Below are 61209 nucleotides of genomic sequence, written 5' to 3'. Positions count from 1 at the left end.
GGCTTGTTTGAGATCACATTGATAGTAACGGGCACGAACAGAGCTTGAACCCAGGTCCCTCTGATTTCAGAGTTAGAGCTGCTCTTTTTCTCTTGAGAACCACACATTGATGCCTATGGAGTCCTGGACCTGGAGTCTTGGGTTCATCTTCTAAATTGGCATAAACGGTCTTAAACTGGAGTCTCTGACTCGGTGTTGTCTTCTTAGTCTGTTCACCTCTGTGTCTAAGTTTTCCTTTTTGTAAGCTGTGTGGAACATTAGAATAATACTTAAAAAAATCTCTTTCCTAACAGAACTGCACTGATGATGAGGTCTGGGGGTGGGTAAAGAGGAAAAAACTTAGTAAAACTAAAATTAATTGAGCATCTAAAATTATGGGTCAGGCAAGCTCTGTGATACATTATTTACATATAAAACTTAATTTATTCAGAGTTAATGACACCTGCAGCTGGCACAGTATAGTCCTTGGCAATTAGGATGGTACTGGCCACTAAGGGTAGTGGCCTATCCTAACAGTAGCGCTCTGCTGATGAAAACTGCTGGGATAGGTCAGGTGCCTTACCCAAGGCTAGACAGCTAGTGAGGAAGGCCAGCATTTATTCTTAGAGCCATCCCACAACTAAGTCTGCCCTTTTGCTGATTACTTGCACACTTTAGAAAAAGTAGCCACACACAGGCCAGCTATCATTATTCTCAGAGGCAGTTATACTGACGTAGTTGGATAAGGAGACACCAGGCTAAGAAGTTTCATCTTTATGGTTACCCTTGCAAAAGACCTCTGTTTTTTTTCTTAAAAAAAAAAAAATAAAGACAACACAACTTTATTTCTCAGGCTTCTAGTAGACTAGAATTCAGTGAGAAGATTCAAAATCTTCATCTTGAAGGTTTATTTTCTGCCAGACTTGGGAGCATACGCCTTAAATCCCAGCACTGGGGAGGCAGAGGCAAGTGCATTTCTGAATTCAAGGCCAGCCTGGTCTGCACAGGGAGTTCCAGGACAGTCACAACTGTATAGAGAGACCCTGCTTCAAACCAAAAGAAATTTTACTTCCTGTCTTGGAGATAGCATTCCTAGTCTAAGTGCCTTTAAATCCATGAAAACAACACTTAAGTAGGAAAGACGGGAGAGGAAAGAAGATGATGAAGAGGAGAGGAGAGGATGGAGGGAGGGAAGTGGGCGGGGGCGAAGAACACACACACACACACACACACACACACACACACACACACACACACACACACGTGAGCAGGGCTGGGTTTAGAACGTGTATCTACCTGTCTAATCGAGTCAGGTTCACCATGCCTGGAAAATTTGCAAATTCAGAAGTCATTTCTGGCTTCCTAACCGTTTTCAACATCAAAGGCTCTGGGGGCCTCGGTAGACTCACTCAACAGTTGAGCTGCGAAAATCATGACAGGGAGGGGAGGAAAGGGTGAGAGGCAGGCTCGGCAAGTGCTTGAGGAACAGCCAAGGACAAACAGGAAGCCCTGAGAAGGAAATGACTCACAAAGGAGGGGAAGGGGTGCTCTCTCACTTTTATTAACACCCCTCACACACAGAGGAGTGTTTCCACTAGCTTTGTTTTCAAAGCTTTCCTTCAACAGGACAAAGCTTCCCAGATCCCTTCTGCAAGGGAGCTTCACCTTTTCCAAAGATGACACACACACCCACTTCCTGAACTTGTCTTTCAGTTTGATCTCTTGTGAGCTGTCTTCGTTCTGAATGTTTTATTTGGTATTTATTGCTATTGATGAAGACAGCGGATGAGCCAAAGATGTGTTAATAGGTTATTTAGAAACTGATCATAGTTGCTAAACTTTGTTTAAGAAGTAGAAGGCTCTTGACCTTGGGAAAGTCTCAGTGGGCTGCTTTTCTTCAGATGTAGGCCCCAGAGCCTGTTCTGAAATGGGAACAGCTGTTTAATGAAGTGCTGAAATTGGTCTGAATTACAGAGTAATGAGTATGTTTTAGTTTTCCATAGTGGGTAGTGGAGTAATGTGCTGATAAAAAACAAACAAACCACCAAACCCAATTTTGGTTCATAGCAGCTGTCAATTTCTGTGGAAGCCTTTGTACTAAGTTACTAGGAAAATATGTGCACCAGTATATAGTATTTCATTATTAGCCAAGTAGATATGAATAACTTCAAGAACAGCAGTGGGCTCCAAGGAAGGATGCTTTCAGGAGCTTAGAAAAATGATACACAATAAGAATGTCCCTGTGCAGAATGCAGGAATGACCAAAAACTCTGAAAACAGTGACTTAAAGCACTTAATTGTAATGTTTCCTATTATGTAAAAAAATTGAATCTTCTTCCTTCCTTCCTTCCTTCCTTCCTTCCTTCCTTCCTTCCTTCCTTCCTTCCTTCCTTCTTTCCTTCCTTCCTTCTTTCTTTTTCTTTCCTTCCTTCCTCCCTCCCTCCCTCCCTCCTTCCCTCCCTCCCTCCTTCCTTCCTTCCTTTCTTCCTTCCTTTCTTTCTTGTATGGGGCCAGAGGTCAATGTTGGGTGTCTTACTTTATCATACACTTCATTTTTTTTTTTTAAAGATGAGGTTTCTTCCCGAGTCTGGAGCTCAATAACTGATTAGACTGGCTAGCCAATAAGCTCTGGCTACCGGTCTGTCTCCCCTCTGTTCCCAGCACCAGGGTTACAGATGCACCTATGCTATATCCAGCCTGGATGATGGGGCTCTGAACTCAAGTCCTCATGTTGGTTTGTCAGGAACTTTACCTACTGAGCGATCTCCCCAGCCCTCTACTCCCTATTCTGTATGGTGCTTTAGATTCCTGCCCTTGTCCAGAAATCTTCAAGTGAAAGTGAGGACGACACACAGACTTGTATTGGTGGTCCTTGGAGGGGCACAGCCCGTGTTTGAGATGGAATAGCATGGTGAGAACACCTGCAGAAGGTGAAATGCCTTCAGGGATTGGAAAGTCTATAGGCACAGACATTTGGAGAGGACACAAAGTGAACCTTTACATCATCTCTTCCCAATGCTTCCGAAATGCAGATTCCCAGTGGAAATGCAGATTCCCAGTGGAGTACACAAAGGCACTGAGATATTTTATTTAGATGTTAGATGAAAGAATAACCTTAAAGGCAGAAGACATGGAAACATTTGGCTTATCTATTTAAGAAATATTTTATATTAACATGGCTTAAATAAACAAGTGTGACCTAAAAAGATTTGGGTCATTATTGTCATTGGATGTTAGGAGTTGGTTCTCTCCTTCCACCATGTGGGTTCTAGGGATGGAACTCAGGTCATCCAACTTGGAGGAAGGTGCCTTAACCTACTGAGCTGCCTTACCTATCCCGTCATGATTAGGCAAATGAAGAATTGTGCTAATTTGGAAGTATGTGTGTATGCCTGTGCCACTTTTCCACTCTGAACTGTAAGGATGGCATGGTGTGTGTATGGACAGGAGGACCCAAAACCTATGCCTGTAAAATTATTGCATAGACATCCTTGGACTTCGACAAATGTTAAGAAGAGCTTAGCTGTGAAAAAGACTACCACCGTCACTACTCCGTGTTGCATCTCTAGCTAGATATTTCCATTTAATGCTCTGTTCTTATCTCGTTCTCATCTTATTTATAACCAAAGCACAGGAAGTCTACTAGAAAAAGACTACTACTCTGCAGGGGAGGTTCTTGGGTCAGCTCTCAGCCCTTCCTTCATGGAGAATCAGTGGTAACTGTGTTCTTAGAACACAGCAAAAATAAAATGGCTGGCTAGAAGAAGGTACTGGAGTTATGAGAGGCTCTTATAAAAGAAGTAATTAGTATTCTCTTGATAGGGCAGGGTCTTCTAGAGAAATCTGATAAAGTGTAGTAATTAATAGCCACAGTGACAAACATGATTCACCAGGAAATGGTGAAATGATAGTCTATTGAAGGTTTTCATCAAAATGTTTATTACAAGAAGTTGCTTGAAGAGGTTCTGTATGAATCAGTCGCATTGTTTCTTAATGGTACTGTATAAAGGCAGACAGGTCTATTCATCTTTACATTTGAGTTCTGAAACACCCCTGTAACCACTCTCTTAATTTTCCAGATTTGTTTATATTATTATCTTTTATATTAACTAAAACATCTCCGTGTTGCATCTCTAGCTAGATATTTCCATTTAATGCTCTGTTCTTATCTCGTTCTCATCTTATTTATAACCAAAGCACAGGAAGTCTACTTCCTGTTTATTATTCTGAGCCTCTGTTTCTGTATCACAGTTCTCAAGTGAGATGTCTTGGATTAATCTTCAAAAGCGTCCCCATTCTCGTGCACAGTCAGTTTAAAGTCCTGTTGAAGGTTCATTGGCTGCTCTGTCCCTTTGTGTTTTCCTCTTTGGTTCCTGCCCCCAAACCCTGGTGACTACCTAATTAAACTTTCTGGCCTTTTGAGTTCTATAGACATCTAACTTAAACATGGCCATTTACTATCTATCTATCTATCTATCTATCTATCTATCTATCTATCTATCTATCTATCTATCTAAATTAAGCAATGTACATCTATGTAGCCCCAGCTGGCTTGGAACTCATGTAGTCTAGCTGACTTCACATTCACAGTCTCCTGCCTCAATTTCCTAAGGGCTGGAACCACAGGCATGCACGCAGCATAGTTAGCTATTTATCTTTTTGTGCCTGTGTTAATCCACTCAACAATGTAGCATGTGAAAGAATTCCTTTAATTAGGGCTAGATATGTACTAACTTTCTAATTTCAATGACTACATGCTCATCAATGAACATAAATTTTGTAAATTATTGCTCTTTGTTTTATCTTATTTCATTTTTTTTTTTGAGACAAAGTTTCTTTGTGTGGCCCTGGCTGTCCTTGAACTCACAGAGATTCCCCTGCCTCTACCTCCTGAGTGCTGGGATTAAAGGCGTGCACTACCATTCCTGGCTTTATTTAAATGTTTTTTGTCTGTATGTGTGTGGGTGTGATGTGCCACAGTGTGTGCATGTGGAGGTCAGAGGACAACCTGCAGGAGTCTTTCCTACTATGCAGATTCTGGGACTTGAGCCCAAGTCATGAGGCTGGAAGCAAGTGCCTTAACCCACTGAGCCACCTTGCTATGTTACAGAGTTTGAGACCTCTAGGAAAAGGCCACAGACTGAATCTGGATTATAATTAGTTAAATTCACTAAAACTGCTAGCAGGATAACAATCTTTGAGCCAAACTTGAGACAGCCATGAGAAGGGGGCATTTTTAAAGGTGGAAACCTCAAGAAGACCTTAAAGTCTCTGCATAAGCAAGGTGAGAGCTGTTCTGCTCTGCCAAGGTTAAGTAGTCAAGGCAGCCTCAAAACAGCCCTTGAATGTCTGCATAAGCAGGGTACAGAAGCCAAAAGAGCAGTTAGTCATATTGTACCAAAGCAGATGGTCACAGCTGTTCATTTTTGTGTGGAGGTCACTGAGTCAGGGTTACTGGGAACTTATCGTCCAGGGGCTGGAGTCAGAGACAAATGACTAGTGGGGACCAAGAGGGATGCCTAGCACAACATGGAGTTTCTTTAGCCACCACAGCTGGCCCTATTTATGCTTTTAATTTACTTTTTCTTTTCTTTTCTTTTCTTTTCCCTTCCTTCCTTCCTTCCTTCCTTCCTTCCTTCCTTCCTTCCTTCCTTCCTTCCTTCCTTCTTTCTTTTTCATAGGGCCTTGCTATGTACCCGAGGCTGGCTTTGAACTCATGACCCTCTTGCCTCAGCTTTCTAAGTGTTGGAATTGTAGATATGTACCACCATACCCAGCATATTTAAATAATTTTCACATAAATATTTTATATTTAAATGAATGTTGTCAACTTATTATTTTAAGTGCTCAGGGACTTTAGCTTTCCTTTCATTAATATGCTTTTACTCATCAAGACTTCATATTTGTGCTTTGAAATTTGCTTTGTTTTGTTTTCTTGTGAGACTCTCTGGTGGTCTCAATTTGGGGACTCTCTTTTCTAAGCACGTGAAGCATACGTGAGTGAGTGAGAAAGGAATACCACCAACCAAGGCCAACTCTGGTGTCGGTGTCTTGAGTTGAAGAGGGCTCCAGGGTTGAGTGGTATGAACTTGAACCCTAAACCTAATAGAAGACAGACTTCTGGTTTGTAAATCCTCAGGTTCTCAGACAAGCCTTTGTTTCCTCCACTCACAGTGCAGGCAGACAGACAAACCTCAGAGTCATGCCCTAATTCAGACAGATGGCTTTTCCCTTTAATCTATCAGATCATGCATGGGATGATGCTAACTTTATGGGACTTTTTGTGTTTCATCTCTCGACTTTGAAAGGTTTCAAAACTTAATTTCCTTTTTGTAAGTGTACATTAAGTCCCAAGACCTGGGTGTGGGTTCCTCAGACTGGCCAAGCAATCATTGTTGAGGTTAGATGTTTACATGGTGAGATAAAGCTCCCAAGTCTGCCCAAGGGTTGTGAGCTTTAAGGAACATGCAAGAATAGAATTGCTGGAGCCTTGACATAATTGACAGATTTGGAGACTGAAGTCAGGCAGAGACAAGCAGAACTAAGAGATGAAGGTTCTTATTATGTTATTTGAACTGTGGATTCTCCTGGGCTGGAAGCCACTTCTATCTTAGCTATGTGAGCCAATCAATCCCCACCTCTTTTTCATTACACTGTTATATTAGCTACCTTCTTGTTGTGATGACCAAATACCAGAGCAACATAAGGAAAAGAAGGTTTTATTTTGGCTTGCAATTCAATGAAATTCAGTCTATCATGCCATGGGGGTTATTGCTGCAGGTCCACGAGGCAACTGGTCACATGGGCTCAGCAGCCCGGAAGCTGGGACAGAAAGCAAACAAGAAGTGGGAGGGAGGAAGGAAAGAAGGAAGGAAAGAAACAAGCTGTGCCCGGTGTCTTAGTTTACTTCCTGTTGCCTGTGGATCAAGATGTAGGACTCTCAGCTCCTTCCCCAGCACCATGTCTGCCTGCATGCCACCATTCCTTCCAGGATGATAATGGACTAAACCTCTGAACTAAAAGCCACCCTAATTAAATGTTTTTCCTTTATAAGAGTTGTCATGGTCATGGTGTTTCTTCACAGCAACAGAAACCATAAATAAGACAAAAGTTGCCAGGTAGTGGTGGTGCACACCTATAATCTCAGCACTGGGAAGGCAGAGGCTGGTATATCTCTGAGTTTGAGACCAGCCTGGTCTACAGAGCAAGTTCCAGAAGAGCCAATCTTAGGCAGTGAAGGTAACCATTGAAAATAGAAATCTGGTGAAGATAAAACTGAACAAGGGGAGCATGCTCTAGCCCCAGCAAGTAGTAGAACCTGGCATCTCCGGCCACATGGTTCTGGCTTTAGAGTCAAGGATAGAAGAAAGGGGTTATGGATTCTAATTCCATGACTAAAGAAAGCCACTGAAGCCAGTCATGTGTCAGGGGTGTCCATGCAAGGAGGCCTAGAGAGGCCATTGTGTAAAGCTGTGAAGGAGAATCCTGGATTGCCTTGGAGGCCCTAAGATATTGGAGATGCCAGAGCCATGGGATACCTGCCAAGGAAAGCTGCTAACAAGGAATGGAACCAGCCCAAGAGAAAGAAGTATGTTGCAGTAAACAAACCTGAAAAGAGCTGGAGATCTGAAGAGTGTTTTGACATCAGACATGGAGATACAGAGTTTGGAGTTTGTCCAGCTGGTTTTTGGTCTTGCTTTGGTCCAGTATTTCCTCACTATGCTTCCTTCCCTATGTTTTGAAATGGTAATGTATATTCTGTGCCATTATATGTTGGATGTATGTGATCATTTTTTTGATTTTGACTTTATAGGGGATTACAGTTAAGAGACTGCATGAATCTCAGTAGAGACTTGACCTTTGGACTTTCAAACATTGTTGAGACTGTGATATGCTATGGGGGCTTTTGAAGTTGGACTAAATGCATCTTGCATTATGATATTGTTACAAGCTTATGGGGACCAGGGAGTGGAATGCGGTAGTTTGAATGTAATTGGCCTCCATAAGCTCATAGGAAGTGGCATTATTAGGAGGTATGGCCTTGTTGAAGCAAAATGTGTCTCTGTGGGGGCAGACTTTGAGGTCTCCCGTGCTCAAGTTACGCTCAGTGTCTCAGACCAATTCCTGTTGCCTATGGGTCAAGATGTAAGAACTCTGAGCTCCTTCTTCAGCACCATGTCTGCCTGCCTACATGCTGCCTTGCTTCCTACCGCCATGGTGGTAATGGATTGAACCTCTGAATTGTAAGTGAGCCACCCCAATGAAATGTTTTCCTTTATAAGAGTTGCTGTAGTCATGGTGTCTCTTCACAGCATTAGAAACCCTAACTAAGATGTTGTTTTTCTGTTGGCTTAGGGGCTGAAGCTGAATCTACTGATATTAACTACCAGATGCACCCACAGCCCCAGAGTCAGCACCCTGCTGCTCCGACCTCACCCGGTGTGACTTCCAGTCTTGCCAGCTCTGGCTCATCCACAGCCACCAAATATAGGTTTTAACTAAGTCTCTATCACTCTCTTTACCAATACAGACTTGGGATTCAGATTTGGGGGTGAAAAACTGCTAGATCAGAGAAGCTGAGAAGCAACCAGTTTATCTTCCTTTTTGCTTGGAGACCCAGCAAGAGAAGCATCTTTTCACACATCCTGTGTGTCTCTCTATCCATATTCCTGGCTTCTCCAAGGCTAATACCGGTCAGCTAGTCACTGGCTCTGTGCCCTGATTCAAGGTTAATGCAATCTCAGGGTGTCACAGTGCAATAAAATATCCTGCAACACTAAGACACCAAGATCTAGAAGAATTGTACCAGACTTTGTCGCCCAGGTCTTACAAGCAGGCCTGAAGTGTCTCCTCCAATATTTCCTCACTCTGCTCCCTTCCTTATGTTTTGGAATGGTAATTCAATCTGTGCCATTATATGTTTGGAGTATGCAATCTGTCTTTTGACTTTGATTTTATAGGGGATTACAGGTAAGAGATTGCATCAATCTCAGAAGAGACTTTGAATTTTTAAACATTGTTGAGACCCTTGAAGTTGGACTGAACACAGTTTTGCATTATGATATTGTTACAAGCATATAGGGGCCAGGGAGTGGAACGTGGTGGTCAGGACAGGGAGGACCTTGCCAGTTTTTTAGGAGTTCTAGTTTTTGAACAGAATGAGTCAAACAACCCATACCTGAGGCCACAATGCTTTGTTTCTTTCTCTTCTCAGTCGGGCTCCAGAGACTATGTAGAGCTTTGCAGGATCAGAAGTCAAGCTGCATCAGGAACATTGAAGAAATAAGTAAGGAAAGATGTGGGGAATAGATGAAGTTTTGAGTGAATGTATATTGTTGACATAGGTACTGACATGTCAAAGACCCCGATGCTTCAGACCACGGAAATGGCAAAGTCTTCCCTTGGTCTGAGCATGCGTGTTGAGAGAGTCTACAGAAAGTATCAACCATAGCTTCCTCCTCCCAGAAAACTACAGCCTGAGACAGCTCACTCCTCTATGGAGTTGGGCTAATCCATCTCCTTATCAGCTGTAATAAACCCACCTCCTAGTTCAGCCATACATACATACATACATAATAAATCTGCTGAGTTTCCAGGTTGTGGTTGGTGTGTCTCCATTAGAGATGGCATGGCCCACTCAATCCCAGCTTTTGTATATGTGTGTGTGTCTGTTCTTTCTTGGTTCCCTCATTACCCCAGTCAGGTCAGCTTCAATGTACAGCTCCATCAGCTGTGCAGATCATGGGGATTTTCAAACCTATGGTATGTCTTATTGGCTAGAAGCGTGTTGTGTGGCTTCTCCCAGCTGCAGAGGAGCTAGGGATGGAATGCTTTAAATTTCATTGTCTCCTTGTTAGAGGTAGGCAAAGCGAAAATGTGGTAGAGATGGAAAAACTCAAGTTAGTAACTTGGATTATATATCACTTCCCCTTCACTTATGAGCCGTCAGGTACCTGTTACTTGTACAGATCTTTCCATATTTTAACGCTGAGTGTTGGATAAAGGGTACAAACTTGGGGACAATGAAGCCTCTACAAATCAGTAGAATTTAATATTATTTAGGCACATAGAACTATTCTAAGCTTTATTGTTTCCTCCTCTTATTTACTTACTGCAAATCTTTTAAAATAATTTAAAACTTTGTTTATTTATTTGTGTGTGTGTGTGTGTGTGTGTGTGTGTGTGTGTGTGTGTGTGTGTGTTTGTGATGTTCATATCCCATAAAATATGTGTGGAGGTCAGAGGACAACTTTCAGGAGTCAGTTCTTTCTTTCTACTGGGTGGATCCTGGGTATAGAACTCAGGTTATCAGGCTTGGCAGCAAGTGTCTTTCCCTGATGAGCCATCTAGACGATCCTATTGTAAATATTTAACCTCAATTATCTTCTGTAACTCTGCTCCTTATAGCCCGTTCACTCTCAATAGACTACAGACTGCTGAGAAAATTGAGACTCGAGTATATGAAATTCCTCAACATCTTCCCTTACTCTCTCTCTGTTTCCCTTGAGTTTAAAGAGTTGGACTCACAGTTGTGGTCTTTACCTCATTCCCATTCATTATGCTAAAAGCTGCTTTATGTTGATTTTACTCTTTGTATCTATCATTTGACTTCATGTGGAAGTGGGCATACCATAAGTATTAGCTGGACATTTATTGATACCCCTTTGCAGGACTTAGACACATCAGTTATTCCTTCTTCTGAATATTTTTTTTCACTTCCAACTTTTAGTTTATACTTACTCAAACGTGTATTTTTAAAATGTTTATTTATTCGTATGTATGTATGTATGTATGTATGTATGTATGCATGTCCATGTATGCAAGCCACAGCATGCATGTGGAAGTCAGAGGACAACTTGCAGAAGTTGGTTCTCTCTTTCCACTATGAGAGGTCCTAGAGATCAAACATAAGTGCTCAGGCTTGGTGACAAACACTTTTGCCTGCTGAGCTACCTTGCCCATCTTCAAATTTGTATTTTTTTTATTTCTTAAGACAGGGTTTCTCTGTGTAACAGTCCTGGCTATCCTGGTCCTCGCTTTGTAGACCAGGCTGGCCTTGAATGCACTGAGATCTGCTTATCTCTACTTTCCAAGTGCTGGGATAAAAGGCATGCACCACCACTGCCTGGTTCAAACTTGTATCTTTAAAACAGATTTATTTATTTATTGTGTATAAAAATGTGTGTGTGTGTGTGTGTGTGAGAGAGAGAGAGAGAGAGAGAGAGAAGAGAAGAGAAGAGAAGAGAAGAGAAGAGAAGAGAAGAGAAGAGAAGGAGAGGAGAGGAGAGGGAGGGAGTGGGGGAGAAAGAGAGACTGGGTAGTGTGTGTATGGGTGCCTGCAGAGACCAGAAGAGGGTATTGGATCCCCTGGAGCTGGAGTTGCAGCCGGTTTTGAGCTGCCCAACATGCTAGAATCGTACTTGGGCCCATAAAACTGTCCCCGAAGACCCTCGAATTTGTATTTTTACGTGAAACCACAAAAGACAGAAACCCCCCACGCAAAACCCTTCCTCATGTGAGTTGAGTTTGCAGTTCTCTTCCTTGCTACCAGCTGCTCTCCCGCTGAGACAGGCAAGTCTTCTCTGCTGAGCTCAGCTTCTGAGAAAACAGTCTCCAGTTTTAGTTTTTACTTCCATTTCTTCCTGATATTTCTCAAGTCCTTACTTTCCAGCTTCGATGCTGACTTCCTCCTGCTCACCAAACTCAGAAGAATTTACTGGCTCATTCCTTGTTCCTTGGAACTCTCTCCTTTCTTGCATTTTGTGAAGCTAGGTTCTTCGGGTTCTTCTATCAGCTCCCCTTTTCCACCCTGTTGGGATCCCTGTCACCAAATGCTCTTACCACGGGCTCTGTATGTGATCATCTTTCCACATCTATCCACACACTCCTGGCCCAGTCTCAAGTAGCACCGTGGCTCCAGCTTTCACTCCAATAAACATGGTTCCCAAATGTGTACCTCCCCAACCACATCCCTAAAAGAGGTGAGGAGAAAGAAGAAACCACATGACTGTCTGGAAGACTATCTAGGGAGCAGGAATGGAGACTTTGGAGGTATGAGTTACTTATTATATGCAAAGAATGACAAGGAAGTCAGTGAGGATGGAGCTGGAAGTTTGGGAGGAAATTAGCAGCAAATGAGGGCAGAGACACAGTCATGAGGGGTCAAGACCATTTTAAGGACTCTGACTTCTAGTGAGAAGAAAAAACTTGGAGGGGTGGAGTAGAGAGTGTTACGTTCTATTGAGAGCAAGGTGTAAAGAGTAAGACAGGAATTAGAGCAGCCCAGTAGAGAACTAGCACAGGAGCGGACGGCGTCTGGACGCGGGGAGCAGCTGAGTGCTGTTCTGCTTAGGGAGAGAACTAACAGCAGGTGACCACAGGCTGGATGGGAGAGTGCGAGGGAGGGAGGACACCAAGGTTTTTGTCTAAGCAACTGGAAAGATGGAGTTGCAACTTACTGAGCTGGGTAACACCGTGGCAAAGACAAGTTGTGGGAAGAAAAGGAGGGTCTGCCTGGACTGATTCATTCATTCATTCATTCATTCATTCATTCATTCATTCTCCCTCCCTCCCTCCCTCCCTCCCTCCTTCCCTTCCTTCCTTCCTTTCTTTCTCTCTCTTTCTTTTTTAACTTCTTTATTGACTCTTTGGGAGTTTCACATCATGCACCCCAATTCTGCTCACCTCCCGGTCCCCCATATCTTCCCCTCATCCCCGCTGCATCCTCCACAAAAGAAAACAAAACAAAGTAAGCAAGCAAACAAAGCCAAAAACACCCCCCCCCAAAAAAAACCCAAACAAAAACAAAAATCACAACAACAACAGAAGAATTTCTTTGCTTCTCCTTCCCTGCCTCTCGATCACCTCTTCATCCATCCTGGAGGCAGTGGAGGCTTCGGTGTGTCACACAGTGCACCCCTTTGTCCCATCAGCTTTACTGGCAAATGCCCATTGCAATGAGTCACTGGTCTGGTTCAAGGCCTCTGGTTTCTGGTACATCATCCTCACTGGATCCTCACCAGAACTCTTCTGGGATATCCTGTGGCCACCTAGGGTCTTGGAGATCTTTCAGATATTGTACCACAGGACCAGTCCCTTCACGAGCTCCAGCAAATCCTAGATAGGGTAGATGCTATGGTGGGTCAACCCAAGGCCTGGCTGTGGGCCTGAGTGGTAGCCAAGTTGGTCAGACAGAACCACTGGAGCCATCCACCTCAGGCAAGGAGGCGGAGTCAGCTCCCCTACATAACTGCCCTCAGGGTTGGTTCACCCTCACCTGTGGTAAGGTGTGGGGGCCATCTCTCCTGAGTACAAGGGCCACTCTCTTGCTGTAGTGCCCAGTGAGAAGCAAGGCCAGGTTTCCCAGCCGGTTCCTCTGATTTCATCTCTCATGGTTCCGAAGGCCTTCTTAGGTGACACAGGTCACAGACCTCAACACAGACCCCAGTTGCAGCTGGACCACGGACCCAGACATGGCCCTTGGCGGCAGCTTGGGCCTGGACGAAGACATCCTGGCTCTGGAAGTGGAAGGAATGGCCACTCAGGTGGGAATGGTTCTGGTGGCTGTGTGGCTGATGGACACCACCAAGGCCTCAGGTTGTGGCCCCACCTTAGACCTCTATGTGACCTTTGGTGGCAATATGGGACTCAGCCTTCAGCAGAGACCCTAGCCGCAGGAGGACCAAGGACCCAGACATGGTCCTCGGCAGCAGCTGGGTGTGGAGGTCACCACTGCCCCAGTGGTAGTATGGCCCTGAGATGCCAACATGGCCTTTGATCTTGGGTGTTTGCCTTTGATGGTAACAGGAGCATCAGTCATCAGCACAGACCCTGGCTGCAGTAGGGCCCAGAACCCTGACATGGCCCTCAGCTGCAGCTCTGGCCCAGACGCCATCACGACATTGAGTAGCAGCTTAGGCCACTCAGATCTAGATACATCCTGGTCCTCTGACACACCAACATGGACTCAGGTGGCTGATCTGACCCTGGGCTTCTTCATGGCACTTGGTGGCAACAGAAGTCACATATATCTATTTGGACACTGGCTGCTATAGGGCCACGGACCCAGACAAGGTCTTCAGCAGCAGCCTGGGCCTGGATGACACCATGGCCCTGGGTGGTAGGTAGCACAGGCTACCCATATCTGTATGGCCCCTGCTGTGGTGTGGCCTCCAGACTCCAACCAAGCCACAGGGCTCTGTACGGGCCCTAGTGGCAACCTAGGCTGCAGACTTCAACACAGACCCCAGATGCAGACCCAGACATGGCCTCAGGTAGCGGCTCCTCTTGATCGACATCCTAGTTCCAAGTGGTAGCCTCTGCTACTCAGATCAGGATGACTCTGGCAGCTGCACTGATTAATTTATTAAAGAGATTTAAGTGTAGAAGCCTTGGGGCAGTTGGATAAAGAATGGAGTGTAGGAGGAAAATGATAACATAAGGAGCATGAAAGAGAATGGATTAAAAAAAAAGGCTAAAGGGTCACTGGAGGGCAGGGTCACTGGAGGGGAGGCCAAAGACCCATTAGGAAGGCGTGGTAAAGAGCATTGAGAGTCAGCTGGGGCTAAACACTTCAATTGGTAGTGGCCACAACAGGAAGAGTAGGGTGGGTCCGTCTAAAACCATTCACCTTAGAGCCATGCATGATTTCCTTCTTACTAAAATTTTATCTCAAGTCTTCTTTAGAATTACTCATCACTTCCCCTTTTCTCTTATTCTTTCTTTTTTCATTCTCTTTTTTCTTCTTGTTCTTCTTCTTCCTTTCTTTCTCTCTCTCTTTTCTTTTTCTTTTTTTGAGACAGGGTTTCTCTGTGTAACAGCCCTGGCTGTTCTGGAACTCACTCTGTAGACCAGGCTGGCCTTGAACCCACTAAGATCCACCTGACTCTGCCTCCTGAGTGCTGGGATTAAAGGTGTGCACCACCACCACCACCACCACCGGGCTCTTTTCTTTTAGTCTTTGCTTTCACACTTCCTTCTTTTTAATTTCTTCTTAAAAAAATCAAAAATAAGATTTTGTTAGATAGCCTTGACTGGCCTTGAACTTATAGTCTTCCTACCTCAGTGAGTGCTGGGATTGTGGGTTGTGTCTGTATGTGACTAATCCTGGATTAGCACTTCCACCTTCAATTATATTTTCTTGAAATGTTACAGTCCTGGCAACCATTTGTTCTACCTTTTGGGTCAATTCCTATTTTTTTTTTCATCTTGTAAACTTTTCTGCTCAGTGGGGTTACCCAGTGTTCTCCACATGTTCTCTCTTCTCACTGCGTGTGTGCTTCCTGGGTGATTTTACGAATCTGATGACTTCAGCTGCTGCCCAAATGCATCTGACCCCCAAATCTTTATCTCTAGCCTCAGCTGAGCTCCTTTGTTCCTGTACTGCATTTCTGAGTTTTGATTAGCAGCCTTCAGATGTCCTCCTGGCAGCTTAAGTTGGGTCTGAGTTATCTTCTCTAGTTTCCTTCCCTTCATTTTAAAATTTCAGTCAACCACGAAGATGTTTTGACTTACAAGTCTATTCTTTCTTATCTCCCATATATACTCAGCCACTAATTCCTATGGATTTAATTTTTTTCTTTGTGTGTGTGTGTGTGTGTGTGTGTGTGTGTTTGCATGTTATGTATGAGTTTGGGTACACACATGACATGTTGAATGTATGGAGGCTAGAAGACAATCGAAGGTGTTGATCCGTGCCTTCCACCTTGTTTTAGACAGGTTGGAGAGATGGCCCAGTGCTTAAGAGTGCTTGCTGCTCTTCCAGAGATCCAAGTTTGATCCCCACATCCGGCAACTCATAACCTCCTATAACTTCAGCTCTAGGAAACCTGATGCCCTCTTCTGGCCTCCATAGGTACTCCCATACACATGCTTGTGCACACACACACACACACACACACACACACACACACACACACACAAAAAAAAAATAAATTTAGATAGGGCCTCACTCGGTGTTATATACATTAGGCTAGGTGGCCCACAAACTTCTGGGGACTCCTCTGCCTTTCCTTCATCTCTCTACAGGATGCTGGGGTGGCAGATGTGCATTCCTGCTCCTGGCTTTGTCTTGGTTTCTGGGGATTTAAACTCAAATCTTTATGCTTGTACAGAAGGTACTTCTCCCAGTAAGCCTTGTGGATTACATTTGAGAAATACAAATTCTATTTCTGAAATGTCAATACTCATTGAATCTAACCCCTTTCCTCCATTAAATCTGTATCAGTAAAAAAAAAAAAAAATCAAAGAAGGTCAGGGAGGCATTTACCTAGCTTCATGGAAATCTAGGAAACACAGTTTGTTCTATTTCTGCAGCACAATGAAATTAGGCATGGTGGCACTTGGGAGGCTGAGACAGGAGGATGTTGAGTTGAGGCTACCTTGAGGCTAGCAAAACCCTGTCTCATAAAATTCAAAAAAAAGATAAAGATAGGTACATAGATATTACATACATGTTGAATATCAACCCGCTATAATCTATGATCCAGATATGTAGCTCCCTAAAAGAGGGCATGTTATAGTTTGAATCCAAATGAGATGAAAAGTTTTAGTTGTAGTTTACCATTGCAAATAAAAAATGGAAACAATAAAAAAGTCACTACCTCAGAGAAGCATTTCCTGATCACTCTATCCCCATAGACTTCTTTGTAGTATTAATTGTGCCTTTATTAGTTTATAGATATTGAGATATCTGTCTTGAATCACATATCCTGTGTTCTAGGAATGTAGCAGTGATAAAAATTTTTGTTTTTCTTGAACTTAGAGAAAAGTGGGTGTATCAGTTACTTATCTTGTTATGGTGACAAAATCTGACAAGAAGCAATTTAAGGAAAGAACTGGCTTACAGTTTGAGGGGAGACAGTCTACCATGGTGGGAAGGTGTGGTAGTGGGAATAGGAGGCTGGCTCATCAATGCGGTCAGGAAACAGAGGGCAATGCATGTGTTCAGTTTGCTTTCTCCTCTTCGTCAGTCTGGAAATCCAGCCCATGGAATGATGTCACACAGATTTTGGATGAGTCTCCCCTCCTCAATAATCCTAATCTAGACAGTCTCTCACAGACTTGCCCAGAGATTTTTTTCCATGGTGATTTTAGATTCCATCAAGTTGACAATCAGGAATATGCATCACAGTGGGGGAAACAGGTAAGAAGCTCTACAGAAACAAACAGTGTGCCTGAGGATGTAGCTCAATGGTGCAGTTCTTGCCCAACATTATGGAAACCCTGAGCTGCTTCCTCCATACCATGTAAACTACATAAATAAAATTCATATCCTTGGAGAAAAAAAATAAACACAATGTATTTTCCAGTAGTGGTCAGTGCTGTGAAAAAAACAAAGGCCAAGAATGAATGGGGTGGATGAGGTAAAGGAATCATTTAATTTGATATATCATGGCCTTTTTATAAGGATAAAGTTTTTAGTATGTGAGCCATGAAAACTAGCCATAAAAGAAGAGCAGCCAGCAGGAAGGCCCAAGGTAGTGCAACCTTGTCATGGGCAAAGGTATTATCAGTATTGCTGAAGTATTCCTAGGATTTTTTAGGAGTAATTATCTGTTTGCTTTTTGTTTATCTACTTAGAGGTATTACATACTAGTTTTATTTTGTCCTGGAATTCACTGTGTAACCCAAGTTGGCCTCAAATTCATGGCAGTTCTTCTGCCTTAGCCTCCTAAGTACTAGGATTACAGGCATAAGCCACCAAGCATGGTTTGCATATTTGTTTATTGTCTGTTATTCCTAAGATTCCTGATGACTGGGGTCATGTCCATGATACTCGAGGTCACTTTAGTACTTGCTGAATCATAGTGGCAATTAGGTGTTAGCTAAGTCTATAAATAATTATATGACAATGACTTGTTAAACAAAACTTTTGGTAGGGTTAGTTTTTAAAAAGAGTTATTTATTTATTTTATTTGTATGAGTGTTTTGCCTACATGCTGGGGGACCCTGCAAGTGTCGCAGTCAGCATGGAAATCCCCAGGAGGTGAAGAATGAAACTCAAGTCAGCACTACATTTGTAGATGCTGGGTCAGAACTTCCAGAGTCTGACCTCAGGGTTTATTTCTCTTACACATTTAAACATAGTAAAACTTTGGAAAAAGGTTTCCAGGTGACAATTATTACAACAAAGCTTTCAGCATGGCTACCTAGAAACCCCCTAGCAGGGTAGCAAAGCACCAGTGACCTTTACAATAAGAATTCATTCTATTGGCTAATAAACAGTGCTCAAGGCAAGGGTCTAGGAAAGAAGGATTTGTAATAAGCATGAGGATAGATTCTAATGATGGAAGATGTAAAGTACATGGGGCCTCTTTCGTAATGATGGGTTCTATTCACCGAGAAACTAAGCTCAGAATAAGGACCTAAACAATGCTTAGACTATTGAGGGATTCAGGAAGGCTGGCACCATAGAATAGCAAAAAGATCACCAGGTTGTTAGACAACATTCCCTCCAGTCTTCTTGGTGACCAGGCGACAGTCATTTTTTTTTCCTTTGAAGAAAATAGACCTGTGTGTTTAACAAGTCTGTTTCCTCCAATGCTTTATTTAAACTGTGCCTCCTACAACTTCATGCATTCCTGGTGCTTGCAGAGACCCGAAAAAGGCATCAGATACCCTGGGACTGGAGTTACAGACAGTTGAATTGCCAGGTGGTTTCTGGGAATCTAACTTAGGTTCTCTGTAAGAGCAGTAAGTGCTTTTAACCATGGATCCATCTCTCCAGCTCCATGGGGATTCATTTTTTTTAACAGTTAATTTTTGCTTCTTTCTCCTTCACCTGGCTTTCTTGAGCCAGAATCTCCTATAATCTAGGCTAGGCTTGGAACTGATGCATAACCAAGGCTAGCCTTGAACTTGTGATCTTGTCCACTCTGTCGCCCAAGTTTGGGGATTATAGGTATATGTGCTATTATACCCAGCTAACTTATGTTTTTTTAAAGATGAAAAAGATAATACTCTCTTAAAAGCAGTAGAGGGACATTTTACGGAAGGGTAAGGAAAAGACCAGGAAAAAGGAATGTTGAATATGATCAAAATATGATATGTGCCATACATGGAATTGTCACAGTGAAATCCATTGATATGCATTAGCAATTATAATAAAACCTTATACTATGCCCTATCAAATTATACATTTTGCTCTATATTATAGGCAGGATTCTTTCTTGCATCCTTTCTCCCATGAAAATCTCTATCCCAAGTAATTCAGTGTTCAAATTATTTTCTTGTCTGTCTGAAGGTTCCCCGTGGTTCCAATTGTGGTAAGGTCTGGAGATGTTTTTTTTGTTTTTTGTTTTTTGTTTTTCGAGACAGGGTTTCTCTGTGTAGCTTTGTGCCTTTTCCTGGAACTCACTTGGTAGCCCAGGCTGGCCTCGAACTCACAGAGATTCGCCTGGCTCTGCCTCCCGAGTGCTGCGATTAAAGGCGTGCGCCGCTGCTGCTGCTGCTGCTGCTGCTGCTGCTGCTGCTGCTGCTGCTGCTGCTGCTGCCGCCGCCGCCGCCGCCGCCACCACCACCACCCGGTGTGGAGATGGGTTTTGACATGGACATTTGTCTTCCATTGGTTCACTAAGACTCTTATTTATGAGTTGGTGGTGGTGGCACACACCTTTAGTCCCAGCACTCAGGAGGCAGGGGCAGGCAGATCTCTGTGAGTCTGAGGCCAGCCTGGTCTACATAGTGAGTTCCAGGAAAGCGAGAGCTACATTGAGAAACCATGCCTTAAACAACAAAAAAGACTCATTGTTTTTGTACATAGACATGGAAGTGAACACAGGGAGAGAGAAAAGCAGGATGTAGGGTGGTAATGGGCTATCTTGGTGGTTGCCCATCAGTAGGACCTAGGGAAACAAGTCCACTTGTGAGACAGGAATTGTAAAGGAAGACTAGTGGGGGGGGGAGGGGGGAGGGAAGGGGAAGGCAGAAGAACAGAAAAAAAATGAGATGTGATTTGATGAGACCTAGGAGGGGAAGTTAAGACCACAGGGTTTTGTCATGTTAAGCACTGCAGAGACACAGGTGCTGTGGGATGTTGTTCTGTACACTGAATATGTGTTGCTCCCATTGGCTAATAAATAAAGCAGCACCGGCCTATGGCAGGGCAGGATGGAGCCAGGCGAGAAAATCCAAGAGAGACAGTGAGAGAAGAAAGGAGAGTAGGAGGAGACGCCAACTTGCCATCCGAGGAGCAACATGTAATGGGACGCAGGTAAAGCCACAGAACATGGGTCGATACATAGATTAATAGTAGTGGGTTGAGTTAAGTTATGTGAGCTAGATAGCAAGAAGCCTGAGCCACAGGCCACACAGTTTGTAATTAATATTAAGCCTCTGAGTGATTATTTTATAAGTGACTTGCTTCATTTACATGAGAAGTCATCTTCCAGCCCATTCTTCTCAACACCTTGAAACCCAAGATGAAATGCCTGTCCTGTGGCCCCGGAACAGGCTACCTTCACTCTGTCCTGCCTTCATCTGGGGCCATTTTCCCCAATTCAGCATTTATACTTGACCCCAAAGAATGATAAACAGTTCTTTATCAAAAGCTTCAGGTATGAGTCCTGGAATTACACAGATGTTGGTTTGGCAGTGGAATGGGGAGTGGACAAAGGGGTTAGATATCGCTATTGGAGAGTACCTAGTGTGGTCTTTGGTCCTGTCTGAGGGTAGGCAAAGATTCATGGCTTAAGATAGGTGTTGGAAACATAAATGTCTTTAGGGACCAGCTAGATATGACGTGAGTGAAATAGGCCGAAAGGCTGGGGGTCGGGGGAGGTGTGAGGCAGAGAGACAGAGTCCCATTCAGAAGAGGACTCATACTTCTCGGGTAACATGCTTCCAGTGCGACAGAGGCAGCAACTCAGAACCTCCAGGTGAATCGTTCCAGTTCCTCCTGATGCCAATAACAGAACAACTGGGGAGCTAAACACCAGGATGACAAAACCCAGACTCTTTTCTTACAGTGACCTGATTATGCTGCTGAAATCTCAAATTCGGAATCGTCCCCTCTTCTTCCCACTCTCCCCGCACCCTTGGGTGCCACCCTTAGTCTCCGTCTGACCATCTTTAATTTCTTGTTCACAGACCAACAAAACCATTATTAACGCTCCACGCATCCTTTAGTTTTTCACTCACTGGACCAATATCCAATGCAAAGAATCCCCCACCCCTGACGGGCTCTCTAACAAGCCCAAGCATTGCAAACATGTGTCAGAAGGTCTTGCTCTCCTCCCTTGCTAAACCGTTAGATTACATTGCTAAAGCTAGCCCTTAAGCTCCATTCCCTTATTTGGCCAATTCCTTATGCCTGACTAAAACTCCAAGGTCCAACTATCAAACCATCAAGGTCCAGCAACCATAAGTATTATTTGGCTACACTGGCTAATGTGTCCAGTCAGGACTTACTAACTCATCTTAGCACAGACTTTCCCTTTCCTCCTTAAAAATACTCCTGTAAAAACACCTGCTGCTGTCTTTGTCCAATCCAGAGGCAGCCCCCACGCTCCAACCTGTTTGTCCCTCTGGGGGTTAATAAATCTCCTTTGTGCTGAGAATTTGGTGTCTGGGTGTGTTCTGGGCTGACTCTGAGGCCCCTTCAACTCCCATCCTAAAGAAATCACAGAACTCCGCAGCAAGACGCCAATCTGTCCCACTTCTCTTTGGTCTGTTGTCCCTTTCAATGATACTTTCATTTTCTCCAGACTTTCTCTCTACCTTACACATTACTAATCAAACCACCCTGGTATAATGGCTCTTAGCCCACTGGCGTCTCATCACCTCACCTAAGAAGCTTTTGGAAATGCAAATGACAGCGCTCAATCTCCAGAGACACTGATTTCATTAGTTTAAGCTGGGGCTGAGGCGACAGCATTGTTTAATTCCCCCAAGTGACTATAGCGTTCTTCCTAGGAAAAAAGAGAACATTCACTTTTGCCTACAGAGTAGATGAGGGTAATCTGAGAACAAATTAATCTTCCCAGTGAGGTGGTGTGTGTCCTCCACTGCCTTAAAAGAAGATGGATAGTGTATTTGTGGATTTGGGAACCTAAACTACAGTAGACACAGGCACCCTCTTCCCTCACTCACATTCTATAGCATCACCCATCTGCCTACTACCCTCAGAGCCAGGGGATAAGGAGAGAAGAGAAGACAATGATGAATAAGGAAGAAAGGGGGTGAGAGAGTGGGGTGTGAGTATTGTGGGGGCAGGAGGTGAAAGTCATGTACTAAGAAATGCTGGGTGCGTAGGTCAGTGTGTGTGTGTGTGTGTGTGTGTTTCCACTGTATTTAATTAGGGTTATTGAATGAGCCGAGGTTGAGACTATCCATGAATGTACCTGTGTGGATACACCACTGAAGGGTAGGACTCCCCCTCCCCCTATGACCTCTAACTGCCAGTAGCTGCTCAGGGAGGGCTGAAAACACTATTTTTCATAGGAACTTAGTGACCAATGAACTTGTCTTCCCTGTTTCCAAATGCATGGTTCGTGTTGTGTGAACCGGACACCTGGGTCTTAAGGTATTTGCCTTCAGGACAGTGGGTTAGTTACAGTTCGTTAAAGCCACCTATTTCCTACAAGAAAGGAAAAGGATGGGTTATATTCTGAGTTCTATGTGGTCTTCAGGCCTAGAAAGGGGATCTAATCAAGTGCTATTGACTGATCTGAAGAAGGACAGAGTTGGAGAAAAAAAATCAAGAGTTTGATTAAGAAATACTTTGATACACATACTAGAATGTAAGTGGAGACATCAAGAAGGCAGTTGATTCAAGCAGGGAGGCCAGGGGTAAAGACATTATTTTATGATCGGTTAGCATATAAAGTGGAGTTAAGACAATGGGAACAATCACATCAGAAAAGAACAGGGAGATGGAGGTGACCTGAGTGACCTGAGTCTGAGCTCTGGCTCCCAGCTCCCTCTGTGGGTCCTGACTGACAAAGGCTGGAGAGGCAGCTCACCCGGGAGACTGACAAAGGCTGGAGAGGCAGGGAAGCTAAGGGGATGCAGCATCGCAGCATCGCGGAGGCCAGTAGGAGAGACTTGGCTTCCACAAGTGTGCTGAAGGTTCGTAAGGAGGAAAGAAATGCTGGAATTAGGAAGTCTCTCATTTTATTACTTGGTCCACCATGAAACAAAAACTCAGTTTTTCTCACACAGTTTCTTTGCCTGTTAGATACAAGTAGAGATGTTCCTAATTTTTATTTCGGTTGCCATCCTTGACCCTTGCCAGTGCAGTCTAGACTAGCGTCTGGTCAATTTCCTGGTTCTGGATAGATGGACCGTCCTTTTCAAAACATAGGCCTAAGTCTGTTAGCTGGTTTGGGCACTCGATCTGTGGATGTGGAATATATTTTTCTTTTTTCTCTCCTCTCCTCTCCTCTCCTCTCCTCTCCTCTCCTCTCCTCTCCTCTCCTCTCCTCTCCTCTCCTCTCCTCTCCTCTCCCCTCCCCTCCCCTCCCCTCCCCTCCCCTCCCCTCCCCTCCCCTCCCCTCCCCTCCCCTCCCCTCCCCTCCCCCCTCCTCTCCTCTCCCCTCCCCTCCCCTCCCCTCCCCTCCCCCCCTCCCCTCCCCTCCCCTCCTCCCTCCCCTCCCCTCCCCTCCCCTTCTCTCTCTCTCTCTCTCTCTCTCTCTCTCTCTCTCTCTCTCTCTTTCTTTCTTTCTTTCTTTCTTTCTTTCTTTCTCTTTCCTTCTTTTTTAATGAATTTATTTATTTACTTTACATCCTGGCCAAAGTTTCCCCTTCTTCCTCTCGTCCCAGCCCCTCCCCCCCACCTCCCTCTGTTCCCTCTCCCCAGACCACTCCTCCTCTGTATCTGTTTGGGAATAGGCAGGTCTCTCACGAGTATCAACAAAACATGGCATATCAAGCTCCAGTAAGAATAAGCACCTGCCCATGTATTAAGGCTGGGGACTTAGTATGAGGAGCAGGGTCCCAAAAGCCAGTAAAAGAGTTGGATACAGCCCCTGTTCCCGCTATTAGGAGTCCCACAAGAGGCCCAAGCTACACAAGTGTAATATATAAGCCGAGTGCCTAGGTCAGTCCCATGCAGGCTCCCTGGTTGTCTGTTCAGTCTCTGTGAACACCTATGAGCCCAAGTTAGTTGATTCTGTGAGTTTTCTTGAGGTGGCCTTGACCCCTCTGGCTCCTACAATCCTTTCTCCCCTTCTTCTGTAGGATTTCCCAAACTCCATGTAATGCTTGGCTGTGGGTCTGCATCTGTTTCCATCAGCTGCTGGATGAAGCCTCTCTGATGACAACTGGGCTAGGCACCAATCTGGTCACAGGAGATGACCAGTTCAGGCTATGTATCCACTATTGCTGGAATCTTAGCTGGGATCATTCTTGTAGATTCCTGGGAGGTTCCCTTGCATAAGGTTTCCTCACCCCCAAATGCCCCCCTTCCCATTAGTCTCTTTCAGTACTCTTTCCCTCCACCCCCCTCAATCTGATCCCTCCTGTTCCCATCCCCACCCACCCTCAGTCCACTCACAAAATCTCTTCTATTTCCCCTTCCCAAGGAGATTGGGGCATCCCGCCATGAACCCTCCTTGTTACCTAGTCTCTCTGGGTCTGTGGATTGTAGCATAGTTATCCTTTATTTTACAGCTAATATCCACTTGTGAGTGAGTACAAACCAAGTTTGTCTTTCTCATTCTGGGTTACCTCACTCAGAATGATTATTTTTTTTAGTTCCATCCATTTGCCTTTAAATTTCCTGGTGTCATTGTTTTGGAATGTATTTCTCTACCTTCCTCAACTTCTCCCTCTGTGAGGGTCACTGGACATCTTACTTACTTATTTTGTTTAATCACTTGATAAATGAAGAACACTTCAAGGGCTGGGTGGGAAGGTTAGCAGTTTAAAGCACTGTCAGTCGAGCCTGAGGAGCCGAGTTCAATCCTAGGAGCCACATGGTGTAAGGGGAGCTCTCCCTCGAGTTGTCCTCTGTGTGGGACAGTTTCATGTCAACTTGATACAAGCTGAAGTCATCAGAGCGAAGGGAACCTCAGTTAAGAAAATGCCACTGTAAGATAGGGCAGGCCAGTGAACGATGGAGGAGGGCCTGGCCCACTGCTGGGTGGTACCACCCCTTGGCTGGTGGTCCTGGGTTCTATAAGAAAGCAGACTGAGCAAGCCATAAGGAGTGAGTTAGTAAGCAGCACCCTCCATGGCCTCTGCTTCAGCTCCTGCCTCCAGGTTCCTGCCCTGTTTGAATTCCTGTTCTGACTGACGGCTTCCTTTGATGATGAACAGCAATATGGAAGTGTAAGTCAAATAAACCCTTTCCTCCCCAACTTGCCTTTTGGTCATGGTGTTTCACCATAGCAATAGATACCCTAACTAAAACATCCCCTGACTCCCACATGCCTGATAAGTACACAAGCACACATACATGTAAAAAAGCAAAGGAGGACACTTTATATTTGTCCAGTGAGTCTTCTTCCATGCTTTAGGACACTAGCACTGGGGAGACAGAGATAGGTGGATCTTCATGAGTTTGAGGCCAGCCTGGTCTACAAAGAGAGTTCCAGGAAAGCCAGGGCTACACAGAGAAACCCTGTCTCAAAAAACAAACAAACAAACAAATAAACAAAAAGAAAAGAGAGTTGAGGGCCATGGAAGGGGTTTGAAGGTTAGCTAGGAAGACCTGGAAAAGCAAAGGGAGGAGGAAGTGATGTAATTATATTTCAATTTTAAAAACATTAAATTTTTTAAATTAAAAAATAAAACATTGATGAGAATTTGGTTTTAAAGACATACAGAATGATACTATGTTTTGTAATGATTTAAGCATTTCATGTATATGTAGAAGAAATTGAAAGTTAGGATGTCTCAGAGTCAAAAAGTCTTAATGGATTGTCGAAGGTAGTAGTTCTCAACCTTCCTAATGTTTGATTCTTTAATACAATTTTTCATGTGATGGTGACCCTCCCACCATAGAATTTTTCTTGCTACTTCATAACTGTAAATTTGCTACTGTTATGAATTATAATGTAAATCTCTGTGTTTTTTGATGGTCTTAGGTGACCTCTGTGAAAGGGTTCCTATGTAGCCCAGGGTGGTCTTGAACTTAGGATTCTTCTGCCTTAGGTATTGAAGCTATTTAAAAAGATTCTGTGACTTCAGGAGAATAAAATTTAATAGTGATGATAAATATAGTGATAAGATTAATTTTGTTTTTGAAACAAGGTTTCATGTAGCCCAGGCTGGCCTTGAACTTTCTGTATAGCTGAGGATGACATTGAATCCTCTTGATTCCACTTGCCAAGCATTGCGGTTCTAGGAGTGCCATACACATGGCACCAGGCAGACCTTGCAGACCTGATATTTCTTGAGCTTTTTAATGTGCCGGGCCCAATGCCAAGGGCTTCAGGCTTACAGCCATCCACTGGTGTTCCTGGGAGATAGTTCTAGGCTATCCCTAGATGCCAATTCTTCAAATAAAATGGGATAGTATAGAAACTATGTCTACCTCAAGGGAATAATAAGGAAAAGTATTATATATATGTATACTTAGAATAGATACAATTCTTTCTCAAATATTTCAGTTTGTAGTTGATAGAATACACAAAAGCAGACTCACAGTTGCAGAGCCAACTGTATTGTCTTATTGAATTCCATACAAACCCATTACATACACATTCATTTATTAAAAATGCTGTTTGAACAGTTACAATGTACTAGGTATTAACATTTACAATGTAATTAATTAACACAATGTACTAGCAATAAAATAATTATTGTCTCTGATCCCACAAACTTATGCTTTAATGAGGGAAACAGATATTAAAAATAAAAATAAATATTTGGTGACATGTGATAAACAACATGGAAGGGTTAAGAGAATGAAAAGGAAACCCACTTTAGGGAGATCACTCTGGGAAGGTCTCTTCTAGAAGCTGATGTGTTTAAGCTGAGGTCTAAAGAACAGGAGGAACCCAACAGGCAGAGGGAGGGCTTTGAGGCAGATGTAAATGACTATAATATGGAGAACTTTCTTTCCTTATAGAGGAGCTGAAAGATCACAGAGGCCAAATAGAGAGTGGAGAAAGTGATGCTAACAGTTTGGGATGTGTCAGACCATCCTGGGCCATGGAGACTGGCTTTCACACTGAGTGTAATGAGGAGTCAGCAGGGTTATGAAAAGGCAGGAGAAAGAGCTGGTCTATGCTGGGGACATTGTGCTGGTTGTCTTTCGGACCATGGGTTGCAGGGAGACAAGAGAAAAATTAGAAGAGACGTTTAGAGGTTGTTGGTGTATTCAGGTTCCAGGTGGGGAAGGCTGGAGATAGGATGATGGTCTACAAGTTGGAAAGAGATAGGTTTACTGTATTTTGGAGGTAGAGTCTGCAGGGCTTGGTGATAGAGAGAGGTTGTAATCAGGGATGACTTAAATTCCTGGCTTGAGCAACAGACTCAACGTATTGCTATCCTCCTCTTATTTTTGGCTATGAGATTAAAGCACCAAGAGCATAGAAAACATCCCAGGAGGCCTGTCTAGTAAATGATTTGTAGGATATGAGTGTGGGCCCATCCAACGCCAGATGCTCCACACTTAACCAAAACATCATGCTCCCTCTCCAACCAATCACATCCTGCTTGCCTTCTAGAAGGAGAGAAATGATTACCTGCAGAATTATAATCCGTCAGTCAAAACTCTGTTTAGTTATCAAAGAGGAAGCAATATGTAGGTGTGTTATCCAAAGCAGGAATTGTCCTGGAGTGGATTGGAAAGCAGTTTGGGGGTTCCATACTGGAGCTCTTGCTATTCCTCAAGCATCTGACCTATGTATGCAGGATCAAGTCTGACGTGATAACTCTGGATATCCAGATTCCATTGCCAGTAGGGAACCATGCCTCTCTGCTCTCTTCCAAGGGGTTGGCAGATGTGCTTGCTCGGCCTGAATTCCTTTAAAGTCTTCCACCAACTTACTTGATGTCCTTAAGAGTATCCATCCTGGGAGAAATGGGCTTGTTTTATGAGGAGAGAAAGAAGTAGATTGATTAATAGGCAGGCCATAGCCTACCCTCCATGGCTACAGAGAGGACATGAAAGCCCTGCCAGTCAGACAGTAGGGTTGTTAATGGATGAGGCAGGATTACATTAAAAAACAGGTAGGTTAATTATAATAGGTGATCCTAATACAAGATAACAAAAGGAGTTATGTGTTTGTATATTCGTGTGTGTGTGTGTGTGTGTGTGTGTGTGTGTGTGTGTGTGTGTGTGTGTGTGTGTGGTTTATGTTTCTGCTACAGAGAACAACTTGTGGGAGATGGTTTTCTCCTACAATGTGGGCCCTGGGGATTGAACTCAGGTCATCAGGCTTGGTGAAAACCGCCTTTTACCCACTGAGTCATCTCAACAGTCCCAAGATCACTTTTCATATTTTGGTAATATCCCAAGACTTTTTCTTTTCTTTTTTTTTCTAGTGGTATTTGGATATCTATAAAATGGACCTTTTACTTTCATTTGCAAAATCATAGGTTTGAGAGAGGAGTAAAAATACAAGAACATAGGGCCTGGCAAGATGGCTCAGTGGATAAGAGTAGTTGCTGAGCAAGCATGAGGATCAGAGTTCAAATCCCCAGTCCCTGCATAAAAAACTGTGCATGTGCTTGTGATGCCAGCACTTTGAGGGTCAGAGGCAGAAAGATTGTTTGGGTTTTCTGGCCACAGGTTTAGCTTCAGGTTTAGTGAGAGGCACTGTTTAATGGGGGTGAGATAAGAGAGTGGTAGAAGAGGAGACTGGCTGGGGTTGTTCTGATCCTCACACAGATGAACGCAAACCACAGACACACATCACACACATATTCACACATACAAAATAAAAGAAGATAAAACAATCATGGATTTACCTGTCTGGAATGATTAACTATGGAGTAAATTGTCATGGAATCATTTTTCATGGATTTTGGGATTTTCATTTCCTGTAAACCACAATGAACAAGAGTCACATGCATTTGGCTCTCACAGAGACAAGGAGGTCCACGCAGACACATCTTTTGGGGAAAGGCACCGTGAAGAAAGAAGTGGAAAGCCAAGAGGAGGTGGGGACTAAGCTCTACCAGGTCAAGCCTGTGAGGTGTTAGCAACATTTCTTGAGAAGCAGGCAAGCAACCTAAACAGGAGAGCAACATCCCAGCAACCCAAAGGTCCCAACCAGAGAGCAACAAAAAGGTGGCCTTGTGTGAAGGGATAAAAACATTCTTGCCTTGCATCTGATTCTATGTTTGCTCCTCCTGTCTTTACAAACTTACATGTTGGACACTTATGGCCTCCTATCTTTTGTCTCAGTCTTCACTAGCTGTAACTGGAGCCGCCCTCTTTGCTGCCTCCATTTATCTCTGTTATTCGAATGGCTCAGTCACCATGTTGTGGCTCACTAAGCAGTAGTAACAACAGAAATCCCAGGCTCTAGATGACATGTTGACGTATTTTGATACTTTAAATTAGAGAATGATTAAGAAACTCTCCAAGGTATAATGCTTTTTTTTTTTTTTTAAAGAAGCTGACAAATGGACTAGTCATTAATGTTTGGGCTTGTTGGAGAGCTTGCTCCCAGCAGGAGTTGGGAATGACAATTGAGTAAGTGGTATGTGCTGTGGGCCGCAGGAATATATCATAAGAACTCAGCTGGTTATGGCAAAGTCACTACCTGGAGGAATCAGGGAATTCCTCCAGAGGAAGCCAAATCCCAAGGAGTTTTTGGTGTTACTTGGCTTGTTATATATCAGCTGTATTCTGTTATGAAAATCATGTGTGCCTTCATAGTTTTTCCAATTGAATTTCCCCTAAAAAGGGCCAACAGTGTAGACTAATCACTCTCTGGACATACACATTCCAGGTATTTGGAGAACAGCCTCAGGAAAGGCTTTCTCTGGAATCAGATTATCTCCCTTAGCCACTTTCAAGGACTACAGGAAACACCACCCAGGTGGGCACCCAACTTCCGAGGATAACAATGATAACAGCCCACCTGCAAGTCTACTGACTTAAATTCCACAAGGAGACACCACCTAGGAGAGGTGGACGTTAAGTAATAGCTTTATACAATTTAGCTTGGACCCTCCCTTTATATACTGGGACTTCCAGGGCAAAAAGGGGAGAAAATAGAATGGAAGAACTAGATGGGTATGAACTTGAGAGGAACAAACTGAGATGGGAAAGAACTAGATTGAAGGGCTAAAGAGAGGACTAGAGGAACGAGATAGAAGATGAGGAAGAGCCAGATGGAGAAGAACAAGATGAGGAAGAGCCAGATGAGAGAGAAGGAGATGGGAGAGGAGCTGATAGGGGAAAGAACTAGACAGATGAGAACCTAGAAGGGACAGAACTAGATGAAGAAATTAAGATAGAACCTAGAGGGGACCGTAGGTAAATATAGAGAGAAATCAGGCAAGAAAGGAGCTAAACATGAGAGCAGAATAGAAGCTGTGTAGAGAGAGAACCATCACAGAATAATAAAGTGTATGAACTAAGGAGTTTTGTGTACATAGATTCATTTCTTTTCATTAAAGATTAATTATCAGCTGGTTGTAGATTCTTCCTGGACCCTGGGAGTGGACTATCGAGGGGCTGGACTCCCATAGTCCTCGATAGGTATGAATGCCCCTTATTGTCCTCTCTTTTAGGAGCCTACTCTATAAAGCCTGTGATGAGCTTGGCCAGGAGTGTTTGCTTGGGGGAATCCAAGACTTCTAGCTGGGCTGTTGCTTCCATTATTTTGAGAATGCCAAGTTTTTTTTTTTTTTGGCTTATTTTTCAGAAAACTTGAGAACTGGCTCCCCAGTATGTCTAGTTATTCAGAAAAATGTCCCCACAATTGTCTCATTCATAGGTAGTAGGGACAGAGGATTTCTTGGCACTTGACCAAGGCCATCCTATTATGTTGAAGATCTCTTGCTTTAGTTTTCTTTATTGTGGAGGGGTTGTGATTCTTGCCCCCCTCTTCTCTTGAGAGGCCACTTTAGGCTCTCCTAGTACTCCTCTACCTGGATGATGGCTCCTCCTAGGGTTCAATCTCCTCTGATCCATGCCATGAGGGAAAGGGAGGATATCTAATTTGTGCTTTCAAGCTGGTTGTCCCTCCCCAGAAGGGATAAGACCTACTGGAACACTAAGCAGTTAGAGAATACTGGGAAGCAAGCCAGAGTAAACATTCCCTTAGGGGTGATCATTGCAGAAATGGGGATGGTCAGCCCTGCGGTTGCCTTCTCCAGTCATGAATGTTGATAATTACGGTGACAAGTTTGTGAGTAATCATAATAGTAATGGTGGAGGACAGAGTGGAAAGGTCTTACCTGTACTGGATGAGTGACTTGTGCATACACAGTGTTCCCTGGAGAGCCTGGAGTATCTGTGCTCTGGGAGGAATCTATGGTCAACACAGAAAGGTACAGATGGCTGTCAGTGGTAGGACTGTGGGGCTGCTTCCTACAGGATCTTGGGTCTTTCTGGTCTCCAGAGCACTTTTTATCCCCAAAGCAGGTGTTTCTAGCTTGCTCTTCCCTAAGGACTTCCTTCCCACCTCCCAATCTTTGGAGATGTGGGCTGAACAAGAACTTTCATATGGTCTATTTCTAACCTCATTTCTTGGGTGAGTTGATGGTGTTCTTATGACTTAGTATCTCAGTGACTCCCTCATGGTCAACACATGAAGGACTAAATGCCGCACCCCACAGGATCTCTGGAGACACTGTTTTCACAGGCAGTTGTGACAGATTTGACTGTTTTAGAGATGAAGAATTGCAGGTTCAAGAGTGCAGCTGAACTTTTTCTGTGTCCCGCCTGGTCCATAGCCGCTCAGACCCAAGTAAACACACAGAGGCTTATATTAATTAAAACTGCTCGGCCATTAGCTCAGGCCTACCACTGACTAGCTCTTACACTTAAACTCAGCCCATTTTTGTTAATCTATATGTTGCCACGTGTGTTGTGGCTTTACCTGTATGCCATTACAGGCTGCTCCCTGGATGGTGGGCTGGCATCTCCTGACTCACAAGAGAGCTCAGTAGACCTGTACAAAGTCACCCAGGAAGCAGTGGGACAGGAACTGGAATGCAAGTGTTCTGACTCCCGACCTTGTGCCCTCTCTTCAAAAATGGTATCTTGAGACTATCATCCATGGGATGAGACTTAGAAAATGAGCCTGCATTCCCATCTCCTTATCACACCTTCTTTTTCAATGGTGTCTATCCACTGGGGTCTAAACCTTGATTGAACATTAACAGTGTAGTCACAGAGCCTGGTTTTCAGTGTTTCATGCTCAAGCCTTTTTCTGTCCCCAAACCAGCTGAATGACAGGGGTGGTCCATGGATCCTTTCACTGGCACTTATTTTCTCCGTCAGAAAGGAAGTGATCTTGACTTTGCAGAAAACCATGATGTCCCTCACATGCTTGGGAGAAACTCTACAGGTCTCGCGGTGACCAACCAGGCTCTCTGACACCATGGAGTCCAGCTGAACAGTGATGCTCTGATTTCTCTCCTCTCTCACTGCTTCAGCCCTCTGGACAGCCCCCCTCTCTCCTCTTTTATTTATCTCTTTCTGTGCTTTAAGTTTTGTAGTTAAGAGCATGGGTGCTCACCTGGATGTTGGCTAGCCAAAGAAAGAAAACCTGAAAAATAAAAGCAGGAAGTTGAAATGCATGACTTCCATGAGGGAAGTCGTCCCGCCTCCCCGCACCCCCACCCCCAACAGGTGTCTTTCCAGAGGATGCAGGTGACAGGTCCCAAATGAAGGGCAGGCAAGCAAGTGCATCCTGAGGTTGTATCCTGCTTTTCTCAGTAAGACACCTCTCTTGAAATCTTAACAGATGTCTGGCCATACTCCAGGGGTCATCCCAATGCATTAACTTACCAGAGGTTGTGTCCACCCTCCCTTGACCCTCGACAACCATGGGCCCCAGACTCTAAACACTTGCAGTCTTAGAGGAGATAGAAGAAGGCAGAAGGAAAACTTACCTGTTCTTTTCTTCCAAATACATATGCATATGCACACCAAGGCTATAGCCAGCAACAATCCAATTATAAGCAATATTTTATCCTGGTATAGCTTTTCCTTAGTTAAATCACCTAAAAAGAAAAAGAAGAAGGAGAAGGAGAAGGAGGAGGAGGAGGAGGAGGAGGAGGAGGAGGAGGAGAAGAAGAAGAAAGAGAAGTGGAACTTCTTAGGATACATAAAATGAGGGCTCCTTTGAGCTTGTTTTAGGGTCTCTCTTGAGTGTCTTCTGGACTGCCTACAGGAGCTGGGTGTGGTCATTTATACTCCCATCTTGGGGCCCTGTCAGGCTTTCTGGGGACCCTTGGGGAAGCAGGACAGGTAGGGCCTGGCTGGAGGAGGGAGAAAGCCATCCTGGCTCCTGAGGCCTTGCTCTTGGAAGAGAATTTGGGGAGGGAAGGAGGGAGGCTAATGAGAGGCACAGAGTTTTAGAGCTGTTGGTCCCCCTCCACAGGAGTTTGGCTCCTCCCCTTGCCACTGTCCAAGCACTCACACAGGCTGAGAATCCATGCCATAACACTACACCACTGCTTGATGCTCTCAGAAAGACCCAAGGTAGGCGTTACCTGTGCAAAGACTCTGGGCAGAGACAGAGATGGACAGATTGCTGACAGCGTTCTCAGCTTGGCAGGTATAACTCTGGTCACTGGAATTCTTCAGGTCCCAGGAGACAGTGAGATTTGGTTCCCTTAAAGAGGTGCCTCCTGACGCCTGCCATCCAACTGAGACAGTATGATTTGGATTCTTCACAATACAGGTCAGGTGGATCTCACAGGTCCCATTCTCAAACAGGTGAGTACGGTTGGTAACTTCTAGGTTACTCAGCCGTTCTGTGTAAAAAAACCTTAGTTAAGGACACATGACTTGGGCTGGAGAGATGGCTCAGCGGTTAAGAGCACTGACTGCCCTTCCAGAGGGTCCTGGCTCAGTTCCTAGCACTGACATGACAGCTCACAACTCTAGGATCCAACACTCTCATACAGACATACATGCAGGCAAAACACCAAAGCACACTAAAAAAAAAGAAAGGACACAGGACTGTTGTGGAGTATAATTTTAACTGGGCAAAGATGTGTTACATTGGTTTAACCTGTGGAATATTACTTTAACTATATGAAGGTGTGTTACATTTGTTTCGGCTGCCTTTATTAACAATGTACAGATGTGTTACATTTGCTTGTGCTGAATCTGTTTAATTATGTAAAGATGTGTTGCATTTGTTTTACCTTGCCTGCCTAAGGCTCCTGATTGGTCTAATAAAAAGTTGAATGGCCAATAGCTAGGCAGGAGAGGGATAGGTGGGGCTGGTGGGCTGAGAGAACAAGTAGGAGGAGGAATCTAGGCTCTAGAGAGGAGGAGAGAACAAGGGAGAAAGAGAGGGATCCACCTGGGACCAGAAGCCAGGCAGCCACCAGCCAGCCAAACATGAAAGTAAGATACACAGAAGGGCTGGAGAGATGGCTCAGAGGTTAAGAGCACTGACTGCTCTTCCAGAGGTCCTGAGTTCAATTCCCAGCAACCACATGGTAGCTCACAACCATCTGTAATGAGATCTGGTGCCCTCTTCTGTATACATAATAAATAAATAAATAAATCTTTAAAGATACACAGAAGGAAAGAAAGGTGAAAAAGCCCCAAGGCAAAATGTAGTTGAAGAGAAACAGGCTAAGTTATAAGAGTTAGTGGGACAAGCATTAGATAAGGCTGAGCATTCATAACTGTAATGGCTGGGATGAGGACAGCCCCAAAGAGACACCTGCATCTCAGTTCCAGACTTGTGTTATCTTACTTGAATAAAAGGTCTGTGTAACATTTATGTAAACTAGTTGAGGAGGTCATCCCTGATCTTCCAAGGACAAGTGTCTGTCTAACAAATAAGCAAAGGAACATTTGAGACAAACAGAAGATGGGACATGACGAGGTGGAGAAGGCCGAGGCGAGAATGATGGAGCCATGGCCAAGGAACATGAAGGAATCTATAATAACCAGAAGCAGCGACACAAAGAACAGATGGCCTTCTGTCCATACCTAGAATGTCACCAGAGCTGATTATGCCATGAAACTTGTGAAATTTTATTTTGGCTACTTCAGGAAACAAATACATTGCCCTGAGAATACCTGGCCCATTTTCGTGGAATCCTCTGCTCAGAAAATTTCCAGGCACCCTTTTCTCCCAGTCATACTTACTTGTTTTGTGTCATGTTCTTTCAGTGATGTGACTTTAACTAATGTAACAAGGCAAACTCATCAAATATTCAGGGGATATAAAGGTTAAAGTGTAACCGATTTGTGGAGACGTTTTATTTTAATGCTGCCTTTTAAAGAATTCCACATCTTAAGCCATAGGGCTCTAAATGAATTTTGGATCTTGTGGATTCTTCAGTAGCTAGAAATTACAGAATCTCAGTAGTCTTTAATGTTGTCTAATATGGAATCCAAGTCACATATTTATTTTTAAAATTGTAATAACATTTAATTTTAATTAATTTATTTTTTTGTTTGTTCTTTTGAGACAGGTTCTCTGTACATAGCAACAGCTGTCGTGGAACTCACTATGTAGACTAGTCTGGTCTTGAACTCATGGAGATCCACCTGCCTCTGCCCTTGGAGTGTTGGATTAAAGGTGTGCACCATCATGACCAGGTAAAATTCAGTTAATTGAACTATTTACTTTTATTTGTGTGTGTGTGTGTGTGTGTGTGTGTGTGTGTGTGTGTGTGTGTGTGTCCATGTCTCCGCGTCTCCTCCTCCTCCTCTCTCTCTTTCTCTCTCTCTGTGTCTGTGTACATGAGTGCCAAGGTATGCATAAGAGATCAGAGGACAACTTGTAGGAGTCTGTTCTCTCCTTCCACCTGGGCCCTGGAAATCAGACTCAGGTCGTCAGGCTTGGCAGCAAGCACCCTTGCCTACTGTGCCATCTCAGTGCCTGCGGTAGTTCTCATATAACTGGCCTCCGTAGGCTCGTTGGGAGTGGCACTACTAGGAGCCATGGCTTTGTTGGAGTAGGTGTGGCCTTGTTGGAGGAAGTGTGTCACTGTGGGAGTGGACTTTGAGGTCTCCTATGCTCAAGGTATGCTCAGTGTTTCAGACCACTCCCATTGCCTGTGGGTCAAGATGTAAGAACTCTCAGCTCCTTCTCCAGTATCATGGCTGCCTACATGCTGCCTTGCTTCCCGCCATGATGATAATGGACTAAACCTCTGAACTGTAAGTGAGCGACCCCAATTAAATGTTTTCCTTTATAAGAGTTGGTGTGGTCATGGTGTCTCCCCACAACAATAGAAACCCTAACTAAGAACACTGCCCCTGGGTAGCCAATTTAGTGCTTGGGTTTCCTGTAAAATATTGCTAAGTGATTGTCTCTAAGCCATCCATGGCATTTCTGAACATCTCTAGTAGCTAGATTTTTTCATGGTTTAGATGAATAAAGTATCTCATTTCCATAATTTTATGTTGAAAATACTTTCATTCTTTAATATTAGGAAGGTAGGTTTATTTTTTTGAGACAGTCTGGCTATGTAGTCTAGGCTGGCCTCAAACTCCTGGTTCTCCTGCCTCAAATTCCCACATGTTGGGTTTACAGATGTATATCATCACTCCAGTTAGAAAGGCAGTTGTTTTTTTTTTTTGATTAATGATCAGTATAAACAATCTTGAGAAATTAAATAACCTTGATAGAAAAAGTTTTCTATTAATTTTTCTATTAGTTTTTCTATGAATTGACTCACCTGTGCAGAGCACTTCCTAAGTAGATAACTCTGCTGGGTCAGCTTGGCCTTTGTGTAATGAGAGACAGGTCAGTCATGTGGGAAATGTTAGCATTTAGGCATCTGTACTGATCTGCTCTTAGGGTCCTGACAGGATACATCCTCAGCTGCAGCCACTAAGAGCACCCATTGTGTGCATTCTCTGTTTCCTTATAAAAGATGGGCCTTGTACACCTCCTGTCTCTTTCTCTTTCTTTGCTCTTGTCCCCAGGGACTGGTCTTGGTCTCCTTCTGTGCTCCTTTACTCCCCTCCCTTAAATAAATCTTCCACGTGGGTCCTGTTGTGTGCTTTGACTTCTTTGTGCCACTTTTAAAATACAACAGGAAGTGCCCACGTACCATCTCCGAGACTGTGACTAAGCCTATGCTTTGGGCATAGGATTGTGCATACCGTGCAGAACCTTTGTAAGGAGCATGTGATAGAGACCCACTGCTTATGTTAAGAGTATCATCAAGTATTTTGCTTCCGTTAACTCTACATTTCCGGTTGAAAGGGGGAATTGAAGTGACTGGTGTAGAGAGACACAAGACTCAAGCTTCTAACTCAGCTCTGCTGCTGTTTAACTGGCAGTGTTATCGAACTGCTTGACTTCTGGACCTCACAGTGATGCCAAATGCCATCCTCTTTATCACTAGGCTACAGTGCTTTTTTTTTTTTTTTTTTTTGGTTTTTTGAGACAGGGTTTCTCTGTGTAGCTTTGGTGACTGTCCTGGATCTCGCTCTGTAGACCAGGCTGGCCTTGAACTCACAGAGATCTACTTGGCTCTGCCTCCTGAGTGCTGAGATTAAAGGTGTGCGCCACCACTGCCCAGCTTTACAGTGCGTTCTTGTCGGCACATAGGGTTGACATATGTGATTTGTACTTGTTTTTACTTTATATGTGATTAAATGTTGTATTTGGACTCACCAAAGACCCTCAGAGTATAAGTAAAGAAGTTCGGTGGAGAGTCCTCTGTGGTTATCTGGGCAGTGTACAATCCTGTGTCTGCCATTGTGAGGTTGCTGACTTGTAGAGCGTAGGACTGGGTGATGTGCAGTCTCTTTCCCCTCTCTGGATCAGTTTTCAGGATTTGTGGATTTTCAGACTTATTTAGCTGGATGATAAGGATTATAGTGACATGTGATCCTTTTTCTACGTAATTCGATGCTTCTCCTACGTAATGCCAGACGATGGCCTTCGTTCTTGCAGGAAGCTCCAGAGGAAGGGTTGTAGACTCCCCCAGAACACCATTCATCACTGTTCTTCTTGTACTGTTTCGTGAAACTTCATTCCCTGTAAACACAGAAGAAGAAGAAGGCTATAAAGCTGTCCCTGACAGCTCCGTCCGTTCCCATATCCGTTCTCTTACTTCTGCCAGTCTGTTTAAGCTCTTTGGAAGAAAGCCAGAGGTATGATGAGGGAAAAAAAATATTAGAAGTGTTGTAGTGGACATCACACCCCCAGTAGCTCCACCTCCAGCAAAATATCTAGCAGTCTTGGTCAATAGGCAATTGGTCTAGTTAGATGATCCTGACTCATGGTTTACTTCTACCCTGGCTGGTCATACTTTTGTGACATCAGCCTTTGAACTCTTTTGGCACCAATCTGTGAGAGGGATAAGGAACTTTATTAACCCCTTGACACAAACTTCAACAATCACAAGTCTTTGCTGATGGCGGCATTGTCAGAGCCAGTCATTTACAGTTTACCTAATGTCTGTCTTTGCGTCCCCATAAGATACAGTGCCCCCTCCAGCAGGAAGTAGTGAGAGAAGCTACGTCCAAATTCCCAAATATACCAAGCTGGCTTTGGAGATGGAATTGGCTCACTCCTTCTCTAAACCCAAACATATTGCTTTAAAAAAAAAAAGGTTAAGAGATTCTTGTGTCTCAAATCAGAAGAGCCCTCTGGTGTGGGACAGAGAAGAACCAATATTTTTATTTTAAAACTGGTTGATTATAAATGCAATCTCTTTCTAAAGAAGAAAGGGGGATAGTATAGATAATGATAGGATGAAAGGGTAGATTAATGAATCTACTTTTAAAGAGCAATTTGTTTTAAAATGTTTTACATTGCTATGGATTTTAGTTTATTGATACAAATTTAAAGTTAATTTTGTTATACTGTATGTGTATTTTTACTCTTGTTTAAGGTATTATGTTTATACAACTCATTTAAATTGTAATGAAACAATTAGTCTTCTATGATAGTCAAACTTATAGTCATGTTAAGTTTTCTAGGTATTCATAGATATATTTCAGTTAGGTAGGTAATCTTCAAATACTTCAAAGACCTACAGAATACAGCATTTAAAATGTTTTAAAAAATTTAGACTTTCTGGACAATGAGACATATTTGCTCATGGCAGCACCGATTTACTTCAGAGAGGAGGATGGGTATCGAAGACACTCCATACAGAGTTTATCTTCTTCTTGGCAAAAATAGCCATTTGGGCAAAAAACTGTTCTTGCCTGGACTGCTTGATCAACTGGACATGCAGGACCCATGGGAAGGTGACCACTGAACTTTGCTTGGCAAAATGGTCCTTCAGGTTCCTGCTTCACAGAGGAAACTGCCAGACATTCTACAGGACTCAGAGAGAAGTGACTGAGAGACTCTAGGCCTGTGGGCTGAAGACAGATGCCCCAACTTTACAGAGAAACTTTGGATGACTGTCCAGGCTGCCAGCTGTCTCTGTCTACTCTCACAAGACTCCCAAAAGTTGCTTGCATCCTTCTCCCATTTCTCAGGTAGTATTATATCCTTCTGAGGTGTTTGATGTAGTTGAAGCTAGATACAATTTTCCTTAGTTATGATAAAAGATAAGTTAGATATGAAACCTTAGACTCACAAACATAGGATAGATAGGATATCTTCTTTAATTTTGCCAAATACAAGTAGAATAGATATTATAAATAGACTAGACAGTGTAACTGTAATTCTTGCTTGATAATTGTTTTGTTATCGGTAATTTTATTATGTGAAAGTTAAAACCTTCCTTTTTGAAAAAAAGAAAAGGAGAAGTGCTGTGGGATATTCTTTATGTCAAATATGTTGCTCTGATTGGTTAATAAATAAAACACTGATTGGCCAGGAGCCAGGCAGGAAGTATAGGTGGGACAAGCAGAGAAGAGAATTCTGGGAAGTGGAAGACTGAGGCAGAGAGACACTGCCAGCCACTGCCATGACAAGGGAGATGTAAGGTACTGGTAAGCCACGAGCCACATGGCAAAGTATAGATTAATAGAAATGGGTTAATTTAAGATAGAATAAGTAGATAACAAGAAGCCTGCCACAGCCACACAGTTTGTAAGCAATATAAGTCTCTGTGTGTTTACTTGGTTGGGTCTGAGTGGCTGTGGGACTGGCGGGTGAGAGAGATTTGTCCTGACAGTGGACCGGGTAGGAAAACTCCAGCTACAGATGTTGATAACTGTCTTTGAGGCAGATTAAAAAATGTCTGTTTATGGATAAAGAGACTGAGATAGAGAGAGGTTAACTAACTTTCCTTCGTTATGCGTCTAAAAAATAGCAGAGCCAGGAAAGGGAGTTGGACCCCCTGGAACTGGAGTTACAGACAGTTGTGAGCTGCTGTGTTGGTGCTGAGAATCAAACGAGAGTTCTCTGAGAGAGCAGCCCATGCTCTTAACTGCTGAGTCATCACTCCAGCCCCATGGTTACAACTCTTTTTTTTTTCTGTTTTTTTCAAGACAGGGTTTCTCTGTGTAACAGCCCTGGCTGTCCTGGAACTCACTCTGTAGACCAGGCTGGCCTCAAACTCTCAGAGATCTTCCTGTCTCTGCCTCCCAAGTGCTGGGATTAAAAGCATGTGCTACCACCACCCGGCTGGTTACAACTCTTACAGAGGATGCTTCTTTAGAGTCAATGCCAAATTCTTAGCACACGTTACTCTGCTTTCTAGTGCTCTGCTTACTTGTCTACGTGTGAGTATTCTTGTATTCCAACACTTAGCACTTAGTACTCTGCACGGTGTTTGACACATGATCTGTGGAAATGTTTGGCTATCAGTCAACAAATAAACATGATTGTGACAATCCACTTTCTTGGGGGTCTCTTGCTTTCCAGGGATTGGGTTGTGTAACTGTGTGTTTGTGGGGTGGTCCAGAGGATCCTGACACTTACTCAGAAGTTTCATGACTTTGCACTTCTGCTTTCTGTCCTGAATTGTCAGATGGTTTCCAGGCACATCCGGATCACCATCACACATCCCCTTCTGCACCACATGTTTCCCATCAGCCTTTTGACACATGGCTATTTGTCATCTTGACCTCTCTTTCCTCTCAGAATCACATAAGTAAAATATAACAAGCAGAGTCTGGAGTCCAAAAGGCTTCCTCAAGTAGTATTCTATTTATTTAAAACCAAAACCAAGCAAGACGAATCTGTACTGTTAGAAATCACAGGACTCACCAGGAACTCTTCCTCCCATTGCCTAATATATTCCTTTAAGTTCTCTTAATTTTATAGATCAAAATTATTAGGTTTTTGTGGTTGTGGTTTTGAGACAAGCTCTTATATAGAGCCCAGGCTAGCTTCAAACTGGCAGTCCTCTGCCTTAGACTCCTGAGGCCTAGGATTACAAGCATGTGTCACTATGCCTGGATTATTAGTTTATTCAAAAAGAATAATTGTATTCTACTATTTAGTTTTATGCTAATTTAATGGGTGAAAATTTAGAAATCGTGGCATCCAGATTGGTTCCCCTTTATATATCTACTTCTGGTCTGGATCTGGGGAATATATATGTTGTATCTATGAGTAAGACGGTCCCGATTTGCTGGTTTGCTATCTGACAGAGAAGACTGACAGGTGAATGAGTAGCTATGGTGTGGTGGGTAGGCATTGACTTGGGATTAGGTTTGCCTCTACATTGTCCAAGTACCACTATTATACCATCTATGTTGAATACTCTTTTTTTCTTTATTACAATTATGATGTTATTTCCTCATTTTCTTGATAAATGAGAGCAGGCATTATGCTTGTTTCCTATGTACTCTTACTGCTTAGCACAGTTTCAAGCCAATAAATAATGAATTGATGGAGGTACCTATGTGCTTTACAGAAGCGCAAATAGTGAATGATGGGCCTGGGACAGTTATGAAAGAACAAGCCACAATATATGATGTAGGAAGATTCTGAGTAACAAGAGGGACTTTCCTGTTGCTCAGTGACTTGAGAATTTCCTGGGTGATTCTGCTGTCTTTACAGTGCCGTCATTTCTGTCTGAAATGCTTGCCCCTTCATTTCTACATGGCAAGTGGTTACTTATCTTTGAAAGATTGCTGAAACACCTGCTTGCCTTTGCTTACATTTGTGGAAGTTTTCACTGGTCCAGGGGGAGAAGGAGGGAGCTGTGTTGAAGACAGAGAGGTACATGGACAGAAGGAATAGCAGGAGTCGTTCCCCACAGGTCTAAAACAAAATAATGACAAAACCAGATTTGAGCCAACCTGCTTATAGTGCATGAAGATCAGAAGTTATGGAGCATGTTCAAAATGACCACCAGGTGATGTGGTTCGGCCCAGAGGAAACACAGAATTTTTTTTTCTGGAGATGCTTTTAATCACTCTGGGCCGACACCTTTGGTGTGGAAACTGTTGTTCTGGGCCATCCAAGCGCTCTGCTGCCAGTAAATATGGAGGAGTAGGGCGAGAACAGAAGAGTAGAAGTTGGAAAGGTACTTCATGGTGGCTCTGGCTGTGGCAGGCTACTTGGCATTTTGCAGGGAGGCTAGGAAGAAAACATCCCTTTGGCACTCTATAAACCACTGCAGGACCACTGGGACTATGGAGAGGGTGCTGATATTCTCTGGTGATATCAAACCAAGCAACATCATCTCACATCTCATAGTTTTTATGTTCTACCTAATGGATGATGTGTTTCTGGAACATGAATAATATCTGGCTTAGCTTTTTATTTCTCCAGAAGTTGCTTCAGAGTATCCAGTGAAATCTATACAGACTGAAATTAGAATTTAGAAAGTCTTAAAGGGTCACCTGAATAGCAGGAATTTACTTTGTCAGGTTTTAGTAAATGTGGAGTACTTTGGAGAAGTAGAAAAGTATATGGAAAACAGTGTTTTAGGAAGGATAAGGCATAGGTAGGCATACAATGGCTTTGAAAAGGAATGAAAAGTCCAAGAAACCCTGGTGTTTCTAACCTAGAAGACTTAGGTCTGTTCATATGCGGGGCATTTACCCACCAACCCCACAGTTCCCCAGAGTTTTCTTGAGTGAGAGCAGCAGGAAATATTAGATAGAAGGATTTAGAGTATAGAGATAACCTGATAGCCTTGAGAGGGCCTGGAACCTATTCCAATGAGCCCTGACTGTCTCTGCCCTAAGGTATTTATAGAAATGCCAAGAGGTGGAGCAAAAGACTCCCCCCAGCACAGTCAAGTGCAGACCATCTCAGACACCTGCACTCAGGCCCATGGTCCTAATCATCCTCACTATGCGGACCTGCTGGGTAAAGCCACAAGGGACCTGAAAATGGGCTCCCACATTCATAGCCAAAGGGGATACAGTGGGCTCAGGCAATGAATTCAGAATGAAAGAAAGTGGCACCTGATTAATCAAGCAATTTGACAGAGAAAGGAAGAGAAACAGACCTTTTAGGTAGAGGTGAGGTGAAGGAAAGGTAGACATTAGGATAGTTAGAGCCCTTGGTAAATTTAGAGAAAATGAATTAGTGCATGGAGAAGGGCTTTGAAGATATGGTGGAAAGGAATGTTTAAAACACAGAGTTGTTTCTGAGGAGGAAGCCAAAGTGAGCTCTGGAGCACAAGTGTGGTGTCCGTTTTGAATGGAGGTGGCTCTTTTCTGCCGTCAAGGTAAGTAAGAATGAGGCTAAGACTTTAAGAGATTTATAGGTGAAGGGCAATATTTAGACACTTCAAATAGCTTGATCTCAAAGCTGTAAGATGAATTGATCGGATAGGTTCCGAAGGAAGATATTCTTGGATCATTCCCCAAGACAGACTATATGTGAAGGCACAAAGTCAGTTTCAAAGGATTCTAAAAGTCTCAAATAATAGAAAAACTCTTCTTTGACTCCTATGGAATAAAACCAGAAATCAAGAACAGAAAGAAAAATGGGAAATTTGCAAATTTTCAACTGTCTAAAAGACAACTTCACTGTCTAAAAACAGTCAGTGGACTGAAGGGAAAACCACAGTGGGATTAGATTGTATCCTGAGAGACGCGAATGTGAAAGCACAGTGTGAACATAGGGAGGCAGCAAAAGCATGGAACGGAGGAGGATTTGTAGCCGTAAATGCTTACATTAACAAAGAAGGAAGATCTCAAGTCAATAATTCAACAACAAGGCCAAAGACACCAGGGAAGAAAAGTAAGGAAAGAGAAGGAAAACGAAAACAAGCAAGCAAACAAAAATCCTTACTCTCCAGCGATTCTCAACCTGAGGGTTGTGACTTTGGAAAACACATATTTCCGATGGTCTTAGGAACCGAAACACTGTTCAGTAGCAAAATTACAGTTATGAAGTAGCAACAAAAATACATTTATGGGCTGGGCGGTGGTGGCACATGCCTTTAATCCCAGCACTTGGGAGGCAGAGGCAGGCAGATCTCTGTGAATTTGAGGCCAGCCTGGGCTACAAAGTGAGTTCCAGGAAAGGCGTAAAGCTACACAGAGAAACCCTGTCTCAAAAAACAAAAACAACAACAACAAAAAAAAAACCACCACCACCACCAACAACAACAAAAATTTATGGTTGGGAGTTTCTAGGACCATTGGAAATATGTGTTTTCCACTGGTTGTAACCGACAGGTTGAGAACCGCTTATAAACTGAATGTGGGAAGATCCTTAACAAAATGTTACCAAACTGATCTGAACAATACTATATATATATAACATGAGATTATACATCATGAATAAATAAAATTTATCTTAGAAATGTCAGAGTAGTCAAACACACACACACACACACACACACACACACACACACACACATCAATGCAAATTGGGCAGTGGTGGCACACACCTTTGATTCCAGCACTTGGAATCTCTGTGTTTGAGGCCACCATGATCTACAAAGCAAGTTCCAGGACAGTCAAGGCTACACAGAGAAACCCTGTCTCGAAAAAACAAACAAAAACAAAACAACAAAACCAAGACAAAACAAAATAATAACAAAACAACGCAACACATGGATATTAACAAAGCAAAGGAAAAAAGACACATTATCTCCTGTGATATAGAAAAAGATTTGAGAAAACTCAACACTCTTTAAGAATCAGGGACAAAAGGGAACATCTATAACCTGATGAAAGGCATTTATGAAAACCTGCAGCTAGCATTCTGCTTAATATGTGTGTTGGATAGTTAGTTGACTTGACAACTTGACACAAGCTGAAGTCACCTGAAAGGAGGAACTCTCAGTTAAGAAAATGCCTCCTCAGAGCCAGGCGGATCTTGGTGAGTTCTAGGCCAAGCTGGTCTACAGAGCGAGATCCAGTATAGGCACCAAAACTACTCAGAGAAACCCTGTCTCGAAAAGAAACAAACAAACAAACAAACAAAAACCAAACCAAAACAACAATAAAAATGCCTCCTTAAGATAGGGTTGTAGGCAGGCCTGTAGGAATTTTCTTAATTAGTGAATGATGGGAGAGGGCACAGCCTATTGTAGGTGGTGGCACACCTGGGCTGGTGGTCCTGGGTTCTATAAGAAAGAAGGCTGTGCAAGCTATGAGGAGCAAGCCAGTGAGCAGCACTCCTCCATGACCTCTGCATCAGACCCTGCCTCCAGGTTCCTGCCCTGTTAGAGTTTCTGCCCTGACTTCCTTCAGTGATGAACAGCCATATGGCTCTTTCCTCTCTAATTTGCTTTTTGGTCATGATGCTTCATCACAACAGCAGAAATCCTGACTAAGACAATAAGGAAGACCGAATGTCTTCCAGTTAAGACTGGGAGAAGATGAAACCCACTTCCACCACTTCTATTCAGTGTTATTCTAGAAGTTCCAGCCAGAGAAAATAGGTTAAAAAAAAAGAAACAAAAAGCATATCATTTAAAAAAAAAATTATTCCTGCTCATGATGCTGTGGCCATATAAACAGAAATTCCTAAAGAATCCACAAAAGTAACCAGAGCTGATAAGTGAATTCAGCAAAGTTGCAGGTTACAAGACCACATATACAAAAACTAGTTTGGCTGAGTGTGGTGGCTCATGCCTTTAATCTCAGCACTTGGGAGGCAAAGGCAAGTGAATTTCTGTGAGTTCAAGGCCAGCCTAGTCTTCATAGTGAGTTCCAGGATTCCCAGGGTTATGACAAGAGAAATTGTCTTAACAAACAAAAACAAAACCCCAACAAAAACTACTTTTTGTATTTGTCTACACTAGCAATGAAGAACAATCTAGAAAAGAAATGAAGAAAACAAATTCCACGTACAATAGCATCCAAAAGAACATAGCGAGGGGTATATAGATTAGCACCAACCTTAGCAGAAGCATCTTCTGTCATGGGCAACAATGAATGCCATGACTCCTAGTCAAATGGTGAGATTGGGTGACTGTTGAGTGCTCATCCCTAAATAGGACACCTATTTCAACTCGGAAAGGCTCAGAAACATCAGGGAAGATGATGTGGAAAGAATGTAAGAGACTGAGACTGCGGAGGGGAGGCTATGAAGTGCTGTTTTCTAGGCATGACATTAGTTTCACTCCTGAACTCATTGCAGCAATGGTTACTTGCACAAGATCAAGCCAACAAAACCAGTCAACATTCCAGCAGGCAGCACTAATTGGACTCAGAGGGCTACAGAAACACCACCACCCCACAAAAACAGCTCATTTCCAGGCACAGATACTCCATAGGAGTTATTGGTCAGGGAGGCCCTAGAGAAGCCTCAAACACACCGGCTGTTGCAATTGCTCTTGGTTGCCCACCATAACAACACGGTAAGACCCTATTGCTGAAGCTACCACTCATTTTGGATATAGGGCATAGAGAAATCAACCTCTACCTTACCAGGACACTCTCTTCCAGTTGGCGAACTTACTTAGTGCCAGAAGGTATTGTGCAAGCTGCTAGGGGAGAAAAGCTGCCAATGGCCTCTCCCAGTGCTGGACCTTGTATGCTACAACATTGACATGGAGGCAAGGTATGCCTTCTGGTTCAATCATAGCATGAAAGGTTATGGGGGGTGGTAACCAACTATTTTCTGATCAGATATATGGTCTGTTTCACAGGAAAGATTTTGTACCTGGTATGTTAACATGGTTAGAAGACTTTGACAGGGTAAATCATAGGCCCTAGGCAAGGAAGAGGGAACTTACTATTGTTAGCATTCGCTAAATGTTCATTTGGTCAAACTGAGTTCTAAATGTTTGTGTTTATACTCACAGATTTGTGCTGTTCTCAACTTTGGTCAGGGAAGCTTCTTTTTACAACAGGTAGTTTATGCAGAGACTCATAACTGGCCCAAGTACTGGGTATAAATAACTCTGGGTGCTCAATTGTGAATGGGTCATTAACATCAACTTCTCACTATTCAAGGCTCAGGGACTTCAAAGGAGAGGGAGAGAAAAGAATGGAAGAGCTGTGAAATACTGACTTCTAGACATGAAGGGAATGTTGTATGTAAAGACTCACAGCTCCTGTGGTTACCTGCATAAGAGAAGCCAGTCAAAATTTCACACATATCAGAGGGGCTAAGGGCAAGTTGATGGCTGCTGAGGAAGAGAGATTCACTCTCCTTTGGGATTGTGGCGGATAGTAGGTTGTTCATGCCTCAGTGGATGGCTACACACTCATTTGTACATGGGCAGCACTAATTGGACTCAGAGGGTCATTAATGGCAGCCTAAATAAAAGAAGAAAAAAGGATAACATGAAGCTGAGAGGGAGGTAAAGTGGGGTGGGGGTGCTAAAGGGGAGTGGGAGAGAGGAAGTGGTGAATGGATTGACCAATGTACATTGTATAGATGTGTGGAACTTTCAAAGAAAATAAAAGTTGCTATATAACAAATGAGTCTATTAATCAAATGTCAAAGCAACTTTCATAATGGAAGAATATCTCTACCAGCTATATATCCTAGTAGAGGATTAATATCTAAAATATGCAAAGAACTGAAAAAAAATGAACATTAAAAACCAAACAACCTTTTTTAAAGCGGAGCGCCATATTCCCAGTTCTCTCTTCTCTCCTCTTCCTCTTCTCCACGCACGTGTCTCTCCCACAGGCCTGTGCACTCTCTATCCCTGTATTTCTAATAAACTCTTATAAGCGGAAAAAAAAACAAAACAAAACCAAACAACCTAATCAAAAATGGGCTAGGGAAATGAACAGAGAATTTTCAAAAGGAGAAACACAGAATACTAATAAACATTTTAAAAAGTGTTCAATATTCTCTCCCATGAGGGCAATGAAAATCAAAACTATTTTGAGATTCCATTTCGGGCCATTCAGAATGGCCAACATGAAGAATACAAATGATTATAAATGAAGGTGAAGATATGGGGAAAGAGAAAGCCTCGTCCTCTGTTAGTAGGAATGGAAATGTGTACTGTGGAGTGAATGTCCCTCAAAATACTAGAAATAGAACTGCCACATGATCTAGCAATACCACTCCTGGGTATATACCCAAAGGGTGTAGGATTCCACATCCTACCACAGTGAACCTACACAACTATGCTCACTGATGCTCTGTTCACAATAGCTAGGAAATAGATTCACCCTAGATGACCGTTAATAGATGAATTATTAAAATGTCATACATATACAAGATAGAATTTTTGTTCAGTTATAAAGAAAAATGAAATTTAAGGAAAATGGGTGGAACTAAAATTTTCCTGAATGAAATAATCAAGACCTAGGAACACAAATGCCACATGTTCTCTCTTATATCCAAGATCCTAGTGTCAAATTTTTATTATTTTATTTTTAGTTTTTAAGCTGAAAAAAGTGGTACAAAGTAATTGTTCAAGTCCTTTTACCAAACCAAAAATTTCAGTTATAAAACAACCTCAGGCAGTTAAATATTTCCCATTGTGAAAAAAATTAAAGAATTAATTAGTTGCTCTCCTTATGCAAAAATAAATAAATAAAAGGGAAAAGATGCTGGGACAAATGGATATCTAGATACAAAAGAATGAAGCAAAGTTTCCATCTCTCACACCAGCTTAAACTACAGCCAGTTGTGGTGGCACATGCCATTGATCTCAACATTTGGAGGCAGAGGCAGGAAGATCTCAACAAGTTCCAGGCCAGCCTGGTCTACATAGTGAGTTTCAGGCCAGCCAAGACTACAAGTGAATCCCTGTCTCAACAAAACAAAACAACAAAACAAAACTCAAACTATGTCAAGTATCTGTAGGAGTTAAATCTATAGAACTCGTAGAAGAAAACGTAAGAGCTGGGCTGGGGATACAGCCAGTGGTGGTGTACTTGCTGAGCACTCATAAAGCTCTGGATTGGAACTACAAACAAACAACCACAGGGGTCAATATTAACGATCTTGAATTTGACAATGGATTCTTAGATAGGATACTGAAAACACAGGCAACAAAAGAAAAAAATAAGTAAATTCTATTGTATCAAAATTAAAAAAACATGTATCAAAGGATGTTAGGGCACAATGTCTTAGCAGCAGATTCTTAGCATTTGGTTAGATGAGACACAATAGGTCAGTCATTGTATGCTTTCATTTAGTTGCCCAATGGATGCAGGAAGCATATTGTGGTTGGCTAGGAGATGAGGACAGGAAGAAATGGGAAAAATGAGAGGCAAGGAACAGCTTTCTCTCTCTCTCTTTCTGTTAGGTTTGATCCAAAGGACTTGAAGTATAAACTCTACCACTGAGCTACATTCTCAGCCTGGAATTTTCTTTTTGAGCGATGGGCATTTTAAAACAGTAGAAGTAATGATTGTAGAACACGTACTATGTGAATTTCATCTTGAAAATTAAAAAAAAAAGGCCTTAGCATGAGAAAGGAAACAACCTGAGCTAGATCTAGAGTGAGGGACCCAAAGCGGAGAGGTGTGAGCCATGGAAGGCTAGAGATCACAAGTGGGGGGAACACAGAGTCCGAGCAATGGAAAGTCATGTGTATTTGAGCATAATAACAAGATGGGAAACAGCACTCTGGCTTTGATGAGGTAAAATAACCACTTGAACGTGCAGATGGTTGTTAAAAAGAAGATAACAGTTCTCGGGGGAGGGGCGTCATAGACAACAAAACAATCTGTTAGCCCTAGAACCATATACGCTTTTGACTCAAAGAATTTCAGAACCAGGGCTGCAGATGTAGTTCAGTGGCAGAATGATAACCTGCTCAAGGCTCTAGGTTGGATCCTTCGCTGCCAAACAAATGGAAGAAGGAAAGAAGGAAGGAGGAGAGGAGGAGGCAGGGAGATTTCAGAGCCAGCCCCATGCTTTTCCTTTCCTTATAGATCCAGCCACTGCGCTTCCCTGGGTCCCAGAGTACCTGTATCTGCTTCCTTCAAACTCACCCAAAGGATAGTTCCTATTTTCCTCTGGCACGAGTTCCAGTGTGGCTACATTTCAGAACCTTGATACTCAAGGTGTGTCCCACGGGCAGGCAACCCTGGAGCCCCTGGGAGTCTGTTAGAAATGCCGAGTCATAGCTTCCTCTCAGAGTCTCCATCCTAATAAAATTCTCAAGGTATATACACATTAAAGTTTGGCAAATCCCTATGTAGAAAGAATAAGTGGAGAAGTCACTGAGATCCACCAAGTTGCTTGATTTCATTTATAACCATTGTTTTGCTTTTAGTCAAGTTTTTCTATTTTGGTTTGCTGTGTAGCCCAGGTTGCCTCAGTATTCCAAACTGTGGTTAAAAGTGTGGACCATCACACTTGGATGTCGGACTAGTTTCAAAAAAATGTTTTTGTTAGGATCTATTAATTATATGTAGCAATAGATCTCATTGTATTTTCATACATGTATATTTTTTGATCATATTTACCCACAGTACTTCTCTGACCCATTCCCACTCCTGTTAATCTCCTTAACTAATCCATCTTCTTCTTCTTTTTTTTTTTCCTTCTGATGAGCCAATGAGTTTCTTAGTGTTGCTTACAGAAGCATGGGTAAAGGGTTATGTACAGAGGCCAGGACACCTTACAAGTGGCCACACCACCAAAGAAAATGTCTCTTCCTCCCCAACCAACCATTAACCATTTATAAGTCCCAAGGGAGGGGTGAGCCCGATTGGTCTCCTCCATCTCCTTGACAGGATGTTGTTAGGCCTAATTTTGTGCATGTCTTGTGCTGATTAATCACAGCTGCCATGCACTAAAGAGGAAAGCTGTCATGTCACAAGGTAGGTTAGTGTTGCCCCCAAGGAAATGAGTTCAAGGGAACGAAGGGGACTGGGGTGAGGGGTAAATCAGCAAAGTGCTTGCCATGTATGCAGGGCCATCTGAGTTCAGATCCCCAGGACCGCAAGGACAAAGCCCAGGGAATGTAATTAAAGCCAGTGCTGTGTTCTCAGCACTGGGGAAATGGGGAGGAGCTCTGGAGCTCTGCCTTACTGGTCAGGCAGCCTAGCCAAGTGAGCAAGCTTCCGGTTCATTGAGGGCCCCATCTCAAAAAAATGAAGGTAGCGAGAGGAGCAGTTGCTGAAGACACTTAATGGATGTCCTCCTCTTGCCCTTACACATGTATAAACACACAAGAATAAGTAGACGCTCATTTATGCACACAAAAGGAAATAAGATTAGATTTCCAATATGGTTCATCTTTGACCTAAGTTTCTTAAATGGAATCAGGATGTGTCTCCGCCTACCTGAAAGCTTGTACTGAGTGAGTTATTCTCTCCATCTTCTCGGAGAGCATCTTTGTCCTACATACTTGCCACAGTGGTCTTGCCTTTCCTCACTCACTCTAAACTCTTTCCCACTACGTTTCCCTCTCCCTCCCACGTGTCTTTATTCGATTCCTTCCCTACTAAACTTCTCACATCATTTCCACCGGTTCCAGAAAGTTCTTCCTCACCACCCAGGCCAAAGCAGCTCCCTTGTTTTTGGTGTGCTGCCTAGTTTACCCTGCAACCAGACTCTCCACTTTCCACCCCAGCAACCACAGTTCTGCTCCACCGAGTGGTTTCTGACCACCTGCATCTGTCTCCTGCAAAGTGCAGTCAACCGTGTTCTTCACTTTACGCCCTCCCCCACAGCTGCATGGCACTGAGCTGTTACTTAGGCTCTGTACCTTCTTTCCTCATGCACAGATGGGGACTGAGCCCTCCTATTCCACAGGCTTGTTAGAAGAAGAATCCACAGAGATGTGGAGGAGGGATTTTAATGGAGAGCACTTTCAGAAATTTCCAGTTTTAGAGAGATAAACATGAGGTTAAAAACCCAAGTCGCTGGTCGGTCCCAGGTCAGGAAGGGGCAACATGGACGAGAGTGAAGTAATTCTCATTCTTTTTCTGCATCTTGTATGTATTTCCTGAGGTTCTGTCCTGCCTCCCCTGTTCTGCTCAGTCTGACTTAGTCTCTGTTCTCACAGCCTTAGCCTTGGGCCTCAGTTTCCAGCTGCTTTCAGGAACCTCCTCTTGGCTATTGCACTGAAACCATAAAACAAACAGATCCAAAGAGGAGCTGACCTTCTTCCCAGTGGCTACTCCTCGGTCCTTCTTCCTACCTCTGTCCCCATCTCTGACTGTCCTGTCTGCAATGTGACTTCTCTCTCTCTCTCTCTCTCTCTCTCTCTCTCTCTCTTGCTTATTTCTTCAAAATTATTTGTTGCTAGCCAGTGCACATTTTACTTGTTTAGAGCTTATCTTCCCTGCCAAGATGTTAATTCCATAAGAACAGGAATTTTGCTGACTTAGGTCCTGATGTAGCTCCCGAAACTACTACAGTGCCAGCTATTCAGCAGGTATTTAATGAATGGTTAAATGGTTATCAAATGACTTAATGAATCTTCCTTTCCTCTTATTTCTGTTGTCTACTAATCTAGTTAGTTCTATGTCTGCAGTATGTCTTGATTTTTCTCATGCTACTGACAGGTTGAGTCACTTTTTTGTTTGTTTGTTTGTTTGTTTTTCAGCCTATTGCTGGCTAATGAAATTTTGGCAAGTTATTTAAATTATCGTAGTCTCAGTTTCTTGTGTCAACATGAAGAAGCTATTAATAGAATAAATTCACATACATGCCATAAGACTTCTAAACATAATGCATGTTTAATATCTAGCCCATTTCTGGAGCAAAGCAAATGCTAGCTATTTTTTCTCAGTGAACTTCCTCCAGGCTAGGTCTGAGTTAGCAGCCTTTTGTTTGCGCTCCTTCCCTAGAACACTATACTTCAGCCCAGATGGACACCCTGTGCCTTGCAAACATGATGCGAGCCTTCCTGCTCTCTCTGTAACACATAGCAGGGAGAAGAAGCAGGCTCAGCCAATCCCTTCCTAACTGCAGTGCTGGAGTGTCAGTATTTGAAGAAAGAGTGGAGCTCAGAAAGGTTAATGAATCTCCCCCCCTACCCCCCCCCCCCGAAGTTACCCAGTATCACAGCAGTTAAAATGTAGAAGACTTTTTCCCCCCTTAAACTTATTTTTGTACCACAACATGCTGGTCACCAACAGTCCCCGACTTACAAAGACTCATTTTCCATGCCACAGAAATAGCCCCAGCTGAAATGTTTGCCCTAAATTAGCGGGACCGCAGCAGTCTGAGGGAAGCGGTTTGCTATCAATCACCTTGAACTGCCTCGACCTCTGAACAGAGAACCAGGCAGTCAGCCCGATCTAGATGACTTAGACTGAGCAAGTTGTCCCAAAGAAGGGACTCATTCAGCGATAATATCAGTGTCCACAGACATTTACCTGAGCCAAGGCAGAAGATAAGTGGGAACAGCCAGATCATCTTCTGACGGGCGGAGTCAGGCACCGGAGCCCTTGAGACAGCCATTCTTCACCAGCTTGTCTCTGAGACTTCCCTTTTCTCTAGTGATGAGAGCTCTTCCTCTACGTTGGCAAACCTCTGGTTATTGATCTTTACTTTCACACATTGCTTATAGAAATGCCTTGGATAAGTGAAGACTCCTAGTAATGGTGGATACAGAAACTGAACTGGCCATCTCCTGTAACCAGAGAAGACTTCCAGAAGAGGGATTGGGACCACAACCTGTCCACAAAACCTTCGACCTACAGTTTGTCCTGCCTGTCAGCTGTGCTGAAGTAACAGCGGCGGCGGTGCAGAAATTGTGGGAGTGGCCAACTAATGGCTGAACCTGCTTGAGACCCATACCACAAGAACGACCCCTGACAGTGCCTGGAGAGTAAAGAACCTGAGGCTGGATAGTCCAGAGACCTAGGATAGAACCAAACACAACCGGGGGGGGGGGGGGGAAAGAAGACAATGAAATGATTCCTAATGATATTCTGCTATACTCATCGATAGGCACCTAGCATAATCGTCATCAGAGAGGCTTCCACCCAGCAACTGATGGAAACAATGCAGAGACCCACAGCCAAAGATTAGGCTGAACTCAGGGAATCCCGGGGAAGATGGGGAGGAAGGATTGTAGAAGCCAGAGGGTTTAAGAAGACCTCAAGAAAATCCAGAGTCAACTTACCTGGGCTCATAGGGGCTCACAGAGACTGAAGTGGCAATCAGGGAGCCTGCATGGGACTGACCTAGGCCATCTGCATGTATGTTATGGTTGTGTAGCTTTGTGTTTTTGTGGGATTTCTAACAGTGGGAGTGGGGGCTGTTTCTGACTCTTTTGCCAGCTTTTGGGACTCCCTTTCTCTTCCTGGGTTGCCTCGTCCAGTCTTAACATGAGGGGAGGCGTCTACTCTTATTGTAACTTGATGTACCATGTTTGGTTGACATCCCTGGGAGGCTGCGGGGCGCTACCCACCAACCCCACAGTTCCCCAGAGTTTTCTTGAGTGAGAGCAGCAGGAAATATTAGATAGAAGGATTTAGAGTGTGGAGATAACCTGATAGAAAATTCAGGAGAGCCTCCAGAGAACCTGGAACCTATTTATTCCAATGGGCCCAGACTGTTTCTGCCCTAAGGTATTTATAGAAACTCCAAGGGGTGGAGCAAAAGTTCTCCCCCCCAGCACAGCCAAGTGCAGACCATCTCAGCCACCTGCACTCAGGCACCGAGGTCCTAATCATCCTCTCTGTGAGGACCTGCTGGGTAAAACCACTAGAACCCGAAAATGGGCTCCCACAGGAGGCCTGCCCTTTTCTGAAAGAAAATGGAGAAGGAGTGGGAGGCTGGGAGAAGAGCAGGGAGGGAAATTGTTGTCGGGATGTAATATATAAGAGAAGTAAATAAATTAAAAAAGAAACACCTTTATAATTTTAACTTAAAAAATTTAGGGAGACTTGTATCATGAGTTGTCAACGCATTTGAGAAAATGTCCACCTCGTCTTCTGGAATGTCTGTCAGATCCTATTGTTTTTGTAGTGTTGCTCAGGTCTTGTATTTACACATTTCCTGTAGTTCTGACCCCAGAAAATTCATCTGCTGGAGGCTTGGTGGAGACGCAGAGGGGTGGTGGGATCTCTGAGCGGTGGGTCCTAAGGGGAGACTATTAGGTTATTGAAGGTGCTTTGACAGTGGGTTTTCAGGTGTGCAAATGCCTCTGAACCACCTGTATGCTCACAGATAACCCCTCACTCATGCACCGGTAAGTGAACCCAATGAACTAATCTAAACTTGGTGTGGGCTCCTTTTTTGTTTTGTTGTCAGTATCCTATCTGGGGTGAATAGAGATACTTCTTCAAATCTCCCCAGGGGGGAAAAAAAGTCACAATTGGGACTGGGACAAACAAAACAAAGATGAGTCTAGAGGAGGGATTGCGTGACCTTCCCCCCCCCCCCCCCCCCCCCCGCCATGGGTGAGACACGTGCCATAGTGACTGATCCAGCTACGAGTAGATCATCCGTGGGGAAATCCTGATAGGATAACTCTTCCCCAGTGGTATGGGACAGTGTGCCTCCTTGCTGGAGTCTCACGTGTCCCCTGATATGAATAAGACATGCAGCTGAAGCCAAGCATCTTTGAGGGGAAACCCAGAGTGGCTATCTTCCTCTGTGTGGTGTGGTTGGCATACCCCTTTTATGAATGTGGTCTGTTGCTCAAGTAAAGGAATGTCCCTAAGCCGGCTGATGGACTAGAGAATCTATTGTAATCCCCCCAAATGATACAGCTGGCATGTGATTATAAGCAGGTCATGGAAATAGACACATGGTCTCTGCTGGATGCCATAAGAGATGTTACTGAGGCTACGATTTCTGCCCAGAAGGAAGTGCCAGCAGGAGGGGGGATTACAGTAGAAGAGACACATGGATGCTAGACTCTACACTGCCTTCTGATTTGGCAGGAAAGGAGGGAAAAGAAGGATTGTTTCCCCTTCCCCTCCCCCCCTTCAGTCAGTTAAAGAGAGCTCATTAGGCCTGGACTAGAGAATTCTTCCTGGAACTCAAAAACCTTGATTCGTGAGAAGAATCAGAAAGTGAGGAGTGAAGAGATGAAGTAGAAGTGTTAGAAGATATGCTTCAGGTCTGACTTTTAATCCATTTCTCAGCCCAGGAAACAATGCTAGTCAGGGGATATTTGGCCCCTAAACTTCCTCAACAGGGAGAGACTTTTAAATAAGAAATAGCAGAACTTTTCAAAGCCTGCCTTGGAAGGTCACGGGACATGGGGGAGGCAGATGGGATCAGCTTAACGTTGTGGAAGTGAGAAGTTGAGTGATGTCACTGATTTCTCTCTTTCAGACGCAGGCTGCAAAGTTTGAGGCAATGTAAGGGAAACCATTCCCAATGAACGGGCGTATATGAACAATTAGGGATGCTTGACTACCACAGGCTGCAATCCCCATGAATATCAGGGACTAGAAGACAATGAAGGAATGATAGACATTGTCAAGAGAACTGTGTATGCAAGACAAGGTGTCCGATGGCCAGGTCAGCAAGCCAGATGGGATTTTGTTCACAGGAGAGATAAAAATACTGATTCAGGATCCACCCTGGGACTGGAATAGGGCAAGTGGTTTTGCTGAGTCTGATGTTGTGTTATGATCTTTTAAAAAAGATTTATTTATTTATTTATTTATTATGTATATAGTGCTCTGCCTACATGCCAGAAGAGGGCACCAAATAGTTGTGAGCCACCATGTAGTTGCTGGGAATTGAACTCAGGTCCTCTGGAAGAGCAGCCAGTGCTCTTAACCTCTGAGCCATCTCTCCAGCCTGTGTTATGATCTTTACAGAACTGGAAAGTCCATATGGATCTGACTACAGATTGTGTCTCTATGGTTGCTGAGGTCTTTAGGAAGGGTTAGAAAAAGGGAAACCTGGACTGGTGAGATGGTCCAGCGGGTAAAGGTGTTTGTTGCCAAGCCTGATGGCCTGAGTCCCATTCTTAGTACTCACGTGGGAGGAGAAGAAGAGAAATGACTCCTGAAAGTTGTCTTCTGACCCCCATCCCCATACAAAATGTCTCAGCACCTACGCCTATAAACAAACAACAAATAATCAACATAATTTTTAAAAAAAAAGAGAGGAAAGCAGATAATGGAGCCTATTGCCCCGAAGCAAATGCAGACAGATTCTGTGCTTGTGAAGGGCTTTAAAACATGAGTACCAGTTCACAAAAGGGGAGAAAGAAGGAGGGAATGACTGATCAGTGCAAGTGGAGAAGCTTGTCTTAGGATTGGGCAGTTATCTCCCCGTGTGCAGTGTACATTTTTCTCCTGCAGGAAAGGGCGCTGGGAGTAGAGATTGCTTAGGATGGAGTTCTGTTAGAGGTCAGGAGTGGCTGATGGTGGTGGCGGTTAATAAAGCATCTTGAAACCTGTTTGATCCAGGGAGGAGGCTCCCTGAGTGGATGAGGTGGATGACAGCATGGATCGGCTTTCCCTTGTCCCTGGGCAGAGCGTCACAAACCAGCCCCATGGAGCCTATCAAGATTGGGGAGATGCGTAGTTCCCCAAGATGAGGTACTGGATGACATACGGATTATAACGATCATGGATGATAAAGATCTAAGTAATGTGGTATCCCCATCCTTATATCTAAATTGTATTTTGGAAAAAACAACAACAACAACAAAACAGTTGATATGAGGGATGGGATGTTTTTCATGCTATATTGCTAACTTTAAAAATATCCCTTTAGGCTGAATTCCAAGACCAAATTAGCATTTGCTTAGAAGAGACAGTAATGGACCTTCAGAGGCCCTGCCCACCCTCTGTAAAAGGATTCATTACATGATGCTAAATTTTGTGTGTATTACAGATTTGGAAAAGCATCTAGAAGAACAGTAAAAATAGTAGTTGAAAAGTTTTAAGGAGTGCACCCTGTGTGGGTGGGGGAAAAGGCACTTCTAGGAACACCAAGTGAGTTAAAGAAATGAGTCCCAGGAGTAGATTACCTCTTGAGCAATTATTGGTCAGGAAAGTCCATGAGGACCCCATAAAGTAGAAGATATTGCCACTGCTGTTAGCTACATGTCAGAACTAGATGCTAAGTTTCTACGAATGAAGACACTGTGTACTTTGGCTGCAGGATGTTAGGAAATCAAATTTGGACTAAATTGAAAGCTCACTTCTTGTTTACTAACTTTTGTAATAACTTGAGGGAACTATAGTAGGATTATGGAAGAGAATTGTGACCAACAGTGCTGCTTGGCTATGGACCTTGTGTGCTCTACTATTGACACTCCAGTCAGAACATGCCATTGCTTCATTAGTGGCACAGTGGATGTAAGCTCAACCAACTGCTTTCTGCTTGGATTTGAGGCCCATCTCACAGGATAGAACTCATATTTGGTACTGTAAACCAGGGTAAAATCTGTCACTGGGGAATTATAAGGTTGAGGGAGGCTACTGTTATTGTTTTGTTAAACAGGTATTTGTATCTCTTAATTTGCCTTCTAAATATTTATGTTTGTACCCATACATTACTGCAGCACATTACTGCAGAATGCCCCCCTCCCCCACATAGGTAGTGATTATTGTAGAAGTTGAAAACCAGTCAAAATACTGAGAATAAGTGACTTTTGCTGTGGGATGGTGAGTGCCACAGTACTCAGCCATAAATGGAAGAGAATATCCAGACATCATTATAACTCCCTTAAGAAACATTGTGGAAGAGGAAGTAGAAAGAATGTAACACCTGGAGGAAGGGGTGGAGGTGTCGTATAATTGTTTCCTCTGAACTGAAACATTTCTTCCCAGAGGGAGGAGGAGGAAAGTTCACAAGACCCAGGAAACGCATCAAGAGGAAGGCACAACTTACAAGATTTAGGAAGCTCATTAAGAACTTAGAAGATCCAGGAAACCCGCCACCAAGTTTATACAAGCAGCAAACAACTGTGGTAGGAAAGGGGACTCTTCAGTGGAGCTTCCTGCAAGTTGCTCAGGGGACTTGAGTGATGTGAGTTATCAGCCGTGCCTGGGTGGGCTTTTCAGTGACGCAGCCATCTGCCCTTGAGTCACCCACGCGACTCTAAGTAACCTGTCACCTGTGCACCTGAAAGCAATCCCAGTACATTCATGCCTCACCAAGCTAACCTTCGATGAAATTGTTTCTTTGGTTTATTATCAGTGCACTATCTGGTAGGAGTGGATGTTTTTGCACATCTCCCCAGGAAAAGTCACACAACCCTTGGATAGTGTATAAGAATACTCACCGATCTGATCCATTTCACTGAATGTATGTAAGGCAAAATCAGCAATGGGAAATGATTTTACAAGGCATGTGCTGACAAGATGGCTCAGCGGGGAAAGGCATTTGATGTCAAGCCTGATGACTTGAGAACTGACTCCCACGAGTTGTCTTCTGATTTCTACATGTGTGGTGGCATGTGTGTGCCTCCCCTCATACAATAAATGAAATATAATAATTAAAAAATAAAAGAGAGAGACAAGGGATAAAGCCATTTCCTGTTAAGAGCTTCACAACACACCTTCAGGTCCTGAAGGTTTTGTAGAAATCACAGCCTGGTTGTCTTTGTCTAAACCCCAGTTTCTTAGTCCCTTTCTTCTAAGTGGTATTATGGGTGACAAATCTCTGGCTCCCTAGTCTCAGATCTAAGTATTTTGGGATTTCAGACTGCACAGGGTTTATGCTATGTTGACTGTCTTTTGCTGTTTCAGCTAGTTCATTGCTTCTTTCCTTGGGAAAAAAAGTCAGACAAATTAAAAGAAGCATTATAAAATGATCCTTATCAGATGCAGAGATCCAGGCTGAGCTCCAGGAGTCCAGTTGAAGAGAGGGAAGAGGGATTCTATGAGCAATGGGCATCAAGATCATGGTGGGGAAACCTACAGAGACAACCAAAACCAAACTAATGGGAACTCATGAACTTGACTAACTGCTGTGGAGCCTCCTTGGGACTGGACTAGGCCCTCTGCATAAGTGAGACAGTTGTGTAGCTTGATCTGCTTAAGGGGCCCTGGCAGTAGAATCAGGATCCATCCCTGGTGCATGAGCTGGCTCTTTGAGGCCCACTACCTATGGTGGGACACCTTGCACAGCCTTGATGCAGGGGCAGGGGCTTAGATTTCCCTCAACTGAATGTACTAGGCTCTGCTGACTCCCCATGGGAGGCCTTACCTTGCCAGAGGAGGGAATTGGGTTGGGTTAGGGAGGAAGGCTGGGGTGGGGGTAGGAGGGAAGAGAGGGGGATTTGTGGTCTGTGGTTGCTGTGTAAAATGAATAAAAAAATTCTTAATAAAAAAACTCCCCAAACCCAAAAAACCAAAACCCTAAAACCAAACCAAACCAAACCAAACCAAACCTGAAAACAAAACAACAAAACCCCCAAAACAATGCTTATTGTGTTTACCTGATAAAATGGGGCTTGTAGTCCAATGTCTTAAACACTCACAAAGTAAAAGTCATAGATAAGGAAATTTACAAGTGAGTGATATAAAAGGTGACATGAAGAGAAGACAAGACACTGTGTTGCTAACTTCTGAGACAGGTTTAGTAGCATGTTTATTGTTGTTGAGCATGGTCTTCTTGTTTGCCATGAACTAATCTAACAAAAAAATCATTTTGAGAATTTAATATTCATTAAGCCCAGAGAACTCAAAAAATGGTGTAAGATAGGTTCCTGACCAAAAACCAATTCACTGACTAGTCAGAGAGACCGTTCGGAAAATATAACAGCTATAGATCCTCACAGGATGTGGTGAGTGCTACCTACCGCTACACACTCAGGTATGAGATACTGTAGGAGTGAAAAATAGAGTGATATATAATTAGCTTTGGCTGGGGAATTTGGGAGGGATAACAGAGAAGCTACTCAGATTGACTCTGAAGACAGAGATGATATGAGCAAATGTATGTGTCGGGGGTAATGATTTGGCAGTGTATGGACCCATGATAATTCTCTGCCTTTGGAACCAGGCACCAGCAGGGCTCTCATCTTTTGAAGGGAGTGAATTCCAGGAAGGAAGAGGAAATTAAGTTATTGCTTTTTATGTGT

The 61209-nt window shown here is 43.4% G+C and overlaps 1 protein-coding gene across 3 annotated transcripts; it reads right to left on the bottom strand.

Annotated features, from left to right (window-relative positions):
- Positions 1-26568: 26568 nt before the first annotated feature.
- Positions 26569-53917, bottom strand: Slamf6 (SLAM family member 6). 3 transcript variants are annotated; one of them, XM_016008933.3, is made up of 8 exons: positions 53573-53917; positions 37659-38024; positions 33550-33813; positions 32947-33057; positions 32571-32600; positions 31285-31358; positions 28840-28911; positions 26569-27954 (listed from the first exon to the last, which is right to left on the bottom strand). In XM_016008933.3, the coding sequence occupies exons 1-8, from the start codon at positions 53655-53657 to the stop codon at positions 27913-27915; spliced, it is 1044 nt and encodes a 347-aa protein (XP_015864419.1). In that variant the 5' UTR covers positions 53658-53917; the 3' UTR covers positions 26569-27912. The 3 variants fall into 3 exon arrangements, with proteins under 3 accessions (XP_015864419.1, XP_076404098.1, XP_076404097.1); XM_076547983.1 differs by lacking the exon at positions 53573-53917 and adding an exon at positions 47881-47988; XM_076547982.1 differs by lacking the exon at positions 53573-53917 and adding an exon at positions 44758-44860.
- Positions 53918-61209: the final 7292 nt, after the last annotated feature.

The sequence above is a fragment of the Peromyscus maniculatus genome, chromosome 11 (genome assembly GCF_049852395.1).
Source record: "Peromyscus maniculatus bairdii isolate BWxNUB_F1_BW_parent chromosome 11, HU_Pman_BW_mat_3.1, whole genome shotgun sequence".
Classification (NCBI taxonomy): Eukaryota; Metazoa; Chordata; class Mammalia; order Rodentia; family Cricetidae; genus Peromyscus; species Peromyscus maniculatus.
The sequence above is the reverse complement of the archived record's forward strand: the minus strand, read 5'-3'. Positions and strand labels throughout refer to the sequence as shown.

Bases quoted from the DNA above. Each gene is read 5' to 3' on its own strand.
- Slamf6 (XM_016008933.3), bottom strand. From the start codon at position 53,657: ATGGCTGTCTCAAGGGCTCCGGTGCCTGACTCCGCCCGTCAGAAGATG. The intron at 33,814-37,658 runs GTGAGTCCAAAT...TTTTTTACACAG, and splicing joins TTATACTCTGAGGGTCTTTG to AACGGCTGAGTAACCTAGAA. The intron at 28,912-31,284 runs GTAAGACCTTTC...TGTGGTTTACAG, and splicing joins AAGTCACTCATCCAGTACAG to GAAATGAAAATCCCAAAATC.